The sequence below is a fragment of the Phoenix dactylifera genome, chromosome 1, assembly GCF_009389715.1.
Source record: "Phoenix dactylifera cultivar Barhee BC4 chromosome 1, palm_55x_up_171113_PBpolish2nd_filt_p, whole genome shotgun sequence".
Taxonomy (NCBI): Eukaryota; Viridiplantae; Streptophyta; class Magnoliopsida; order Arecales; family Arecaceae; genus Phoenix; species Phoenix dactylifera.
Window position 1 is genome coordinate 26,867,096 of NC_052392.1, and position 60,398 is coordinate 26,927,493.

Sequence of the window (60,398 nt, forward strand, 5' to 3'; positions counted from 1 at the left end):
AAAGGAGCCATTCCTTGCATCTAACAACATATATACAATACAAGAGTCTTCTTCTTGCTCTCATTGTTTCTCTCTACCACCATTCTCTCTTTTATAATTTTCTATATTATTTTATATTTTGGGCAACCGATATAGACTAGGTAATCTACCTACTACAGACGTGCACTGTAGATTAGGCCCGCTGTGAGCCGTTTGGGTTGTATCTTGGAGCCGTCGCTAACCGCCAATACCTGCACGTGGGGAGGCAACAACGGCTTTAGGACAGTGCGTCTCTTGGCGTGCCTCTCACACCTCACAGGCCAGATATTTTCTTACAACTGTTTTATTATAATTGTTAGATTTTCTTTTTTATGTGATTTAAATATTTTACAAAGCATCTTGCTAGATTAACAAAAATGGCCAGAAAGGATACAAAAACTAAAACTATAGGGAGAGACAATTCTCATGGTGCCCTTCCATAGATACTAATGGGGCTGTGGACAGGTTGGCAGACTTGATGCATATTTCTAGCTTGATGATGGGTTGGCCATGAATCTTGTTCTATGCTCCAAAAGCACAATATACATACTTTCTTTGTATCTAATCTGCTGTTATGCAGCATCTTATTAGTAAAATATTCGGTATAAAAATTATTACGCACAACATTAATGAGTAATTTATCTAAGCTTGTTTGCTTGTATGACTAATATAACCAATAGTCACTAATCTACTAAACTGAAGCAACTCGAAGATTTAATACAATATTTTTTAGAAAATGGATGATGATTGAAGGTGTCAGGCCTTTGTATTAATGAGACTGCCCCATATTTTGGTGGTTGTTTGGGGATCAAACGTTTCTCAATTAAAAGAATACAAAATGGCATTTGATCCTTATCAATCTATTCAAAGATTTCTATAATAAAAAATGAAAATAGTTCAAATATAAGGCCAATCAAAGAGTTAGTTTGTAGAACTATGATCGGTTCTTTCAATTTTGAAAATAAAACCACGCAATAGCACGTATCCTGTAGGATAGTGATTACGGGTGTCGGTCCACAGGGATTGGAGACTAGTTATTTTTCTTTAATAATAAATCAAAAAGAAGAATTTGCTAACTTGATTTAACTAAATTAATCTATGAGTACGAATTGAAATTTTTATCAAAGTAAATAGATCTAGGGTTTGGAATCCACCACATAGCATTGCATCAAGGATTGTGTTCTTAATTTTTATCTTTTGGAGAGGCATGCAATTTTGGCTGCATGCCTTTTAAAATGAAAGCATAAAGAGTGTTAGGAAGATCCATCTTCGGTGTAGCATGAAGTGTCTACCTAAGTATGCTAATCTAGGATGCAGCACGCTTCATCTTCCTAGGCATGGATCATCTTAGACTACTTTAGCAAACATGATTAATAACTAGCATGCTCAAAATTTAAATATCATGAAGAAATATTTCATTGGAAATAAGAATTTAAACAAGCTCCAAAATAATAAAAAACAAGAACTACAATTGCTCTGATACATTGCTAGAGCTTCATCCAGCCCTAGACTAGATGTTTAGCCGAGCATGGCTTCCGGACGACCTCCCATCTTCAAATGAAATTGATCACCTCCCATTATTCCCAAAATATCCAAAACTCTTCTCTTTCCCCCCCTCCTTTCTCTCTTTTTTTTATTTTTTTATCTCTCCCGCTCGGTTTCTTCTTCCTTTTCTTCACCGAAACAGGGGTTCTCCCCTGTTTTCTCCTCCCCCAAGCCCCCTTTGCCACCGAACGATGGCCTCCTTTTATAGTGGATGAATGGTGTCAATGGCGTGGCTGGATCTTGGGAGGGATCCGTGGAGCGTTTGATTGTAATGGCCGGAAATGAAGCCGGCCGCTGGATTGACGGGAGGTGGAGGGAAGAAGATGAGTGGCCGCGGGATCGATGGGAGGTGCTGATTCGGAGTATCTGGATCTCGGAGAAGCCGAGGACTGAGCTGTAGATGAATGCCGAGCTGGGTTTCCGGCGGTTGGGAGCCGATCACGGCTTGGTGCTAGGGATGAATCCGGACGGAAAGATGTTGCAGGTGTCTGTGCGAATGATGAATTGGAAGCGTTACGATCGGAAGGAGAGGCAGGGGATCCGGTCGCTGGCTGCACCCCGTGGAACTCGTGCTGGAACGGGCTGATGCGGAGCATTTGATTCCCGACGGTTGGAGCGGCTCGTTGATTGCAGCGGAGGAGTGATCGCCGGCGGAGCATCCGGGAATGAGGACGACGCCATGGCTGGATGCGGAAGGTGCCCGGCTGATCTCCCTCTTGGATTTGGCACGCGGATGATGGGGGATCGGGTTGTTGTGAGCGAGGCGGGATCACGGGAAGGTTTGGCAGCGGGAGGAAGCTGGAAAGGATAGGTAACGGAGAGGGGAAAGAAGATAAACAGTGGGATATCGGGAAGAAGAAGAAGATAAACAGTGGATATTCTTTATTAATTTATTTATTATTTGATTTATATATATACATAAATATATATATTTGTAAAAACACTGTTCATATGAACAGTGTTTTCACGGGATACTGTTCATATGAACAGTGTTTCCAGTAATTCTTCCCGAAATTATTTTTATTTATTTTATTATTTCATTATTATTATTATTTATTATTATTATTTTTTTTGTTTTAAAATTATAAATTTTATATGAAGGCACGCAAGGCATTGGTTGGGAATTGACTTTGGGTTTGAGGTGGGTCATGATTGTTGATTTGCTTGAATTTGTTCTCGAGCCCAATGACTTTTAATTCTTACTATACCGCTTCAGATTGAACTCAACCAGATCAGACTGTGACTTAATAAAAGGGTTAATCAAATATTTTTTCATATAATTATAACTTTCAATCTAACCAGGACCAAAGCCCATTGAATTATACCCTTAGCTTGATTGCAACTCCATCAGGTTAATATTTCGGGTCAACACAATCTCCTCCTTATATGTTTTTATGAAAGATTTCAACCAGAAGAGAGACAAATTTAGAGTCTGTTTTAAGAAAGTATTATTTACCTCTTACCATAATTTAAATTTATTTCATTGTTTATTCAATTTCATGGTAAAACATGTAGTTATCCGTTTAAGAACATTGATAAGTGCTGGAAAAAGAATATTAAATTATAGATTAATCAGCACTTATCACACCCCCAAATCTATGTTTTGCTAGTCCTCGAGCAAAATAAAATTAGAAAAGAACAACTCTAACTCACTTTCGCAGGCATCGCGATTGCATTTACCATATGCAACATGGCTTTAAACCCCTAGGTTACCCTAGTGGACGAGTTATAGTCTCGTGAGAGTTTTCAGTGAAGATACCCACAAACTTCAATAAATCATTTTTTATTATTATTTATTATTATTATTATTTTTTATTTTTTATTTTTTATTTTTTATTTATTTTTATTAGATCAATTGATCTCTGAAGTGAAAATCGAATTCCAAATGCATACTAGCTAAGATTTTCAAAAACTCTCTTTTATTATTATTATTATTATCTAAGATACATAAATGATAAGAATTTCAAAGCACACACGGTTTTATTTACTAAGTCAGCCCAAATTCTAGGTTAGTATGCAATCTAAGTTAAAGTCATTAAGTTTTCTTTTAGGGAGTTGTAAGACTTATTTATACTGGAGTGCTCGGTGAAATTTGGACCGTACCCAAGCTAAGAGTTCGGATCTCCAAAATATTGCTAATACCGGTAGTTTCCAAGGATTGGTCACTGATTCAAAATCATCTTATCTGCAGGATTTCGAGAGTTGTGGATGTTTACTTTAGTACCTCACGGGCTTTATCTGTAATATTCCAGTTTACTCGAATTTTTACAACGACGGCTTTCACACTATTGTCTTTTCGGTCAATACAGCATTTTTCCTTTTTTTTTTCTTTTTCTTTTTTTTTAAAGAAAGATATATAAATTGTGCACTTTTACTCTTGTGGTGATTTCTCCGTGTAACAAGCAATCAGTCGACAACTCTCACACCAGTTGGCATAAGGTGTCGGGCATCAAGACTCCCCTACGGACTTATGCTCGAAGTCCTCATCACAAGCCCACTGGACCTTTGACAATAGGTAGCCCTTTTCGATGTTCCTGACTAAATCCATTTTTATTGATTTTTTTTTATTGGATTAGATAAGTATGATTCATCAGGGTCCAAGGTTGCTACTATACTATCAACATAATGTCGAGCCTAGACCTTAGAAGGGTCGGCCAGTGTGTAATGAAATTCCAAAGTATTAATTAGCTTACAACTCCCTAAGAGAGACTTAATAAAAACAACTTAAATTTGTATTACTTCCCACTAGTCATTGGGCTTTTAGATTTTATATACCTTGTGTGTTTATCATTCTCGCATAAATGTATATAAATTAGGTTTTTTTTTTTAACAAAACTTTTTTTTAATATTTTTTTATTATTATTTTATGAAAATAAATACATTTTTTTTAAAAAAATATTTTTAATTTTTTATTTTTTTTAAAAGATGATTTTTTTTATTATTTTTTTTTAACTTTTTTTTTTGATGAAAATCAAGATGAATACCCCCAAACCTAAACCTAACATTGTCCTCAATGTTAAGAAATAATCTAAGAGAATTGGGTTGCCTTCCAACAAGCGCTAAGTTTATTGTCTTCAGCCAGACACAGTGGGTCCTTAATTATTTTGATAAACAGGGTTTGAAAAATTAAGGGATTCGATCAATTGCCCGTCGGCAACACAGTCTACATAAGGTTTTAACCTTTGACCATTGACTTTTAAAACATGTCCACCATTGAGGTGTTGGATCTCTACTGCACCATAAGGAGAAACCTTTTTCACTATGAATGGTCCATCCCACCTAGAGCGAAGTTTACCCGGGAAGAGTCGCACCTTGGAATTGAACAGCCAAACCTTTTGACCAGGTTCGAAGGACTTACGGTTAATATTTTTATCATGAAAAGCCTTAGCCTTGCTTTATAAATTTTAGCATTTTCACAAGCCTCATTACGCAATTCTTCAAGTTCACTTAGTTGGAGTTTTCGGTGAGGACCAGTTACTGCCATGTCTAAGTTAAATTTTTTTATAGCCCAGAAAGCTCTATGTTCAAGTTCTACCGGTAAGTGACAAGCTTTACCAAAAACTAATCGGTAGGGGGACATGCCAATAGGAGTTTTGTAGGCGGTACGGTAAGCCCAGAGTGCATCATTTATCCTTTGAGACCAATCTTTCCTATCGGGACGTACCGTTTTCTCTAAGATGTGTTTTAACTCTCTATTGGACACCTCGACTTGTCCACTCGTTTGGGGATGGTATGGGGTAGCAACTTTGTGGGTGATGTTATATTTGCGAACCAAAGCCTCGAAAGATCGGTTGCAAAAATGAGATCCCCCATCACTGATAATGGCTCGGGGTGTACCAAAACGACAAAAGATGTTTTCATATAAAAATTTAATCACAACCTTGTGGTCATTAGTTTTAGTGGCGACAGCTTCTACCCATTTTGAAACATAATCAACCCCTACCAGAATATATTCGAAACCAAAGGATGGTGGGAAAGGGCCCATGAAGTCAATACCCCAGACATCAAAGATTTCTACAATTAAAATAGGATTGAGAGGCATCATATCTCTACGAGAGATGGTACCCATCCGTTGGCACCGTTCACAAGTTTGGCAAAAGTTATGGGCATCTTTGAAAAGTGTGGGCCAATAAAATCCACTTTGTAAAACTTTTGCTGCAGTTTTTCTACCCCCATATTCATCTTGATTTTCATCAAAAAAAAAAGTTAAAAATAATAATAAAAAAAAGTTAAAAAAATAATAAAAAATCATCTTTTAAAAAAAAATAAAAAAATAAAAATATTTTTTTAAAAAAAATGTATTTATTTTCATAAAATAATAAAAAAAAAATTATTAAAAAAAAAGTTTTGTTAAAAAAAAAACCTAATTTATATACATTTATGCGAGAATGATAAACACACAAGGTATATAAAATCTAAAAGCCCAATGACTAGTGGGAAGTAATACAAATTTAAGTTCTTTTTATTAAGTCTCTCTTAGGGAGTTGTAAGCTAATTAATACTTTGGAATTTCACTACACACTGGCCGACCCTTCTAAGGTCTAGGCTCGACATTATGTTGATAGTATAGTAGCAACCTTGGACCCTGATGAATCATACTTATCTAATCCAATTAAAAAAAAAAATCAATAAAAATGGATTTAGTCAGGAACATCGAAAAGGGCTACCTATTGTCAAAGGTCAAGTGGGCTTGTGATGAGGACTCCGAGCATAAGTCCGTAGGGGAGTCTTGATGCCCGACACCTTATGCCAACTGGTGTGAGAGTTGTCGACTGATTGCTCGTTACACGGAGAAATCGCCACAAGAGTAAAAGTGCACAATTTATATATCTTTCTTAAAAAAAAGAAAAAGAAAAAAAAAGGAAAAAAATGCTGTATTGACCGAAAAGACAGTAGTGTGAAAGCCGTCGTTGTAAAAATTCGAGTAAACTGGAATATTACAGATAAAGCCCGTGAGGTACTAAAGTAAACATCCACAACTCTCGAAATCCTGCAGATAAGATGATTTTGAATCAGTGACCAATCCTTGGAAACTACTGGTATTAGCAATATTTTGGAGATCCGAACTCTTAGATTGGGTACGGTCCAGATTTCACCGAGCACTCCAGTATAAATAAGTCTTACAACTTCCTAAAAGGAAACTTAATGACTTTAACTTAGATTGCATACTAACCTAGAATTTGGGCTGACTTAGTAAATAAAACCGTGTGTGCTTTGAAATTCTTATCATTTATGTATCTTAGATAATAATAATAATAATAAAAGAGAGTTTTTGAAAATCTTAGCTAGTATGCATTTGGAATTCGATTTTCACTTCATAGATCAATCGATCTAATAAAAAAATAAAAAAATAATAAAAAAAATAAAAAATAAAAAAAATAATAATAAATAATAATAAAAAAATGATTTATTGAAGTTTGTGGGTATCTTCACTGAAAACTCTCACGAGACTATAACTCGTCCACTAGGGTAACCTAGGGGTTTAAAGCCATGTTGTATATGGTAAATGCAATCGCGATGCCTGCGAAAGTGAGTTAGAGTTGTTCTTTTCTAATTTTATTTTGCTCGAGGACTAGCAAAACATAGGTTTGGGGGTGTGATAAGTGCTGATTAATCTATAATTTAATATTCTTTTTCCAGCACTTATCAATGTTCTTAAACGGATAACTACTTGTTTTACCATGAAATTGAATAAACAATGAAATAAATTTAAATTATGGTAAGAGGTAAATAATACTTTTCTTAAAACAGACTCTGAATTTGTTTCTCTTCTGGTTGAGATCTTTCATAAAAACATATAAGGAGGAGATTGTGTTGACCCGAATTATTAACCTGATGGAGTTGCAATCAAGCTAAAGGTATAATTCAATGGGCTTTGGTCCTGGTTAGATTGAAAGTTATAATTATATGGAAAAATATTTGATTAACCCTTTTATTAAGTCACGGTATGATCTGGTTGAGTTCAATCTGAAGCGGTATAGTAAGAATTAAATGTCATTGGGCTCGAGAACAAATTCAAGCAAATCAACAATCATGACCCACCTCAAACCCAAAGTCAATTCCCAACCAATGCCTTGCGTACCTTCATATAAAATTTATAATTTTAAAACAAAAAAATAATAATAAATAATAATAATAAAATAATTAAATAAATAAAAATAATTTTGGGAAGAATTACTGGAAACACTGTTCATATGAACAGTATCCCGTGAAAACACTGTTCATATGAACAGTGTTTTTACAAATATATATATATTTATGTATATATATAAATCAAATAATAAATAAATTAATAAAGAATATCCACTGTTTATCTTCTTCTTCTTCCCGATATCCCACTGTTTATCTTCTTTCCCCTCCCCGTTACCTATCCTTTCCAGCTTCCTCCCGCTGCCAAACCTTCCCGTGATCTCGCCTTGCTCACAACAACCCGATCCCCCATCATCCGCGTGCCAAATCCAAGAGGGAGATCAGCCGGGCACCTTCCGCATCCAGCCATGGCGTCGTCCTCATTCCCGGATGCTCCGCCGGCGATCACTCCTCCGCTGCAATCAACGAGCCGCTCCAACCGTCGGGAATCAAATGCTCCGCATCAGCCCGTTCCAGCACGAGTTCCACGGGGTGCAGCCAGCGACCGGATCCCCCGCCTCTCCTTCCGATCGTAACGCTTCCAATTCATCATTCGCACAGACACCTGCAACATCTTTCCGTCCGGATTCATCCCTAGCACCAAGCCGTGATCGGCTCCCAACCGCCGGAAACCCAGCTCGGCATTCATCTACAGCTCAGTCCTCGGCCTCTCCGAGATCCAGATACTCCGAATCAGCACCTCCCATCGATCCCGCGGCCACTCATCTTCTTCCCTCCACCTCCCGTCGATCCAGCGGCCGGCTTCATTTCCGGCCATTACAATCAAACGCTCCACGGATCCCTCCCAAGATCCAACCACGCCATTGACACCATTCATCCACTATAAAAGGAGGCCATCGTTCGGTGGCAAAGGGGGCCTGGGGGAGGAGAAAACAGGGGAGAACCCTTGTTTCGGTGAAGAAAAGGAAGAAGAAACCGAGCGGGAGAGATAAAAAAAATAAAAAAAGAGAGAAAGGAGGGGGGGGGGGGAAGAGAAGAGTTTTGGATATTTTGGGAATAATGGGAGGTGATCAATTTCATTTGAAGATGGGAGGTCGTCCGGAAGCCATGCTCGGCTAAACATCTAGTCTAGGGCTGGATGAAGCCCTAGCAATGTATCAGGGTAATTGTAGTTCTTGTTTTTTATTATTTTGGAGCTTGTTTAAATTCTTATTTCCAATAAAATATTTCTTCATGATATTTAAATTTTGAGCATGCTAGTTATTAATCATGTTTGCTAAAGTAGTCTAAGATGATCCATGCCTAGGAAGATGAAGCGTGCTGCATCCTAGATTAGCATACTTAGGTAGACACTTCATGCTACACCGAAGATGGATCTTCCTAACACTCTTTATGCTTTCATTTTAAAAGGCTTGCAGCCAAAATTGCATGCCTCTCCAAAAGATAAAAATTAAGAACACAATCCTTGATGCAATGCTATGTGGTGGATTCCAAACTCTAGATCTATTTACTTTGATAAAAATTTCAATTCGTACTCATAGATTAATTTAGTTAAATCAAGTTAGCAAATTCTTCTTTTTGATTTATTATTAAAGAAAAATAACTAGTCTCCAATCCCTGTGGACCGACACCCGTAATCACTATCCTACAGGATACGTGCTATTGCGTGATTTATTTTCAAAATTGAAAGAACCGATCCATTTATTATTATTATTTTTTTTGTTTTAAAATTATAAATTTTATATGAAGGCACGCAAGGCATTGGTTGGGAATTGACTTTGGGTTTGAGGTGGGTCATGATTGTTGATTTGCTTGAATTTGTTCTCGAGCCCAATGATATTTAATTCTTACTATACCGCTTCAGATTGAACTCAACCAGATCAGACCGTGACTTAATAAAAGGGTTAATCAAATATTTTTCCATATAATTATAACTTTCAATCTAACCAGGACCAAAGCCCATTGAATTATACCCTTAGCTTGATTGCAACTCTATCAGGTTAATAATTCGGGTCAACACAATCTCCTCCTTATATATTTTTATGAAAGATCTCAACCAGAAGAGAGACAAATTCAGAGTCTGTTTTAAGAAAAGTATTATTTACCTCTTACCATAATTTAAATTTATTTCATTGTTTATTCAATTTCATGGTAAAACAAGTAGTTATCCGTTTAAGAACATTGATAAGTGCTGGAAAAAGAATATTAAATTATAGATTAATCAGCACTTATCAAACTAATAACACAATAAAAAAGATTTTAATACAAAATGCTAAGTAATCTAACATCAAATATGATTGAATGCATGTGGAAACCCTGGCGAGACCACAAGAAAATTAGATCATCAACTTAGCAGGGACTTTCTTGCTATTTGTCTACTTGATTTTAACAGATCAGCAATGAAGCTTTGTGCTTGAATGCTGCAATGTGGATTTCAATTATTCAATATATATCAACTGTAAAAATGAAGGAAATATTTATGCAAATTTATTTTCCTTACATTAGAGGAAATATTTCTATACAATTAAAATGGTAAGGAATAGAAACCCTCGGACCCGCATTATTTCTTCAATGAGACGGCATTCTCCGACTATGAGTTTGACACCATCTATCTAACATAACTATGACATAAAGTAGTAAATAAAACAAAAAATTAAAAAATAACACAAAAGCAAATATATTGACATTCCCTCTATATGCCCAAAATTAAAGAAGAGTTTACTTTGGAGATGAATCCTCAAACTACTATGATGCATGTTTACAATATTCTCTGATTTTTTTTTACTATCTAGTTATTCTCAATTTTTCTTTTAGGTTAGTAGTTTTCGCAAGTATTCTTGCTGAATAGCTAATCTATAACTATGTAATTATCCATGATTTCCCTCATCAATTTTATAATTTATTTATGAAGGACTCGTTAAAGACATCTTTATGAGATACAACTTTTTGATGCTATTTCTTGTTACAAATGAGGTTATCTTTACTATGTTTTACCAGCCTTACATATTTTTGTTTTCATGAATATTTGAATGATTTTAAAATCTTCTTGTTTTCTTCATCTTTACATATTTTTAACCATTTGAAACATTCCTGAAATTATTTGGTGACTTTTGGACTTGTCTATGAAATCTGATTTTACTTTTAGCTAAATTATTCTCAAATTTATTTTCATTTAATTAAAGGAATTCTAAAACAACCATTCCCAAACTACAAAAATGCAATATTGCACCATTACCATATCGGTAATGCATCATCTAGGAAAGTTGGAGTACCATATGGTAGATTTTGATACACCATGGAAAAAATGTAAATGAGAGTTTCTTTCCATTTATAACCAACATTGCCATTGGAGAAAGGCTAGAATCATGACTAGGATCACAACCTAAAAAATACCTTAACAAGAATGCTAAAAATAATTGTAACATAAAATAGTGAAAGGATTCAATAAAAAAAAAAGAGCAAAGAAAAGAGAAGCCAAAGCTGGAGCAAAAAGGATATAGCGATCACTTTCCCTATGTGCTCCAAAATAGCTTAGGCGAAAAAGCTAAAATATTCCTCGCCCTTGCGGCGCGCGGACTCCGTTCAGGGCCTCCACGTGCCACGTGGCGGTCCCAGATTCCGTCACGTGCCCCCAGCGCAAGCGGCGGATGCGAATCCTTCCAAGATACCCGCCAACATCCAGCTCCAAATCTTAATCCCCCCACCACCCGACCGGAAGGATATCTTTTCTGGCTCTTCTCATCTCCATGAGTCTCTCCTTCTTTAATCCCTTCTTTCCGGAAAAACTAGGAAAACCCTAGAAATCTCCGAGGCTTTCTTTGATCTGTTCTCTGGGGCCTGTTAAGTGATCTGAAATCGGGTATTGTTTCTGCTTTTTCTGATTTTTAATCCGAAATTTCATTCTACCATGTCAATGTTTTGGAGCTTCTTGTGGGTTTGCTTCTTGGCATGGCCATTAATTTGGATTTCGAGAATATTCGCTAGGGATTGAGATTGGAATTTTCGAGAGTATTCTGTAGAGACTTTATAGCCGTCACCGTTAAACTTGAATACTTTGGATGGTTTTTGATTAAAGCAATAAGTTTCTCAGGTATTGTTGCTTGGTTTCTTCGGCGATTTTTAGCTTAGTTACTAGGGAAGAACGGATTGGAAGCATACCAAAGTATAGCGAGAGATGTAACTTTCGAACTTTGTTTCTGTTTCTGTTGGTTTTAGATTTGTAGGAATCGCAGAATTTATTGAGTCTTTTTGAGAAAATTTTGTAGTTTTATTGAAGCTTTTGGTGTTGTCTATCTGCATACACTGAATGTTCATATTGCCCAAGGCAGTATTTTCAGTTCTTATAGAACTAGGATTTCCTGAACTTACTGTTGCAACATTATTGATGCCTTTTGGATTTTGATGCGTCATTAATTATGCCTATGTTCTTATCGAGACATGTAATTCACTGCTATAATCTGATAGTTTAATTTGGAGTCTTCTTCCTTACAACATAATAGTATTCTTCTACTTCATCTGATCACTTTGTGTGGTTTATAACTTCTGTGACCAACTATAACATTTCTAAGGTCTTGAAAGCACATTATGAAGATTACCATGTTGACATTACTGCAATCTACTATCCTGTGTAGTTGAGTCTTTCTCATAAATGCAACATATAATTTTAGGTGTTACAATGCTTCTACCTGTTTATATAGTTTGCATCTATGTAAACATACATGAAAATGATTCTTCTCCTGAATTTGATTTTCAGGTTGGAATAGGTGAAAGGTGATTGTATGTCATGTCTCTTCTTAGTGAAACTCTCCCCCATGCTTGCTCGTTAAACCAGCATTGCTGGCAGTGGGCTCGAATCTACTTGAACTACTGTCTGTGTAGTGCAAAGGATGGCATGTCTTTAGCTCTTGGACTGGTCAGTGTTGTCAGTTGGGGTGTTGCTGAGGTTCCTCAAATCATCACAAATTACAAAGAGAAATCCATGGAAGGCCTTTCAATTGCTTTTCTGATGACATGGATTATCGGGTAATGGATATATTTGACACACTGATATCATAACTCCTTTCCAATTTTGTTCATTGTGAGGTTGCTTTTTTCATTCCTTACTGAAATGTGGTTAGTGACTTCCTTCTCACGTTCCTCAAAAACAAGAAAGATATAATTATTTTTGGTTCATAAAGTTACACATAATGTTTACTATTGCATGTAAGATCTTTTCTATGGTTGAACAATTTTTAGCTAGAGCTGCAACTAAGCTGGGCATGGGTAGAGCAAGTTTTGTCTACAGCTGCTTGTTCATGCTCAGGCATGGCATAGCTTGTTTGCGCCAAGGTGTATCAAGTCCATGGCTATCTGGGATGCAATTTTTGGTCACATGCTTAGCATGCCTTGGCCAATCTGTCGCTTCTGACTTTTAGCTCTGATAATTGTAAGGTGGGGGCAAGAGCAGTAATCGGGGAAGAAATATGGAAACATCTGCTTACTAAATGTTAGGTGTTTCAAATAATGGAAACATCTACAGTCTACCTGTGTTTACAAATATACAAAACAATATATTGGTTTCAGATTATGGACTCACTTCTGAATGTCATATTGTTATATCTTTGAGCATTTAACTAATCATTGCTGATTAAATTATGAGTTCTTAGTCCTAAGGATCCCTCAACTCATTATGGAGTCAATATAATGTCTTTGGGGTCATGAGATGAGTTCTGCTTTTTCATTGGCTCTAGAGAAAACTAAGGAATTTTATTTCTATTGCATAGAGGATCATTTTTTTGTATGAATAGAAATGAACCTTTTTAGGTTTACTTCTGTATGGTGAAACTGAAAATGATTGTAATTTAAGAGGACAAGTGTGTCAACCATTTGGGTACACCTATCTTGCTGAGTTGTTTTTGCCTGAGATTGATACGCTGATGTGAAATTTGTTACATATCAAGAAGCAGTCTGTGATGTTGATGTGGTAAAATGAATTGTGGTCTTGGCATTGGATACTGATATGACAAGAAGGAAATGTGTGTTGACTCTTATTTATGGAATAAAATTTGTAAGGACTAAATAGATTTCAAGAGGAAACAGTGAGCTGGTGAGGATGCAAAGGCTTCAATGCTGTACTTGTTGCAAAAGGTTATTCTCGAACCAAAGTTATCGATTATGAAGAAACCTTCTTACCACTATTCTCTTGATTGTAGTTGTAGAATACACTATTTTGCAATTGGATGTACAAACATTTCTCCTTGACTAGTTGTTGAATGAAGACAAAGTACGTGCCAAGATGCTGTTTTATTTCTTTAAGGAGTGAGCATTCTATATCTAAGTAGAATGGGCCTATTTACAGACTAAGAAAGCTTGTTGAATCTAGAATTAAAGACTTATAGACACTTGGTTGTACCAAAAATTATCGAAAACATTCTGTTTCATGCCTATTGTGATGTTATTTGAATAATAGTTAGTTAAACTAGAGGCTTTATCATCTATAAATTCTTAGTTGTCTCACCAATTATCTGTAAAGGGTTTCAGTGATTTTTTTTTCCATTCCCAACTTGAAGTTGCTTAGAAATGTAAGATGAAAATTATTGGCTTAGGTTAGGTTTCATACATAGTTAGGTTTTGACCAGTTATGCTATTGGTATTTGCAAAAGAACATGTACCCTTCAAATATGGGGATTCACTAGTTCAATGTGATTGGTCTTGAGATTCAATAGGATATCCATCACATGCAAAAGGTGTGATATGCTTCTAGAGTGTGTAGCTTATAGTATGGTTTGTGTTTCTTCAGTGATATCGAATAAATTTGGAATTGTATGCTATGTCGTATCCTTGGCTAGATGTCCAATGTTGTTGGTATTGCTTCATGATATCAAATTTAAAAATCCTCAAAAAGAGCTTGTTAGGAGGCTTTGTACCATATCTTTAAGCAGATTAAAAGTACTAAAATTTATGTGCTTGTCTTTGTAGATGGTGATTTTAAGACCGTTGTGTTTGCTATGCTAATTTGTAGTCTGATCCGGATGATAAAGATTAAAACATTTTCATCTGAATGGAGAAGCTGTATCATGGTGTAGAATGAACAAAAAGTGCTTTGATGATTTGACTTCTGAGGTAAAACATATCATTGCAATTAAAGCAAGTAAAGGGGTCTACTTGGCTAAAGAGTTAGTAGTCAATCTAGAAGTGGTACCCCATATGGAAAAGCCCATGATACAACAGTGAAGCTCTAGCATATTTTGTAGAGTGAAGGCCATAAGAAGATGAATCATGAAAAACGAACATACCACATTGTTGGAACAATAATTGTTGACAAGGACATCAAGGTGTCCATGATTGCTTTTGTTGATGAAATCATGGATTCATTAGGTAAACTTCTCTTGGGGAAGTTTATTTTACAATTACTTATAGCATGGGTCTAAAGCATGAACCTAAGTGGCTCTTAAGAGTAATTGGAGAAAATTAAATCCAAAACATTTACATAACTATTTTTTATTCATTATTATGGATTTTTATTGTGCCAGTTTAGAACATGACAAGTCCTCTGTTTTAAAAGAACTATGTGGTTAGCATATTGGCCAATGTATGAGAGGATTGGGTCTAGTTATCCAACACTACCATGTTGGAGTGCAAGGATTAAGGACTCGGTTGGTCCCAACCTATATTGGTAGTCTTGAATCAGATTAGTCACCGATTGTCCTAATAAACACCCAAGACTTTGATGCCCTTATGAGGGGGTTGTCTTAATTGGTACTAGTTACTACCAAGTGGTACCAAGCAAAACTCGATTGACACCAACTAGTCCTCGTCAATACTAGCTAAGACATGGTCGAAAGCAAGATTTGTCGATCTGGTATCGGCGCTTGTACAGTTGGCGACCGATTCAATACAGAAGGGTCTGTATTGTGTCGTTCCGAGGCATACTGAAATATGGAGGGTGGGAGAGGGAGAAGGAGAGAAAGGAAGAGAGAGAGAGGGAGGGGGAGGAAGATGGAGGGAGAGAGGAAGGGAGAGAGAGGGAGGATTCTTACCAATGAGGCCTTTACAGCATCGAAAAAGCAGAGGAAGAAGGGGGTGCTAGCCACCAGTGGCAGAGACCGTTGGGGGATCAGGTGGGGAGGAGGACTATTCGACATGGCCTTGGGGGAAGTACTAGGTGAGGGAATCGATTGCAGGGAGCTTGGTGGTGGGCCGGTGCAAGCATGCCAGACTTGGGGATCTACTATTGGCAACTAGGAGGAAGCATTGATTGCCATTATGGTTAGGATTTCTAGAGCTCAAGATCTTGGCCAGAAGACGTTGAGGGTTAGGATTTCGATCGCTCTCTCTGTCTCCTCTCTTCTCTTGCTCGCTTCAATCGCTTGCTTTGGGAAGAGAGAGAGTGAAGGAGAGAGTCTCGAAGGCTCTCGAATTGTCGAACTGCAGGGGAAGGGGGGAGGGTGAGAGAGTGAAGGAGATAGTCTTGAAGGATGTCAAATCGTTGAACTGTGAGAGGGGTTATGATGCCCAAACAAAAACAAGATGCTGAATAATTCCAACTTGGCATCTATTTGGTTCGGTATGGGCCGAATCGCCCATTTCGGATCGGTTCGGCGATCACTAGTCAAAAGGCTTTTGGTTCCCTTTTTTTGCTATTTGGTTTCCTTTGAAGCATATATCCTTTCTAAATTAAGGTAATGTCCTCTTCCACCTCTTTTTTTTCAATAAAAGAGGTCAAAATTCAAAACATTAAGGAATATCATGCCTATTTTTTCAGGTGACATAAGCCAAGGTCAGCTGAACCATCTTGAATTGCTAGGTTCAAGGCCTACTGCTATTGGCTTGAACAGATTAGTTACTGTGATGGTTTGGTGGTTTGGCTTGGTAAAAGGTCCAAACCTGGCCAAACTGAGCAGAACTGCTTGGTTTTGCTCGTTTTGAAGCGGTTTTGTGAAGTAAAGCTTATGCATTAATTTTCAGCAACATATCATTGAATTATGTGATACGAACGTCGGCGGAACCGGTACTGGGCCCAAACCGACATAGCAGAATAGACGAGGAAGAGAGAGAATGAGAGAGGAAAAGAGAGAGAGCGGGGGAGGGAGGGAGGAAGAGGGAGAGGAAGGAAGAGAGGCCGGCCGGGGCCGGCTGGCGGAGGCTGAGGAGCCTCCGCGTGGAGGAGGTGGAGGCCGGAGAGATGCGGAGGCGGGGCTCCACCTCTAGTCAGGCCAGAGAGATGCGGAGGCGGGGCTCCACCTCTAGTCCCCTGTTTTCTTCAAAACAGGGGTCCGGAGGGGGCTCCTTTTATTTTTGTGTTTTTTACGTTGAAGTTGGCAAACTCATTGCCGACTTCACTTAATTTTTTTAAAGGGATCGGAAGTGGAGCTCCACCTTCGTGTCTTTTGGCCTCTGCCTCCTTCGTGCGGAGGCTCTCTGGCCTCTGTCGGCTGGCCTCGACCGGCCTCTCTTCCTTCCTCTCCCTCTCCCTCTCCCTCTCCCTCTCCCTCTCCCTCCCTTCTCTACTCTCTCTCTCTCTCTCTTTTTCTTCTCCTTCTCCCCCTCCGGTGACGGCATATCAGTTTCAATTTCCGAACCATCTTGGTTAACCGTCGGTATTGCTCAGAATGCCCCTAACCGGGCGGTTTGAGATGGTTTTGCAGACCTTGTGTGATACAGTAGTTTATTGACAACAATGCAGGTTTTTGATCAATATCCCAAATATATAAAGCGATAAATTAATTTTGTGAATTTTTTACAAAGTTCGTTGCCTAGGTAGTTTCCTGATCGCCTAGGCTATTTGACAACTATGATTTGCCTAAACTAGTGGCCTCTTGTCCTAGCATGGATTACATATCAATAGGTTTGTATCATATCAATCAGGGTAGTTTTTTTTTTTAAATTTTTGTTTTTGACGTCTAATGATGTTTTATGAAAATTTGAGTGATTTAGACATTACTTTGATGTTTTTGAGGTGTTTTGATGTTCTTTAATGTTTTGTTTCTTTTCTTTGTATATTTTGTTTATAAAATGACAATAATTTCAATGGTAAATGCAATTAAAGTACATAAGTCATTATATTCATAAAGCAAATCAATAAAATACAGAATATAAAATTAATTTAAAACTTAAATATATACCAACATTTAAAATCGCATGGAATGGCGATGTCTCTCGTAGATGTAGGGGTCTTCATATGCAAGGGGCTCAACCTAAATCTCTATCCAGATGGGCCCCCCGATCTTATAAGCTTGTTGGACTGTCATAAGGTATGTATTCTATATAGTCTCTGTACGTGCTGTGGATGATGGTGTCACTCTAGGAGTCATTTGCTCAATACTGTGGCTATGGAGCGACCCATCCGAATATGCCTGCAACAAATTCCGACCTATAAGACAATGCTCTAGGCTTTGTAGGATAGTAGCCACAAGAGGATGGTGTGTCTAAAGCACCATATCGATAAAGGAAGTAGCTGGTTTATGGGTAATAGGATCTCATATAGGATTCTGAACCTGATATATCGAGAGATCCTACCCTATATGCTATGTCATCTATAGTGGCCTCATATCCACTACGACCTCAAGAACCCCATCTTCCGTATGCAATTATATCATCATGTCTCACGATCGTGCATCGTGGTCCCTATCTTATGTTGTGTGAGTGAATTGGGACTCTCCGGTGAATCAAAGACCACCCTAGGGCATTCATATCCCTAAACATACTTTTGATTTTATAGTGATTTTTTGACTTTTATTTTATTTTTTTAATTTTTAAATCCAAAAAATATTTTTAGCTTAAAAATTACAGATTGAATGAAAAGTCTTGGTATCATCATGTAGATCTTTCCTAAATCTACAACATATCATGAAATGAGACCAAAATATGAAAGTTTGACATATCCTAATCCTATTTTTCTAATTTATGGCTAATTTTTGGCTTCCAAGTAAAAAAATTTTAGAAATGAAGAGAGGAGAGTGACATTACCTACTTTCAGCAAAAATTCAGGCTGATATCCGTGAAATGGGCTAGATCTTGCAGATTTCAATTTCTTTTTTAAAAAGGTCTTTGGAGGGGGTTGGAAGTTGCTGAGAGCTCATGGGGTGGGGGGCTCCTAGCGCCCCCAATTATTGGATCTGAGAGGGGGTCGGTACACACCGGTACTGTACCGAATTGCTCAATTCAGTGCGGCTTAGGTCTATTTCCAAGCCAAGGAGGGGAACCATCCCGATTCGCTCTCAGTTCAATCACAGTTTAATAGGCCAAAACATTGCCTTTAAATCTAACCGTAATATTGACCCACCTTAAACCACTTCTATTTCTCATATGTTGATGTTTCTGTGATATAGGCTCAGGCTTCTTTAGCAAGTGCTCATGAAGCCTCAAGATAGCATTCAAAACAACATTAAAATGCTGACTTACTGTCTCACCTGATCTACAAAAGTACAATTGTATAGCTTTGTTTTTTGAGTGTTGGCCTAGGGTGCAAAGGAATATTACACCCATCTTCTTCACATCAACATTTCTATTCTCCTCAATTTGCCAACCACTTTAAGCATTTCACAGCTTCCAAAATGCCCTTCATTGTAAGTTGATCAATACAAACTTGATCACTCTCTATTATCATAAGCCTAAGATTGGCAATTTATTCATCACCTTCTTATCAAGTGTTCTATCAAAAACATGCACCATCTCCCTAGGAATCCTAACATTCATCCATGCCAAGGTTTCAAGAATCATGGCCAGCATTGATATTATCATCAACATCATCTCAGTGTATATCACGAAAATGCTAAATGCCATCTTCTTCTTTCTGGACAAGTAAACGAGCCATAACTGCCATAAGCAAGCAACAAGCAATCATATTACAAAAATTAAATAAATCATCTGCATGAATCTATTTAGAAGTCTCTACATATATGAATTTGTATTAATTCTTACCAAAAAGAAAACACAACAGAAATATAAAAATAACATAGAATAGAATTCACTGATAAAAATAACATAGGATATAATTCAATAGCATGCTTAGGGTCCTCAAAGAACGTCCAAAACATCAACTCTATTACAAAATATCCTACTGAAGTCATTGAACAACACATCATATGGATAATGTAAAAAGCTATGTCAAATCAAAACTGATAAACATGCCTTAAGTTGTTCATCATACTAACTGGGTATTCTACATTCACCTCTAAAAGAATTAATCTATAATTTTTTGAAAATAATTAAGATAGCAACACTTGATGCACACTTGATGCACAACATAGTCCATTTAGAACTCAAATATGAACTATTTTTATCATATATACTCTTGAGTCTTGACTCAATACTAGTTTCTATCAAATGCAATTGAAAGAGAAAATGAAATAGAAAAACTACTAAAATTTGATACTCAATTTAACTCAAATATCAGTTTCTATCAAATGGATCAAAACCAACCAAAAAACAAAAATCAATTTAGACACCAACAACACTGAACAACGAAATAGGCAAACCACTAATTAAAAAATCAAAAGGAAAAAATTCATTGCAGCCGTCTACATCAAACCCATTAGTAGTAGAAGTAATCCCTCACAATTGAACCCAGTAATAAAGAATAAGGTTAGAAGTCTACTTGCACGGGCAACTCACAATCAAAGGAAAAATAGTTAACTCAACAAGCTGAGCATTCATATTTATTTCAGAAAGAAACATTAAAAAAAAATGATGTTTATTGCAATTGATACACTATGAGAATCAAGGTATGCCATACGGTACTGGTAGGCGTACCGATCGCTTACCGGATTGGTACGGTCTTGGTTCGGACCGGTTTGAATTGGTATCGACAGAGCTAAGCGTGCGCGCAAAAAGCCGCGTGCGCGGAAAAAAGCCGTGTGTGCACCCCACGTTAAATGCCACAAAGTGGCATTAAACGCCACTTTGTGGCATTACATCTCCCACGTGGGCGCGTTGCTCTGCCTGCAGGCGTGGTTTCCAGCTTGCAGGCACTGTTCCCAGCACGGAAAATCGCGCGCGGGCATCCTATCTCGCGTGCGGGCTGGTGCGAACCGATCGGTTTTGGCCCTTATAGGGCGGGACCGTTTTCCACGGCTTAACCATACCGGTTGGCGCCGGTACCGGTACGATACGTGCTGAATCGGCTGGTATGGGCCGGTTCAGCAGACCATAGTGAGAATGTCACTTGGTTACCTAATGTTGCCTTAAAGCCCATCGATAACAGCAATGCCAACGTTATGTGTTGCACTCAACCTTCACAGCAAAGGGTCAAAGCAAAAATGAGAAATTTGGCCAAAAATATGAAAATCAATCAACGAAAAGGTTTAGTTGGGTCTGGATCAGCGGAACCGGTACCGGGCACCATATTGGTTCTTCGGCGGCACGAGTCGGTACGGGCCCATGCTGTGCCATGCATGCTTGTATCGATAGAGGAGAGGGCGATGCAGACCATGGGAGAGAGGAAAAGAGAGAGAGAGAAGGGGGAGAGAGGGAGGGAGAGAGGAGGCTGGCGCCTGGGCGGGAGGTGAGGTGAGATCGTGGCCGGTTCTTCTGTTTCAAACGATTTGTCGACTTCACTTAAAAATCATGATTTTTTTAAGAGGTCAGACCTCTGTTTCATTCGAAACAAGAAAACCGGCCGCGGCCTCGCCTTCCGCCCAGGCGCCGGCCTCCGCCACCCTCCACCGGCTTCCCTCTCTCTTCCTCTTCCGCTCACTCTCTTTTCCTCTTTTTCTTTCTCCTTCTCCGCCTCCAACAATAGTTTTGTTTTTGTTGCTGGAACCATACCAGTGAGCTGCTGGTATGGCTTGGAATAACCGGAACCCCCTGGTTCAAGGCGGTTCCGCTGATCCTGGTTGGTTCGAATATTGTGTAAATTCACCTTGATTTGGCCAAAATCAACTGATTTTAGCCGGTGATGGAGAGGCATTGTGATGGGTGGTGCTAGGTTTTGAGAGATCGTGTGAGGAGTGAGAGCAAATGAGGGCTACGCTTTTAGGTTTCATCTCTGATGACTAAGGACAGTTTTAAAAAACAACAATTTTCGCTCAGTTCTAAGCTCGTGGGAAAGTGCATTTCCCATGTCCGGCATGGGTTGCTATTTCCTGTACGGAGGCGGGAAGCTCATTCCCATGGGAAGGCTACTTTCCTATATTTCTCATTTGAAACCTCCAACTAAACATAAGCCACTTTGTCATTTTCTCATTGACCACACTTCCCCACTCATCTTTTTGTGAAACAAATGAGTCCATAGTGATACAATTTAAATATCCATCATCCATATTTGTTCTTATTATAGTATTGATACAGATCATTGTTAACTGCTTTCATATTTTCTTTTAAATAAAGTTGAATATCACAGAAAAATTGAGGATGCTCATGTCAGAACAATACATTTAAGAATTTTTAGGGAGATGAAGGTTCATCACATGGAATGCGAAACCGAGCAGAATCGGCCAGTTTCGCCCGTTCCGAGTCATACCGGTGGCTCACCGGTATGGTTCTGCCATTGAAAATGGCTCGTTGTCGGAGCCGGAGAAGGAGAAGAGAAAGAGAGAGAGAAAGCGGGGAAGGGAGGGAGAATGGGCAGCAGCAGAGGCCGCTTTGGGGGGGAGGGCGGCGGAGGATGCGTCTGCGGCTTAACAATTTGGGATTGTTTCAGTAAAGTCGGCAAATCGCTTGCCAATTTCACTTAAAAATTTTTAATTTAAAAAATTTCGGAATTTTTAAGTGAAGTCGGCAAGTGATTTGCCGACTTTACTTAAAAAACCCCAAATTTTTTAGCCGCGGCCTCCGCTGCCCCCCTCGCGGCCTTCGTCGGCTTCTGCTGCCGCTTCTTCTCCCTCCCTCCCCCGCTAGCTCTCTTTTTCTCTTCTCCTTCTCCAGCTCCAGCGGTTTCCATTCTCAGTACGGGCCCGACACGGCCCATATCGACTCGTTCCGCCAGAGAACCAGTACAGTGCCTGGTATTGGTTCCTCCAACCCTGGTTCATCATGACCACAAATCCTTTCAACAAAATGCCCTTCAAAGAAATTTATGAACCATGAGCAAATTAGACCCCTTCAGTTAATAGCAATCAAAGAGGCAAACTAAATAAATTTATGCTCATCGTAGAAACATTTATTAATTGGTGCTGGGTATTGATAGTGGCTTTGTGGATGTGTCTTGATCAAGCTAGTAATTAAGATAAATATTTTTTTATATTGGAAACAATTTCAGACCTCTAGATGTTCCATCCTTTAATAGGTGGGTTTCCTTTTTAACTCATATCATTGCTCAATTATAAAGTTATAACAGTACGGTCTAATAAAGAATGAAGCCTCCAATATTATTAATAACTGAATATAATTTTTCCATGAGAATCAAGAGAGGGCTGATTTCAGCACAACTAACAATAAAAAGATCACATAGCTACTAAGAAAAATCCTAAGAAGTTTGGAAAAGTTAGTGAGGATGGAGGAGGGAGATTTGGTGAGGATTGCAAGTTGCAACCAATGGATAGGGTCTAGGGATTAAGGCTGGTGGAGGTAGTGCTTGATTGCAGAGTTCAGGATAATAGCATTGATTTTAAAGACTAGGGCTGTTTCAGCAACCTTCTTGCGGACGGTCTTGTATTTTTGTTAGTGCAAAGTTGAATCCATGAGGCAAGACATTGATAGAGTTAAGGTTGAAGGACTAGTTTAGCCACTTAGAGTTGAATTGTTGCTCCATTGGGATTGGGATGGATAAAGGAGGGAGAAAGAATGGAAAAATGGATAAGAAGTTCTGACGAAAAATGAGTTGAGGGTTTTGTTGGAACTTCAAGTAGTTTAACCCTTTCTTTGACCCAAGGTTCGCTGGACCGACCGTACCAGCGTACCGATGAGCACCGGCACCGGTACGGTTCCGGTTTGGAACCGGCTTGGAACCGGTATCAAACCGGAGCCGCGCGCGCGCGGACATCAAAAAAAAAAAATAGCGCGTTCACGCGCGTCCGCGGACGCGTTCACGCGCGTCCGTGGACGCGTCAAATGTTAATGCCACTGTGGCATTAAATGGCCCACGCGGGCTAGCAGCCCGCGTGGGCACGGTGCCCCACGCGGGGAACCGCGAGCGGGTGCGATTCCCTGCTGGGGAATCGCGCGCGGGCGTGCGTTCTCCGCTCGCGCGTCCGCGCGGACGCGTTAAATGCCACAGAGTGGCTTTAAATGCCACTCTGTGGCATTAAGAGGCCCACGCGGGCTCCAGCCGCGTGGGCGCTCTTCCCTGGGGGCCCCGCGCGCCCACATGCGGGGAAAATGTGTTTGGACCGGCGCAAACCGGCCCGGTTTGCGCCGGTACAAGAGCGCCCACGCGCGCCGGTTCACACCGGTACAATTACGGAACCAATCGATTCCGGCCCGGTTCGCACCAGTACAAGTACGGAACCAATCGATTCCGACCCAGTTTGGGTCGGAACCGTTTTTATACGCTGTACGGTACCGGTGCCCGTCGGCACCGGTTCGGTAATTTAGATGCAGAAGGGTGCAAGTACTACCGTGCAACTTTAGATAATGATAACCGGATATATATATCCATTTCCAGGTCAGGTGTAGATATGTATGTCCATGTGTATTTAAAAATAGATACAGAAACAATTTAGGGCATATAATCCAACCCAGTCTCAGCCCTGGCTCCTCATTAACAGCCCCTAGTTGGGCTAGCTCTACTTGGTCACTTTTGCCGTATGCCGGGAGTGCCCAAGAACAGGTTGGGGATAACTTTACCAGGTTTACTAGGATAGTCTGGCTACCATATAATCTTCAGGCTTTTGGCTCTAACTCTTCTGCCCCCTGCTTGAGAAAGTTGGAGGGAGATCTATAGTAAGAGTTGGAGATTCTCAGCACTGCTTTAAGTTGGTTCGGGGGTGTCACAGAAACCGGTAAAAAAATTTGATGTTTCTGTCATGGTCATTTGTTGGATCTAAATTGACAGTTACTTTCTGCATTGATAGGTTATGCATATTTGCAATTAAACCTTATTTTTCCTTCCAACATTGAATGACTTAGTAAAGTATTAAAAAAATAAATTATACACACTGTTCACTGAGAACTACTCTTCCAAAATGCCTATAAACAAAATTTCAAATGTTTCAGATTCTTCTTACCCATGCATCAAGTACAGAAGGGATGATTGCCCTGTCCAGTAGAGTTATGAATGAACGCTATTGGCAGCTGATGGAGACATTTCCTTGGCTCCCTTGAACTTCAGGAAGGGTTGAGCTTAGCAGAGGGTTCAAGAATAGGGTAGGGTCATGAACAGGTTCTTGGTACATCAGAAATGATTTGTCTAGATCCATTATAAGAAAGTATTTAAAGTTTGAGCCATTTGAATTTTGGTCCATAAAAGGGTTGAAAGTACTGGTACTACTGCCCATGCTGGTGATTAATCACCTGATTATGATATATTAGCATACCAACATACTGATACCATGTTAGTATGGATGGGTTCCGAGGAGTGTACCGCTACTCTGCTACTGCTACATTTTTTCATTTTTTTTAATCCGTAATCGACACGAGAAAGTTTTTGAGGTTGATAAATCCTTATCTCACCTGATCAAATGGAACATCAAACTTGACCTGGCCTAACTTTCTTTTTATGGATCAGCCTAATAACCTCATGTACTGGTCCAGCTGCTTCTAATCCTTACATGGTTGAGTTGCGACAACGCCACATGCTGGAGGCAAACTTCCCTCCTTTTCTTCACCTCTTTCCTAACAACTAAAGAAATCATTCCTCGTTTGCAAGATATTTACTTCTTTTTGTTATTTTAAAAGGCTTTATCAAGAAATATGCCTTAATCTTTCTACATTTTTAAAAAAAAAAACATTTTGGGTTAAGCAGAAATGATTTTGCAACATAATGGTTCTATGCTAATGCCTATTTACATGTGCTAAAGCTGAAAGGTCTTCAATTTTTCTCTGCCTGCATTTAGAGTTATTGGAAGCTCTGACTGCATTTAAGTTTAAATAGTGCACAAATGTGCATTGAAGTAGCTGCAATCTTATCCTTAACGAAAAGATTTTTTTCCTTTAGGTAATTTCATTATATATTTCATGATGTTTTCTTTGTTGTTACATTTTGTGATATCTTCTGCTGTTTTTTTTCATACATCTGCAGAGATCTATTTAATCTTATCGGTTGTCTGCTGGAGCCCACTACTGTAAGTTTCATTTTCATCTTCATATTAATGTTTTGCTGCAAATTTTTGGGAGTAGATTTCCTGTATCATTTTTTATACAACATATTATGATTGGCTGTTTGTGTAATTATATCCTCAATAAGTTGATTACTGCTTCTTTATCCTTTTGCAATGTGAATTCAGTAAAGAATTTCACATATTTCTACTGCTTAGTAAGTATAATAGCACTGGAGTCCCTTTCATATGATATGTATTCTATACACATGCAGTTGATAGAGAGATGTCTACATTAAGGCTATATGCCTTTTCCGAGGCCACAATCTTGCTTTCGATTCTCATATCGCCTTCTGTACAACCTCAATCTTTGAGCTATAACAATATTATTGTTTCTTTGTGTTCACGCTTGTAATGCCTCCCACATCTGTTCCAATTCAGGCATCTTGGGCTGGTACTTGTCTGACCAGTCAATATTCTTGTCATCAAAGCATGCATTTGCGCATCTATTCATACACACGCATGTACATGCATGTGCATGCACGTATTTGCTTCAGTGAGCTTGCTAAAACATATGCTTTTAGCGATATCACTGATCTGGTCACAGTATATCCGCATTAACTGCTTGCTTTTCACATAGAGCCAGCTATTGGAAAGATGCCAAGCTTGTAAACAATTTCTATTTCAACTGTTGTTAGCTTATATTATGGTTCCTTACCTGCATTTCCGCAAACCTAGCACACATGATAAGCAATATGATTATTCATGTCTTTGGAGTTTGGATGCTCAGACATCCTACAAGATGATGGCAGATCAGAGAACCAACTCTTCAGGGTTAAAATAGTTCACAGCGCTGGTGATATTGTAGATTTAGATAGGTAAAATTGTGATTTCTATTTTGATAGAGAATCCAGTTAAAAGGTGTTTCACATGTCCCAAATTTTGAATTATGGATACAAATTTCTGGTTTTTGACCTGTCTTTCCTATTCTGCTTACAATCTTTCTCTGTTCTCAACATCTTCATCTGCTTTCAAAAGCTATGTTTCGTTCGAGCCTTGAGGTTAGATTCTGACATATGTTATCTTTGTACTCAATACCAGATAATCCATACAGCCTCTTTATTATAATCAATTTGATTTGCCAAATATATGGGCAGCTCTTGCACCCCATCATATTCCATTTTAATAAGAGACACCATTCCATGTTGTAGATGGCTCATACATACATGTTTAATTTACTGACTTTGCTTATTTAATTTTTGCAGCTGCCAACACAATTTTACATGGCGTTGGTGAGAATTACAACTTAAAAGTCATTCATTAGTATGTGAAATAGATTTTTCAAGTCTTAGTGAAACACTCTGCATCTGTTGACTTGCAGTTATACACGACTACTACTGTGATTCTGACAGCACAAACTGTATATTATGGTCACATCTATCATCGCTTGAAAGCTAACAAAGACAGAGTATGTCATAAGGTAAATTTATTGTGAGCTTGTTGCTAATGCATGGAAATGATGCAGTCAAACTTCCCTTTTATTATCTTTATCCCCTTTATAAGCCAAATTAGCATCCACTTGCAAAGCGATGCTCTGGCAATCAACTTATTAATTCACATTTGGATTTTTCTTATCTTAATTGCTTTTCAATCTGGCAATTCCATAGAAATAAATAGAAATCACCATATGGCACAGTTGGCTCCGCTTATCCAATATCTCATATATCTCATTTGGGTTGAGGAAAGTTTGTTTTCCTTTTATTGTTTTTCTTGCTCAGGTGGATGACCTGTCTGCTTAATTTCTCTGCATGAAAGTTTTTGTGTGAAGACATTTTTCATTTTGCTGTATTATCAGCAGTTTACTGCATGAGCATGATACTTTTATGTGGTCTTGTCACTGTCTATCTTGAAAGACCTGATTCAGATTGTATTCAACGTAATTGTTTTTGTCAGCTCAATGCTTTTTTAGGGCCATATCACATTATGTTGTTTTATCATTAACAGTGCAGTGCTTAGTATCTTGTTAAAATTACATCATGTTGTCTAAGCTTGTCGGTCAATAAAATTCTTATGACATACTTAACTCATGCAATAATCTTAAAATGCATTAAGCTATAACAGTTTCCTTCCACTGCAAAAATAAAAAAAGGAATATATCTGGTATGATCTGTATGAAACAGAGATCTACTATTTGAATAGAATTGTATTTGTTAATGGTTTTTCTTGATATAAGTTCTGTAACGTGCCATGCCAAGACATGGTTGGCAACAGATACACCATTTCTTTGTAATTATTTATCAATCTAGCTCTATCACTACATAGCATGGTGTATTAATTGATATGTCAAGCATAGCATTTCTTTTCATTTTGGCTGATAGTTGTTAGAGCTAATAGAGCTTTCTTGTGCTGAGATTTGTTGGCCTAGATAATGTTATTTTGATATTATTTTTTAATATTTAATATGGTGTAGAATGTATATTTTCACTGGTTTTATTATGATCAAAGAATTACATGAGTGAGTGGTTTGATGTTGTGGGCTTTGCCTGAAAGGATTAAGTAATTGATTCAATAATTTAATGCATGTGTCATTATCAAGCAATACAAAATAGTCATATAGGAGAAAAAATTAATGTTTTCTTTTGTATCTTATGATCTTTGTTAGTATTGTCATGTATGTTTGTTTGTAATGCGTTCTAACTTCTAAGTGCTTACACCAGGGTCGACGGAACCGTTCCGAATCGGGCGGTTCTGGCCGTTCCGAGCCGTATTGGTAGCTCATTGGTACGGTTCTGGCAATGAAAACGAGATTCATTGCTGGAGCCAGAGAAGAAGAAAAGAGAGAGCGAGCGGGGGAGGGAGAGGGAGAGATCAGGATGCTGCCGGAGGGTTGGTGGAGGCCGCGACAGGCAAGGTCGTAGCCGATTCTTCTGTTTCGAACAAAACAGAGGTCCGGCTACAGCCTCCGCCGGCCCCCACCCCCCCGCCGGCGTCTGCCACCCTCCATCAGCCTCCCTCCCTCTCTTCCCCTTCTCTCTTTTTTTCTTTTCCTCTCTCCGACAATACCGTGCCCTCTCCTCTGTTGATATGGGCCTGGCACGGCCCGTACCGACTTGTGCCGTTGGAGAACCAGTACGGTGCCCGGTACCGGTTTCTCTGACCTTGGCTTACATAGTACGCAGGAGGTGAATCATTGCTTATCATTAACTGATTATGCAATTCAAGCATGACAAGAACTCTTATAACTAGTAGGCTACATCTATTGTTGCTAAGCTCTGTATATCCTTGATATTTATTTCTAGTTTCCTACTAAGTTGTGTCTTTTATCAAGTTTCAGCAAAAGATTTTTCATATCCTCCAAACAACTTTTGTCTGTGCTATCTTCAGCCATGTGACTCGTCCTCTCTTTAATTATCTTGTTATAATATTTTGAATCACTTTTCTTGATGGGATTGTTGGTCCTTTTTATGAATGTTGTATCTCTTCTCTTAGTTCTTGTGCTTTATTTTGTGTAGCTCTTTCTGATTAGATTCCATCTTTTGACACAAATAGGCCGGCATTCTTATTTTGCAATGCTTCAAGTTAAGGTTTTGTCCTCATTTATATTCTCATTGTAATTTATTCCTCATGCCTTTTTGTTAAAGTTCATTACTTTAAGGTTTTCTTTTGTACATCAGCTCACTATATCCAATCTCATCAAATTGATAATGTAATATAAGGTCAGCATGCGTGGGCGCGCGGCCCAATGCGGGGAACCGCGTGTGGGTGCGGTTTCCAGCGCGTGCCCTGCACTGCCCAGTGCGGAAAACCGCGTGAAGGCGCGGCCCAGCGCGGGGAACCCTACGCGAGCGCAGTTTCCAGTGCGGGGAACCCTGCGCGAGCGCAGTTTCCAGCGCGGAGAACAACTTGCGGCGTGCTGGGCAGCGCGTGCGGCGCGCGTATCGGTCCGATTCGTACCGGTACAATACGGTACCGGATTCGTACTAGTACAAATCGGTTCGGCTCGCATCGGTAGCAACCGTACCGATCTATTCCAGCCCCAGAGGGGACGTAACCATTTTCTATGCTTGAACCGGATCGGTCTGGTACGTGCTGAATCGGCCGGTATGGGCTGGTTCTGCATACCATGGTTACACCTTTTATGAATTGAAAATGGAGGTTCATATTGGTGATCCGAGCTATGGGATGTGATCTACTACCTCTAGGTTGTTTGCATATCAAAACTCATGTTATTTGGAGACCCTGCATATCACAACTCAAGTTATTTGGAGACCCTTAGCCTATACATCAAGTAGTCAAAAAAACATGTATTATTTCGTGTTATTTAAACTATCCAATTTTTGATCAATTGTTGCATAGGCTAGGGGTCTCCAAATCACATGATTTTTGGTGTGTAAAGCAACTTAGAGATAATAGATCATATTCAACGGCTCGGATCACTTGCCGAACCCTAATTGTCCAATTCAAGAAAAGGTGCAACTCTATAAGAGTTACGCCTAACTTGAACCTAGCCCATATATGTAGTGTCCTTAGCAGGTTATGTGATCTTGGTGTTTAGTACCATGTTGGTACAATATCGGTATGCTTAGAATATGGTTCGGTTGGGCACACTGACACTTTGTACGCTCTCCATACCGAGTATCAATTTGGTACCGATATGGTGTTGTATATATAGGTACTGCAAATGTTCCTTATAGCCAGATGTTTGTTGGAATGGGAAGCAAGAATGGGTATTGGCTTCCCATGATGATCCATTGCCATATTTGGTAAGAATATAGACATGGAAATATTGATACTAATGGGTATTGGATTTCTGTACAGTGGGGTAGACAATATTTGGGAAGGCTTGGCTATTGTTTCCCTCATGTTGGATATGTCCATGGGAATAAATGAAAGCTTGGCAGCATTAAAACAATGAGACTCCCACCCGATATCCTCTCTATCCATTCCAATATCAGTTTTTTATCTCCCTTTTTTCCTACTCCCTCTTTATTAGTGGTGTTAAGTTGCCGTGGTTTTTGTTGAAGAAGCCACCAATGAAAAGGTAAGGTTTATCTCTCTCCATGCCCATTTCATTGAAGAAGCTATTTGTAATGAGCTTTGCTGTCACCGACTCAATATTCTAATGCTTATCCAAGCATGTAAATCCAAATCAATCATTCTTGATGACTCCTATGAGTAAACATCCTAAGAATGAAAAGACCATTTTTTATTTGAATTTCTGACAGTCAATCTTGGCTTGAGTGTATGAAGGGCATGTGCTTGAGACCAACCCATGGTATATAAATTATCAATAAAACCAGGACTATTTAGACATGTTCTTGTGCCTTGGGTGTTACACCTTGTTCTTAATGTGACCATGTTGCCTCTCTTAGAACTATCATTCTTTCTTCCACTTAAGGAAAATTGTGTTAAGATTGTCTCTACTCAATTGTTAAATTAGTTGTGTTGTAAGGTAGAAATAGTCTCCATGGTTGACATTTCTAGAATAAAACTAAATTAGTTTTGAGATATTTTTTTATTGTTGTTGTCATTATTGTTAATTCTCTCTATATCCTTGTACCTTATTATTTCAAGTCTTTGAGAGAATTCTCTTCCCCTTGTATCTTCTATTTGAAAACTATAATATTGCAAATAGAAAAGAAAGTAGAAGCCTAACCATGCTTTTAAGAAAGTTGGACGAGTTCTTTCCATTGTTGTGTTTAGAAATATGTAAATATCCTTTCTCATTTATGCTGAGCCTTCGTTTGTAGTATTAGCGTTATCTTACTCTATTAGTGGGAGTAGTTTTACAAGTGTTACTTACTCCTGTGTTCAAGACAAGGTTTAAAATACAACCCACATCAGTGAAAAGCCAAGATGAGAAGGGGTGTTGGTATTCCCTAGAATTTCCTGTAATGGTGGCAAGACAATCTGACTTGAGCATATCAAGCTTGATTTAAGCCACGTTGATCCTTACTCATTGCCAAATGGAGCAATGCTTATTCTTCACACCTAGTGCCTCTTGTCATAATGTTTTTAAGGGTTTTAATGCATATTCTTTGCTATTTCAAGGTAGAAACATGCATAGGAAGAAGCTGACAGCCCTTCGAATTGGATTTCAACAAGATTGATGCAAGGATCATCAAGTTTGTGGGCTATGGATGTGTTTGAGTTTGATAAATCCCTCTTTCCAACCCCTTTTATTAATTTTTGAAGAGTTCGAGAATTATTTTTTGCGTAACTTAAAAATAATGTAGAAACTGGAAATTTTGTTGTTGGTGGATCTAATGGTGTTTGGTTGCCAAATACATGTCCTAGCTTTTGAATTTAGGATCAAAATCAAGGAAATTGGTAGAATTTTGCATGTTATGTTATAGATGTGGTTTTAGATTTGATGAAATGTAGAAACCCTAGAGAATCATTTCTATTGTTAATGTTAATCAGTGATTTCCAAGAAATAAGCTAGCTTGTTTCATCAAACTGAAAACATAATATGCAATCTCTACCAAGGGCCATCCAGCTCCATCCATAAAGCTTCTTGGTGGCATTTTCATGATAACTTCTAAGAATGTACCAGGTTTTGAAGAGTTGATACCTCAGGCCAACCACTGAATTTGACTAATATGCCTTTATGTGCCTGTTTCTTTGATTTACCATTTTGCTATTGCATCACAGGAATCTTGCAACTCTGAGAACCACTGCATTCAGTAACCAAATCTAGCTAAATCTTGGGATCTCATACAACTTTGCGAAGGAAAATGACCATAGTTTTGGATCTTGTCAAAGATTTGGCCTGATGTTGACCTCTTTATTCTATTACCAATTTGTACATTTCTATTGGTAACAGCTTCTGTGGTTCCTTAACAGCTTATTGTATTACACCTTATTTTTGTGTTCCAAATGTTAAGCTTAAGCTTAAACTTATTGTATATTCTTCGGTGGTTTTTGGAGAAAAAAAAATCAAGTCAGACCATGTATATACAATGCTGTGAATGTTTAGGTGCTAGTATTCTGAAAAAGATTCTTTGTTCTCTACAAAAATCTTTAATTTGGTTGGTTTAGTTGCTAATCAAGTCTGTATCTACTCATTCGGTGCACTCTTTTCCATGAGATTCCTCACTACTATCAATTGGTAAAGCGATTGTGGTTACATTATCATAATTTCTCAGCTCTTGTATCACATCCAAAGCTTATATTACGTCTTAGTTGTCTTGGGAGTGTAAAGCTACAACCCTACAGTGATGATTTTTCTTTTTGGAACAGGTTGGTTCTATCCTAAATATAATTTATTTCCTTGGGTTTAAAATCTTCTCTATGGGAATATGTGCTTGTCCATTAATTACATATAGCAGATATAATGTTGACTGCAGATTTCCTCTTTCTCCTTAAGTTTGCATATGTGCTTTGTTTGAAACTGGTAGACGTGTTCCCTCTTGCACAAGAATGTTTTGTACACTTATTTTCATATATTGAACTCGGCTTTTGTCTTTTTGGGTTTTTTTTGTTGTTTCTTACTGATTGTCAAACTTTTGCATTCACTTTTTCGATGATCTTTAAGCTTTGTTGTTTCCATTTACATCTACCTAGCTCTTAATTAAGAGGCTAAAAATCATGATGATTCATATGATTTGTTTCATATGTTTGATGCTGTAGAGATATTTGAAACTTTCAGTACATTTATGTTACTAATCTTCCTTCTTTTTTACTTTGTAACGATAGAAGCAGGCTCTTTTTATAATTATATCATTTTTTTAAAAATCTATCAATTTTAGCATTACCACCTATCAAGGTCCGCCGTACCGGTACCGGCGGCGTACCGGTGGCCGGCCGGACCGGTACGGTACCGGTCCGGTCCGGTACGTACCGGCTGGTACCGGTCCCGTACCGGCCGGTACGCACCGGCTGGTACCGGTCCCGTACCGGCCGGTACGCGGTGGTTTCAAAAACCACAGCGCGCGGCGCTGTGGTTCTTAAAAAAAAAAAAAATCGTACCGGTGCGAACCGGCCGGTTCGCACCGGTACGAGGCCGGTACGGGCTCCGAACCGGCCGGTACGGGCTCCGAACCGGCCGGTACGGGCTCCGAACCGGCCGGTACGGGGTTCGGATAAAAAACCGGGAAATACCGGTTTTTTATCCGTTCCGGTACCGGTCCACGGCCGGACCGGTACATACCGGCCCGTACCGGCCGGTACGGGCCGGTACGGCATTCCATGCCACCTATCATTTTAGCAATTTTTCAAGATTCAGAAAATATCTAACAGCTCTTAGTATATGGTGTGTCCCTAATTGTTTTTGGAGATATTTATCTATTGACAGGAAGGGAGATGAGATAAAGTTGAAAAAATTGAACTCACTTTTTTCATCAATAAAATTTTAATGGAACTTTCATCTGACAACGTTGTTGTTTGTCCATTTTACCTCTTCACATTATTGCAGAGCCACAGACATCACCAAGAAGATGAACCAACAAAAGAAAGACTGCTAGGATACAACATCGATGACAAGGAAACAAGAGCCAGTAATTATCAGGCAAATGGATCAAATCCTGTAAGGGAAGGAATGCATATGACAAGTTCACCTATTCCCGTGACGGCACCTGTAATTGGTCGCTATGGTTCTTATGGGAGAGACTTGTATTACATGTAATTTTCCACTCTTTCTGAAATACCTTTCCCCCTCATCTGTATTTGAGCATGCGTGGATTGGTTATCTTTTTCTTTTCCCGTCTCTTTGTTTTGCCTCCATTTTTTGTACCTTTATAGAACCAGGTCTTATCAGGGCCTTCCTCACTCTTACTTGACCTGATTAGTATTTATGGGTCTTCTTTCTCCATTTATGTCTGCCGTAAGATCTTTCTGCTTCCTTGTTATCAGATATTTGTTTTTTCGATTATACAACCTTGTTAATTCCTAGGATTTGTATTGCTGCTTGCATTTTTTAGCCACAATGGGATATGTTGACTTTCTATAAGTTTGATTCATCTTAGTTGTTTTGACTGGGTTATCATAGGTTTTTCATCTTCCATTGCTTTTAGATTTTTGTGAAGTCTAGCTTTGTGAGATACATGTCTTATTCGGTGTCTATCTGACTTTTCTTCCATACTTGAAATTGCAATTCTTTCTTCTTAAAATTGTCTATATTCTGTTAGTTTTAGTGCTTGATAGCATTACCTAATTCACTATTGTCTCACTGGTGTCTATGCTTGAGGACTCAATATTTAACTCAAGGTCTGCCGAACCAGTATCGGGATCTGTACTGATTGGCAGACATCGTACCGATACACGGTACGCTTGCCAGCACGCCCAAATTTTTTTGGAACTTTTCAAGTTGATTTAATTAGTAATCGGTTTTTTTGAACTTTTTCAATGATTTTGTGTCTAATTTGATTTTTTTTAATTATTTTTTTGATGTTTCTATGATCCCGGTTTAACCTAAATGATGCATTTTGTTGTTTTAAAATGATACAAAATATAAAATGATTAGTGAGATATTGCACGCTATAAGAAGCAACATAAAATATTCTCAAATCAAGTAGCGAGGTGAATAATATAAAATAATACAATCAATTATATATTTTAAAGTATAGTATATATACTGATATCTAAAATTTCGTCGAGTAGAATGTCTCTTGTAGATATTCGAATTATTAGCATAGTCAGAGGGCACATCAGTCCATCCCTCTAACCAAGCGGCGTTGCAGTCTTGTATGTTCATTCCATAAGGAACGCGCTCCGGGTTATAAGTACTCTCGGATCTCTTGATGAAGCTCTAGCTCTAAGAGGTATTTTCTGGCTGATAGCTGATAAAACGGTTGTGAAGAGGTCCATTCGAATAAGCTAGTAGGCAGTAGCAAAATCTGACCCATAAGATGCTCTAGGCTATGGGTCATAGATTGCTTGTGGTTGCAAGTAATAAGATCTAGTATATGAGTCGGAACCTGATATGTCCATAGATTCTACTCGTGCGAGGTCATCTGCAGCTGCATTGTGTTCTCCTGAATGACCTCGAGGAGCCCGTCTTTTATATGCAATCGGATCCTTGCGGGCTCCATCATATCGTGCACCGTGGTCTCTATTCTATGTAGCATACGTAAACTGGGACTTCCCAGTGAATCGAAGATTATGATCCCTGCAGCCGTGTCTTATAAATGATAGTCTCATGTCCTCCACTCCCTCCTTGGTTAGCAGATCCATGACCACCAGAACTGCTGCTCTTGATATTTGAATCTGAGTGAACTAGCTCCTCTTCTACGCTCCATTAGGGCTGCAGGTGTCTTTTATTTTTTATTTTTGGTGTGCTGGGAAGCTGTCTTCTTACCCTTCGTGCCACTCCATACCTGCTTACCCTTTGTGCCACTCACTCCTTGCTTACCCTTCGTACCACTCTCTACTTGCCGCCTTTCGTGCTCCTCTGCTTGGCTATGCTGGGAGGATGTATGTCGCCCTCCCAACCGAGTAGACCGAATAGCGTAATGGCCTTGTCTAAGCTTCTGTCGATCATATCTCTGAGAGGATGTCTTAGACAAGGAGTCATGTAGTGACCGACTCTCCTGTGGCAGTGGTTGATCGGTTGGAAGGATGCGTGAAATATTTCTCTCTGCCCATTGCCTTGCATCGACCCAAGCCTCGCTAGCTATGAAACTAGTTTTCGCAGACATACCAAAATGAATCCACTATTTAGCTAGAAAAACATTGAAAAAAATTGCATACAAGATAGTACCATATTAGTAACTATCTAACGTCAGATAAATATCCTCCTAATGTGTAATATACCTGGATTCATAATTTTCTTACTTACGATAGCTGTCGAGACTCTAAAGCTATCAATGCCCTCTCCCAATATTTTGATTTGTGAAAAAAATCATGTTGTAATATGTTAATAGTTGAAGCTACCAGTTAATTTACATATGTCACTTAAGTTAACTTACCTTTTCTACATATAGGGCCGCGACTTTTGGATCAGGCTCCATCTTGTAAATCACATTACGTAGAGCTGTCGGATTTTCGTCATCCATAACGATTCCAGCTACGGTGTATTGAAACCGAGGGTTTAGGTAGTATACTGCAGATAGAGTTTATTATTGTTTTAGTAAAATTTTACAAGTACAGGAGCAATCTAATTTTTAATATTTTTGCTTACCTGCTAGATGCAAGTCCCTACCCATCTGGTAGTTCTACCATCGCTCAATTATGTCGATGTACTCCTGGGCATACATCGGATCTGCCTCCTTGATCTGAATCGTTGCTTTCTCCATCATATGATACAAAAGCCCATATGGGGGTGCCTCTCGTTGTCTATGGTCCGAAGCACTTAATACAATGATCCGATAGCTTTCACTATTGTAGTGGCTTGCTGTCAGAATGTCTACCTCGTCATCAAGTCGTCGATAATGCTCCCTTCGGTGTCGGCCCTCGCATATCTACTTTTTTGGTACTTGGGACTGGAAAACATTTGACATAGGGCTGCTTTTTTTCTCAAGAATATTATCAAGTGCAACGTAGTTGGTAGCAAACCATGTGACTCTTGGTCTCAAGATCTCTCCCCCTGCGTATCTCCTCATCAGTGAAAGGACCCATGTATGGTTATAAATATATTTGGTGATGGTTTGGGCTCTTCACTGTCTGTTGCACTCTATGAATCTTCGTAATGTCCATCAACATGAGGTCGATACAATGTGCACATGGGGTGTAGAAATTATGTGGCCGCTGCTCCATCAAGATCTCCGCGGTGGCCTAATATTGTGGCTAATTATCAGTGATGACTTTATGACATTCTTTTCTCCTACCTAATCAATCGCCTCCTCCATCAATTTGAGGATGTATGTGGCGTCGTGCACGTGATCAAAAGCATCAATTGACTTGTCGAAGAAAGTCTTCGTATCACAATATGTCAAGAAATTAATAATGCTCTGCCTGAAAGGACTAGTCCAAGTATCGCACATCACCGTCGGTTCATATATGGGCCACTTGCTCTTCTATAAGGTAATTCATTTCTCTAGCTCCTAATTATTGTCAAAAAGCTCACCATAGATGTCCTTCGAGCCTACAGGATCTATATCAGGACCGACAACTTGTATGGAGGAAATAACAAACCTATAGTGCGTATTGTCTGCCACATTTGCTAGGATGTAGTTGAAGTAGAATCAAGATCCAACAACTTGCCACATATTCTTTTTCTTATGCTTTTTCAGCATTATGTCAACCAAGGTATTCAGCCTGTACCGAACCGGTTCGTACCGGTCCAAGCCACTCTTTCCCCGCACGTGGGCGCGCGGGGCAGCGCGCCTCGTGCGCGGAGAAGAGCACCCACGCGGCTGGAGCCCGTGTGGGCCTCTTAATGCCACAGAGTGGCATTTAACGCGTCCGCGCGTTCGCGCGGACACATTTTTTTTATTTTTTTGGGAAACGCGCACGGACGCGCGAGCGTTTCCCCGCGCAGGAACTGCGCCCGCATGCGATTCCCGTGCCCGAGCACAGTTCCCCGTGTGGGGCACTGTGCCCACGCGGGCTGGCAGCCCGCGTGGGGGCATTAAATGCCACTCTGTGGCATTTGACGCGTCCGCGGACGCATTTTTTTTTGTTTTTTTTGGGAAACGCGCGCGGACGCGCGAGCGGAGAACGCGCGCCCGCGCGCGATTCCCCAGCAGGGAATCGTGCCCGAGCGCGGTTCCCGCTCGGGGCACCGTGCCCACGCAGGCTGCCAGCCCGCGTGGGGGAATTAAATGCCACAGAAATGCCACTCTGTGGCATTTGACGCGTCCGCGCGCGTCCCGAGCGCGCGCGGACGCATTTTTTTTGTTTTGTTTTTTTTATGTCTGCGCGCGCGTGGCCGCGCGCGCGGCTCCGGTGTACCGAACCGGAACCATACCGGTGCCGGTGCTCACCGGCACGCCGGTACGATCGGTCCGGCGAACCTTGATGTCAACCCTCTACTGTTTCAAATCTTTGCTGGAGAAGGCATATGGATCTAAATCATGGATTTCTGCTCTTGGTGGAATCTCTCTAGATGACTTTTTTTTGCTACTAAAAGCCCACAGCATTTATGCAATGCAGCCACCATCTCTACTAACGGCCTTTCTGATTGAGGTCTTCCTAAACTCTGGATCTGTCTTACTGCTCGCAGATCTGGAGCTCGACTTATAGTATGAGGGCCCAAATCGAGCCCTATTTCTAGCCACCTCATCCTGCTGCTACTGATCATCAAAGCTTACCTATATGACAGTCTGGATCTGTGCCTTCTCGTCATCTAGAGCAGACGCCTCCTCTAACTCTCTAGAGTGATAGAAAACGGTCCACCTCCGTCTTCTTCTTGGAAATTCTCTTTTTTCTTGCTCTGAAATCAGCGAAGTGCTTCTTATCAGTTGCTGAACTTTCTTACATTGGGATAGCCAACAGCTAAGTTCTGCTTCAACCTGGTTGCCCTTACTTCCTTGAATTTTGTATTGCACTAGTTGCACTTCCAATGGTGTCGACCTGAGAGTAGTTGCCCATGATTCCAACCAATGTTACGCTCTGGCTCCTTTTTTTTTGATGGTTCCATTCTTGCAGGTTTATTAAATACGTCAGTTTATGAATTATTTAAAAATAGAAAAATTTCGTTATGATAAAGATAATTTTTTTACCTCAGAAAATACATCTAATTTATCTAATACATAATACGAATATTTCATATTTTGTTATATATTTCTATATTTTTAATTATTTTAAATTTAAAAAATATTTTTAAATATCATAAATTCAGAAAATATGTTTTCTACCTCAGAAATTACTTCTGAATTATGTAATATGTACTACTAAATTTTCATAATTTTTCGTATTAATTATATTTTTTTATTATTTTTTAAAGTTAAAAATAATTTTTAAATATAAATTTTGGAAAAAATTTATTTTGGCTCAGATCTATGTAGAACCCAATAATGGATACTACATATATTTTTCTAGGCCCATGGGCATGCATCAAAAATTGCTTATTTCTCAATTTTTTTCAAATTTAGGCTTAGGCCACTGTGCACGTGATCGCATTAAAACTTGAATAAATGAAGACCAAATTTTGCTGAAGAGCAGCTTGCATGCACCTAAATACACTTCTGATTTTATTTTTTTATATTTTTTATTTTTTATTCCAAAAATATATTTTTATTTTTAAAAATTATATATAATTCAAAAATTAAAAATTTTTATGTCATCGTGTAGATCATCTATAGATCTACAAAGTATAATAAATCAAGCCCAAATTAAAAATTTTGGCATGATCTCTTCTTATGTTGCAAATTTCTATTTTTTTAAGCCAAAAAAAAATAGAGAGAATGAGATTGGGAGAGGAAGCATGCCTTATGTAGGCTTGGATATTTTTTTAATTGTGCTGAATCAGTGTGATTTCACAAATTGGAGGAAAGAGGGAGTCGGTTAGCCGTCTTATGGCTAAACGAATTTCATTAAAAAACTATTGGGAAGGCCTTCGGCCTTTCCAAACTTCTTTTTAGCAAAGGAAGCAGAGGGGAAGGGGTGTGGTTCCGAACCGTGTCGACTCGATGCAAACCATCCGGTGATTCAGACCTTTTCCAGGCTGGTTCTAGGTTGGTTCCTGCCAATTCAGACCTTTCCAGCTGGTTTCGATCGTTGTGGAATCCGTTTTGGCTGGTTTGGGGCCGAAACTGATTCCAATAGGTGAACCGACCGGGTTTCCTACCTGGTTAGCTTGGTACGGGCCTAGCAGGGCGGTTCGGTCCGGTTCAGCATACCTTAATTTAACTCTTGCTATTTGTTCACTTGGTAGCACATAGTTTAAGAGTCATGAATTTCTGTGCCTTTGCTTGTGATACCTTGCACTTCGCAATATACCTCTTTGATTAGCCTTCATCTTTATTTCTTCAAATTTCACTCAACTTTGAGGCCAGCCATGTTGAAGGATGAGGCTGAAGCTTCTCTTCCTCATATTCTGGACCTTGTGATCAGACTTGGCTAGTACTCTTGCCGTCTTGTTTATATTGGTGTTTGTGTCCTGTTTCATTTGACTAAAATACTGAGCATGATCTTGCCACGTCTTCACATTGCCATTTCCATGCCATAGATGCTAAGTTAGTTGGATATTGTTTGTGTTCATGGGGCAGTTAATCTCATTGTCAATGGATGGGGTTTCCTCCAATCTTGCGAGACAAAAGATCATCATCATCATAATCATCACCATTAAAGTCTTCATTTTAGAGTTTTACTTGATCATATGCATTGCTTCAGGAACTAAACACCAGCTTGTCTTCATCATTATATTTTATTTATGAGGTCAATTCTTATGCTTTAGAACTACTTTAGAACTTTGGTCAGTATAAACCATTTCATATTGTGTACTTGGTACTTACCAAAGCTTGTCAATGACTTAACATCCATAACGGCACTGTCTCCATTTTCATATCTTCTCTAATACCTCCCACTGTTATTCTCTCCCTTCCCCATTGAGGGATGTTCTGATAACCATAATTTGATTTCCCTCTCTTGTGTCAAACTGTTGGTGTATGATTTTCCTCTAGTTCATATCATAGTCTCTGGCTTTAGACAAACAATATAACAACTACAGGGTTCTCTCATGTTTTCTTCAAAGTTTCAAATTCTCAATTGGATCTGTACATGGACTTTTTATATGTATGAATTTTGTTGTCCACACATGTTTGAGTTAGTGTAACACACTACTTATACAGTGTAAATTCATTATATTTCTGGTTTGATTTTTTGATGAAATATCATGTTCCTTTCAAGATAAGCTAGCTCCTAAATTCAAATTCTGAAGGTGCTTTTATTGACACATGTTAATATGTTATACAGAAAGAAATTACCTCAGTTGTGTCGGATAATGTTAAGTTCCAATTCCTGTGAATGTTGTGTGTCAGTAGAAAGATCAGATATTTCTAAATCAAATATAAGTGGTGTCCTTATGTATTCTTTGGTTGAAATACTGTCTTTTATCTGACTTGCCAGGTCTGCGCGTTCTTTATCAAAGAGCCCAATCCCTACAGCAGGTTCATGGTTAGCACATTTACATCATTATAGCAGAACAGCTCTCAACCATGATCGACATTCTTCACAAGAGCCTTTGGTTGGTAGGCTGGTTCCACAACAGTCTGCACCACTGATGAACACCAAAAATATGCTTTCTGTGGTGAGAATAAAGTCATGACGTAGATGACAAAATCTTTCATTTTGCCTGTGTCAAGAGATAATTTATACAGCTCATCTTTCAAATACAGGTACCTTCTGTAGCATTTCTCCTTGGCATTTATAGTATCCACCTTTTCATGAAGAAGTCCTTTAATGCATCACCTCATCCAGCAGTGATATTAGTGGGCCGAAAGCTTTTACAGGTACTCAAAAGCTGATACTTTTTGTAGGGAACATTAGAAAATAAATGAAATTCATACATTTCTCTCATGTACATATTAAAATTCTTTGACAATGTTTTAGTTTCTTAATGTCATTTAAAAAATATAACATAGAACATGATATGGTCATCAATACGTTCTGTCCACAGGACCAGGTTTTTGAGTCACCAGTGAGACATGGTGATGGAAGCAGAGGAATAGGAAACTTACTTGGCTGGGCAATGGCAGCTATATATATGGGTGGAAGGCTTCCTCAAATTTGCTTAAATGTGAGACTTATATAAATTGGTTTATTTCTAATATCAAAGTATTTGCTGCTGCTGAAAACAGCAAATAAATAGATAAACGAGCAAATCCTTGAACAATTGTTCTTCTTTTTACTCTCTGCATGTAATTTGTATGGATTTCAAATGAGGGGCAAGGCTCAAGTTTTGACTCAGCATTTTTTTTTATCTTTGCAGATCAGAAGAGGCAATGTGGAGGCAAGTACTATACGATGCTGTTCTCAAAAGATATTTATCTGCCAAGTGAAATCTATTTTGTTCCTTATATTTGTGTCTAACTATAATTTCATAAATTATATGTGGATTAGTTCTTGATTCTAGTTAGCTATACAATTACCCAACCTTTCCCTAAAACAAATGTTTATACTTTATAGTTTATACAATTGAAAATCTACAGACATGTCTAGTTGTCTTCTCCTAAAGAAAGCCTATAGTTGCATGCGGCTCTTTATGCTCATAAGAGAATTGCCGGCACCGAATGAATAACTATAAGAAATTATAATTGGTTAGTAATTGCACAATGTTCATGCAAGTTCTAGGATGCCAAAGTATTGTTGCAGCCTATGCGAACACTGTTGCCTTGGATCATTTTGAAACTGGGCTAAATCTGTATTCAGTGGTGATGCTTAAATTGCAAGACAGTCCAATCTCTTTCCTTCGATAGTTAATTTTCGTGTTACATTCGCAATTTTGAAGATTCAGTTTTGACATTAAAAAAAAACACTAAAATCTATAGTGCAAGTTATTTTTCTTTTAATGCTAGATCACAGGATATCTTCTTCCATGGTTATTAAAGTGCCCCTTTATTGATTGAAACTGGATCAGCCATCAAGCATCTAGGATCATGTGTCATTCAAGATTTTATATTGAACAACTGCTACCTGGTTCTTGAATCTGTAACTTGTTCACCACGGACAATGAATTGTGAGAAATGGGGTTCATGAAGATCTCAAATTTCTAGTTCACCAAAAAGGTACTTAAGTAATGATGAATTATGTATTCATTAATAAATAGAAGTTGAGGCTTGGGATTAAGATATATACATTGTTGGCATATGAACCAAAGAAAATGAGATGGAATAGGTAATGAAGAGGGAGAGAGGCGTACTAGGGAGACAGACTTCTTTTAACTATCAAAAAACCAAAAGCATAACAACCTGTAATGTACATTACTTACCTAGAGAATTTGATGACATGCTCACATACCAAAAAGGTAACATATCTGGAGGTCTGTTTCTCATGATTTATGTCATGATATCTGGAGTTCTTGTAGGTTGTAAATTGTGATGCTGTGGTTAATAGTAAAGTTTATTTTTTATGCTTTTATTTCAGGGCCTCAATCCATTGATGTTTATATTTGCAGTGATTGGAAATACAACATATGTAGGAAGGTATCTTTTTGTTGTCACGTGTTTATAACTTACCCATCTCTTGCTCCTTCTTTTAGACTTACAGTTACTGACTTAAATAATATTTTTAACATTCCATCATGTGTTTCCATGTTTAATCTGACACCAAATGAATAACATATGCAATTTCTTTGCAGTATAATTGTCAACAGCTTAGATTGGTCTAGAATCAGACCTAACCTGCCATGGTTAGTGGATGCAGGAGGATGTGTTCTTCTGGATGCTTTTGTATCCTTTAATTGCTCCTTTATTATTTTCTTTTTTCTTTTCTTTATACCTCTTCTCATTTGATTACTTATAATATTCAGCAGACATCAAATTATAAAATTCATTTTTTATTCTCGTTTCAAGGGTAACTATGTGTGCCTAAAACATCCTCCAGAAGGGCGGAAACCAGAGTTGAGATCTAGTTCCCCCCAGGGAGAGGGGAATTGGGTTGTTTTTCGGGAAAAATATTCCTATTTTCTCGCACTGGTTCATGGACAGACCTGTTTCACACCTTTTTGAGGGATGTTATGAGAGGCACATCATTTCCCTGTTTTATTAGCCTAGGAAGAATTGGAGATTTTGCAATCTATTGTTTGTTTGTAAATCCACCAACAAAATCCACAGTTTGAGAGGGAGACGGAAGAAATGGTGGTTCTTATTCTTGCTTTTAATAGAAAATTTTATTTTTTGGAAAATAAAACGGCTCAGTTCTGGAAGCATCTTTATATTGCTGTAAACCTCGAGATCTCCTTTTATTTGATATAATGTTGTGATGTGGTGCAGTTAGAATATCTTTAACTGTGTTTCTCAGATTCTCCTCCAGTTTCTCTATTTCCACCTTCGGAAGCCCATTGCTGTTGCAAGCAGAAATAACCAATTTGATTCTTCTTAAAGGAGGCAAATTTAATTTTTGGCAAACCCACAGGTGATAATCTTCCTTACATTTTCTTTTCTTGCTTCCATTTTACCAAATTGTGTTTTCCCGCATCCCATATATATTAGGACCTATCATCCGTAAGGCTGGCAACTTTTTTCTATATACGGGAATCGCTAAAGGTTGAGTAAATGCTTGCACCCTCAAAAAATCTTCTCTAGCCCCCACCAACCATTTGATATACTCATATAATCTCATTCAAATAATTTCCTAGGGAGTTTTTATGGGTCAGCTCCGGCCATACCACACCAACCATGATCCTATCATGGTTGAAATTACCTACAAAGAAAATAACAGAAGGAAAACTCCTAGCTTCCCTTGGTGAAAAGAATTATGCTTGATTTCTTGGAAAGATTGCCAACCCCAAAGTAGCTGATAAGGCTTGATGGTTACAGTTATGGTTATTGTGATTTCTTGGATCTGTTTGCTGACCAATCTTACTGGATGCATTCTTCCCATGGATGGGATGACATCGATGGGATATAAGTAATAACTGGTTGAACCCATAAGCTTCGTTGGTTGGTGGTGGAAACTGATCAAATAATACCCGTTTATGGATAAGTTCAGAATCCAATTAATATTAAAGCAGACATGGATCTAGCTACATCCACATTTCTGATTATATCTAAACCTTTTTCAGCCATGTTTCTTAGTCTAATATGACTCTTGCCATATTTAAACTAGGTTTAAAGTAATAATGTCTTTTGATTTCTATTCCGGATAGTACCAGTTTTTAACTTGAGTTGCATCCTTGAACTACCAACAGCGAGCCTTTTAAACCAAGTAAAGCTACTAGGTCTATAGTGAGTCTTTTAACCCAAACAATTGAAAGACGTATAAATAATCTGAATGAATAAAAAACATAAGTAGAATCAAATTCTGCCCGCAACATTTATCTATGCATAGACACATGGATATTAACTGGTTCATGTTTTCATTTAAAGAAATTTTGTATTTGCATTTATTTAAGCAAATTCAAAAGTTGCTTTTTTTAAATAATTTGCATTTTCTAATGTTCAATTTGTATTAATATCCATTTAGAGGAAAAATGGAGAGAAATTTTAGCTATGATTGATATGTTTTCATATTTGTATCTACCAATTGAAATGGATGTGGATATGGATTTTGGTACATATCCAATACATTTTCAGCGCTAATGTTGGTTTCATCTGCCACCTGCTTTATATAGGTACAATATGTTAGCTATGTTGCATGCTAGCCTACTCATTTTAGTTGATGCAAAATGGTACTGCACCACTCATGAATTGTAAAAGCCTTGAGACTAGTCTAGAATGAGTAGATCCGTTGCTCCAAGAAGGAGTGCTTATTATGTTATTGTTATGCTTCCGGTGTAGATCTTGAGACCAATCTAAGTAATTCTTCACAGGAGCTTTTGCCCATTGATAATAATTTCATGCAGTTTTTAGTCTTGCTGCTATCTAATTCTTCTTCTAATTCTTGTAGGTGAATTGAAGCACTCCCACGTCAAACTTCTAACTAGGTTTGTGCTGATCAGCATGTGAACTATGCATGCTCTGGTGCAAGATAATCAAGCCGATATACTACTTGGTGCCAAGATGATAATTCTGATCGGTTTCATTTTTCCCCTTCTTTTGATTTTCCAAAGGAATGTTGTTTTGGAATGTTCTCTTAAAATGTGTAATAAACTGGAGGATATAATTTCGTTCCGTACTTTAGTTTTAGATTGAAGATATTATCCTATGATGTTTTTAGTTACTCCTTGTTCAGCTGTTCTTTTAAGAACATTAGTAAGTCTTTAATTGATTTGCTATGCAATGGTGTTTGGTGTGATATGTTCTTGGCCTTGCATGTACAGAGATTCAAATAAGAGACCATAAAATTCAATCAATGAAGATGTATGAAAAGTTTTATTAACGAAAAATGATTGGTTCAAAATAGATTTTTTTTTCAAAGGGAAGATGTTGTTTAGTATAAAGCAATAACATATAATATCGTTAATGTGGAACTCCCGGTATTTATCTTTTCTAGATGGATGGCTGAAATCAGAGCACCTATAAAATGTGAATCAATATCGGAGTGAATCAACTCCATCATACCTGAACCCTGTATAGGCTAGGGTTGATTTTAGGATTGTAGGCCCAAGTTAAGTTTACATCTGATTGAGTTGAATTGCAACAATACTCGACCATGACAAAATGAGAGAAGAAAAGAGGAAATGAAAAAAAAAAAAGGATTGAGAAGGATAAAGAATGGAGACCTACTTGTTTCAGTTTGTGTACTTTATTCTTTCATGGTAGTACATGGTTTAAAATGATTAGAAAGTTCTAAGAAAATATCTGGATTTTTTTAGTACTTAGATTAGAAGGATGTACAATGAACAAAGTTATGGAAGGAAAGAACTTGATTAAAGAAGCAAATACATTAACCCGTTTTTCTTTTCTTGAGGAAAGGAGGATGGATGTGCCCCCTGAATTTTTTATTATATGAAAATCATTATAGAGAAAAGAGAAAATAAAGGAGTTATGAAAGTACAAACTAAAGAAAAAGAGCCAACACACGTCTTGGGGGAGAAGGAAAAGACCCCTTGTCGCAGGTTTGTGTAAATTCTATGAATATAGGCTGGGTCCTACCTCTATTTTTTTTTCCTCCATGCGAATCTTGCTGGATTGCACAAGAATATCTAAGTAGCCCTTACTTCCAACATTGCCCCACTTACGTAAAATTGATAGATGCATACAAAAAGGTGTATATATATATATATATATATATATATATATATATAATTGTTTGTTCATGTTTGTATATACATATATTCGTATGTTTAAGGATGACTGGTCGGGTTCAAGGTTTTGAGTATAGATTTATAGAAACCTAAATCTAACCCAATAAGATTTTGGGTCTAATTTTAGAATTCAAATGCAAAACTAACAGCTTATTGACTTTATTTTCATATCCAAACCCTATATCTTAGGTCGTTTTCGGATTGGGTTAGCAGGTTGTTGGCCTCTATTGACAGCTTTGCTTACTACTAGAAGAGTCAATTGAAAAAGGAAAGGGTAGTGACCCATCTGCAAGCCCCACATTATTGATCTCTCTCTCTCTCTCTCTCTTGCTCTCTCTGATATCATAGGTACCAATCAATGACCTTTACCATATCACTTCATTCAGCTGATCAAAAGTGATATGTAGGTTTCTTTTAGCGGAAAGAACCCAATTTAGACTCACATTTAAGCATTTCTTTAGATCCTTTGGTGGGTAACATTGTTTCCTGTGACTCCATAAAGCTCCGTGAAAGATAAATTTCTGAATTCCATCTAAATAATAGAGGCCTAGCTCATACTAAACGATGAAAATAATGCATTACATTGTGATTGCTACGTGGATAAAATAATTAAATGAAAAGGCTTTACAAATTCAAATTGGATCATATTAAATCAATAAAGATCTTAATAAATTAGAAAAGCTTCAATGAACAAGAGAAAAAATAGTCTAAGAATAAAAAACTAAAAAGATGATTTTTACAAGCACATTCATGAAATATAAAAAATTAGAATTGCAAGATCATATAAACTGCTAAAAGAATTCTGACCATCAATGGAAGGCATAATCATCAACGATGGGTTTCGATTGAGGGCAAAAAAGGTCATGAATAGCCCATCCCAATCTTTTGTGTATTTGTGTGTGTGTGTCACAAGTCTAACACACAAAAGAATTGACTAATTTTAGTAGTTCATGATGATGGCTCCATCATTCCATTTTGAGATTCTTTTAAAGATACAAAAAGGCTATATGTAGCCATGGAAGTCAATTTGTCTGCTGCATAGATGGCTTCATAACCTCCAAAAAGGAAAACCTCCGATATGACAGTAAAAATCAGTTCTAATTGTGCAGCCATTTTTTTTGGTATCAAACCAATATATATATATATATATATATATATATATATATATATATATATATATATATATATATATATATATATATATATATATATATATATATATGTTGTACCCAGGAAAAGGCTATATGCATATGAACATGACATCCACCCTTCGTGGCGAGTCAATTTCTCTATTGCTTAGATGGCTTTATAACCTTCAAATGAGGAAAACCCCCTTGATGACAATAAAAATTAGCTCTAGTTATGTAGCCATTTTTTCTATCAAACTAATATATATACTTATTGTACTTAAAAACGGCTACATGTATATGAGCATGGCATCTACTAATAAAATCCCAAAGTTTCCTCCAATCTTGCCTCACTTACCATGTTTACTTGGTCAACTTGTGCAAATACTACACGTGCTGAATTTGTATATATGATGTATATATATACCTATTCTTTGTACTCAATAAATTTAGGCATTCTAATCAAATTTTCTTTCATGGTATCAGAACTATGGAAGTTCTTAGATTTGCATATTTCTCCACAACAGTTTGTTGCTTTTATTTTCTTACCTTCAAAAACATATTTATTCTTTGTTCTACCATATGGCCTCTTCCATATCAAATAATGAAATCTCAAGCTCTTCTCCATACTATTTATACCTATCTAATAATCCAGGTGCAGCTTTAGTATCTTGTTTTCTTGATGGTAATAATTATTCTACTTAGAAAAGAGACATGAGAAATGCATCCTTGCCAAAAACAAATATTGCTTCGTTGATAGATCCTCCTCAAAACCATCAGCTCCTCTCTTAGATGTCCAAGCCTAAGAAAAATGTAATTCCATGGTTGTTTCATAGATTTTCAACTTTGCAAGAGACCTCCATAATAGTGTTCCCTATGTTGACATGGCTCAAAAAATATGGAAGGATCTTGAAGAAAGGTTCTCTCAAGAAAAGGAGACCCCTACGCAATGACATTGCTTTGTATGAATAAAGACGACAATCTGTCATTGGATATTTCACCATTCTTAAAGGTTGTTGGGACAAGCTAGGAATCAACATGCCAATTCTTTTCCTAAGTATGGAGCATCAAAAGTTTTTGTCACCATAGTTGATCGTGAAAAAGTTTATCAGTAATTGATGGGGTAGAATGATAATTTTGCCACCATTCTCACACAAATATTAGCAACGAATCATTTTCCTAATGTTAACAAAGTCCATTCCTTGATCTATCTAGAAGGAAAATAACAAGCATTCAAGCCTCATGTTGAAGCGACGGCACTCATTGCTAAAGGAGGTCAATCCAATGATGAGAAAAATATAAGAAAAGAGAAAAAGAAGCTTTTCTGTACTCATTGTGGGTTGTCCAATCACACTAAAGAAATTTGCTACAAACTTGTTGGTTATCTTCTAAACTGGGTATCACAAAATACTAATTTAGACAAAGTTGGGTAGCACACTAAGCATCAAAGAATTACACCTACTGCTTAGGCTCCATTTAGGAGAGTTATTGGCAGTAGAGCTTTTGAAAGTAGAGCTTTTAGAAGTAAAGTTTTGAGAATTAGAGTTTTTATAAAAAGTTGTTTACTGTTTGATAATTATATTTCTAAAATATTGTAAAATTTTAATATGTATTTGGTAAACAAACTAAAAAAATACTTTTGGCATGACAAATGACCATAAAGGATATTACATAGTATTATACAATATAACATAATAAAATATAATATGTATTATTACATAAATAAAAATATTATTATAAATAGACATTTTGTGTAATTATTATATTTTATTATGGATATTTTAGTCCAAAAAGAAAAAAATATTATAATTCAAAACATCTTTCCGATAATTTCTAAAAATGCTTTTTCAGCTCCAAGATGGAGCTTCTCCCAAAAAGTTGTTTTAGCTTTCTAACCCAAAAATTTTATCAAACACCTCTGTTTTATCTAAAAGTGCTTTTAGAGGGCCAGAAGTGCTTTTTGGCCCTCCAAAAGCTCTCGTAAATGGGGTTTTAAGTATCTCGTCCTTATGCTACTGTTGTCACTAATAATATTCCCTACATAGCTAATGATGATGCCAAAGCCTCTCCTATGTCTGGGTGAACTGCTAGTCAATATAAACAACTCTCCTATGCTTGGGTTAACTGTTAGCCAATGCAAACAACTCATATCTTTCTTCAACCAAGACAAACAATCACTACAATCCAACCTTGTTGGTAAGTAATAATGCAACCATACTCTTTTTGAATATAATGATTAGTTAATAGATAGTGGGGCTTCGGACCACTTGACACCTAATCTCTGTGATATGATAAATGTTAATGAATGCCTAGACACCAAGCTTATTAAACTACCTAATGGCACTTGTGCCTATTCTATCACACTAGCATGGTACACTTATCACATGATATACCTCTAGGTGATGTTTTGTGCATTCCAAATTTTCACTTTAACTTATTATCAGTGAGCAAACTAACAAATGCTTTGAATTATGCTTTTTTATTTTTTCCAACCTTTTATGTAATTCAGGGCTTTATCTCAAAGAAGCTGATTGGGGTGGGAGAGATGCGTGATGGTGTACATCACTTTGTCCAACCACCTGCTTGAAAAGCATCATCAGCATCGTGTAGTCTTTTTTCTTCGTTGTGACACTTATAAATTGGTCACCCTTCATTGGTCCATTTATTTTCTCTTTCTAGTAGTCTTCCAATTTTCATTTTGATTGCAATTTTTATTTTGAAACTTGTCATTTGTCACGACAAACTTGAAATCCTTTTTCATTAAATAATAATGGAAGTGAATATTGCATACCCTCACATATTGGTGCATATTATATACTTACTATTGTAGATGACTATTGTAGATACACCTGAGTTTATTTAATGAAACACAAATATGAAGCTTGCACCTTTATCAAGATGTTTTGTAATATGGTTCAAACTCTATTTAACTATTCTATTAAGGTCATTAGAACTGAGAATGGTCGGGAGTTCACATCCATGCACGATTATTTTTATGAAAATGATAAAATTCATCAATTGATATGTCTACTCCAACAAAATAAGGTAGCTAAATACAAACACCGTTCATTTTTTCGAAGTTGCTTGTGCCTCAATTACCATTATCTTTCTACAGCGAGTGTGTTCTTATTGTGGCTTAATTAATTGTCTTCCTACACGAAATCTATATAGGAAGATACCTCATAAAATGTTGTTGGAAAGCTCACCTGATTATCACCAATTACGTATGTTTGGTTGTCTTTGTTATGCATATTATCTTACTCTGATCGACATAAATTTGATCCATGGCATACCCGTTGTATTTTTATAAAATATCCTTTTGGTCAAAAGAGGTACTAGGTTTGTGATCTTGAAAATCTCCAAGCTCTTGCTTCTCATGATGTTAAATTTTATGAAACAATCTTTCCTTTCAAATACAACCCCGACAAGCATAGGTCCTATGGTTCCCTTAGCTTTTCTTGCTTTTGAAGACGATCATGTTGTGACTACACACCCCTTGCTTCGATCAATGATGTACACAACAAATCTTCTAAACAAATGAACAATACTTTGCATCATTCTAGTTGAACTCATGCTCATGCTTCATACCTTAAGGATTATATTTGCTCGGTCTCTTGTGATATACCCCTCATTTCTCTACAATCAGATGTAGATTCATGTATTGCTTATCCCATCTCCTTCTAGATCTCTTATTGTAATTTTTCTCTCACACACTTTGCTTTTCTATTGGTCATTTCCTCCAATGATGAGCCCACTAGTTGTTCAAAGGTAATTAATGAGCCACGTTACGTTGGTGAGAAGCCATAGCATTCGAACTAGAAGCATTAGAAAATAACAATACATGGTCTTTGGTGTCTCTCCCTCTAAGCAAAGTTCCCAATAGGTCAAAATGGGTTTATAAAATCGCATATAAATCCGATGGCACCGTTAAGTGATATAAAACTTGTCTCGTTGCTAAGGGCTACAACCACATCGAAGGCATTGATTATTATAAAACATTTGCATCGATTGCCAAACTAGTTACAATATATTACCTTCTTGTTGTTGCATCCATCCATGGTTGGCCTTTGTACCAACTTGACATCAATAATGTCTTTCTTCATGGTTATTTACATAAAGTTGTGTGTATACATTTATTGTCGGGATTAGCACGATGGAGAGATGTTGCCCAAGGTGACAAGCCAAGAGGGGGGGGGGGGGTGAATTAGTTTCTTTTAATTTTAACTATCTTACTTGTGTTAAATGAAGAGTTAGTTAACTTAAACAAATCACAATACAAACAACAAGAAGTATAGTGGTTCAGTGCTCTCCTTAGCACCTACGTCCACTCCCCAAGCGACCCCTTGAGAATTCACTATAATCCCGCGGATTACAGTTGGATTGTTTTTCGGGCTCACAATTCAAAAACCTTTACACTTTGGTTTTCCGGGTTCACCAAAAACCTATGTTGGTTTTACGAGCTCACCAACGAACCTATGTTGGTTTTACGGGCTCACCAACGAACCTTTACAATTGGTTTTCCGGGTTCACCAATCAACCTATTCCGTTGGTTTTGCGGGCTAACCAACCAACCTTTACAAGTAGTTTAATAAACAAAGGAAGAAGATTTAAACTTCTAGATGAGCAAATATAACAATATAATCTACAAAGAAGAGTTTAGAGAATATTTATCGCTTGATGTGACTTCTCTCTTCTTTGTCAAGGATGCTTCACTCTTCAAAGGTGGATGGAGCTCTTGATGACTCTTTGAATCTGCTCAACCACTTTCTTTTGGCTCTTGAATGAAGCACTTGGATGAAGAAGATTAGGGCACTTTCTCTTTCTTGTGTACTCTTTGATATGCTTTTGAAAGGATGTTCTATCTGATGAATAGTGCCACTTTAAATAGTTTCCTTCATCCATTGGACAAGTTCCAATGGTTAGAATTCAAAAACTAGCCGTTACTCACTGTTGGAAGGACAAAAAGTACTTCTGCAGAACTAGCCGTTATGCTTCTGCCCGTGTTTGGGTCGACTCAACCTGTCCTTGGGTCGACCCAACTTTCACTTGGGTCGACTCAAACTTTCCTTGGGTCGACCCTCTCAGAAATACAGAAACTTGCAATTCAGCCTTCCTTCACTTGGGTCGACCCAACCTTTCTTTGGGTCGACTCAAGGTTCAGTTGGGTCGACTCAACTTCTTCTTGGGTCGACCCTCTCAGGGTTTCCAGAGAACCTTTTCTGTCATCTGTTCTGTCTTGCCTTTGAGTCGACCCACTCAGGGTTTGGGTCGACTCAAGCTTGGGTCGACTCAACTTCATCTTGGGTCGACCCTCTCAGTATTTCCAGAGAACCATTTTCTGAGTTGTTGAGAAACTTGATGTTTGGGTCGACTCATGCTTTCCTTGGGTCGACCCAACTTACTGTTCATCTGTGCCATTTTTGCAGAAGTGTGCCAAATGATTTCCTGACGTGCCAAGGTCGACCCAATCATCCTTTGGGTCGACTCAATCCACACTTTGCTGCATCTCAAGGTTAGATTCATTCATATAAACAATGAAATGTATCTTTATCAATTTATACAAATATACTGAGAGTAACAGACTTATAAATGAAGTATCGATTTAACTTATAACATACTCTTGATAATTGCTTGTTAATCATCAAAATAACATTATCATCCTCAATCTCCCCCTTTTTGATGATTACAAAATAAAGAGTATGAGCCTATTGATACTTATCTTAAAATCAGTTTTAAAAGGGCTCAAGTTGCTGAATAAAAGCTTTTCAAATATGAGAGTGAAGTCTCCCCCTATATCATTCAAATGTTTTCAATTTGACCTTTTTGAATTGCACCCCCTTTCATTTATATTTCATTAAAGATGAAACTCCAAAAATTTGAGATAAAATATGAGTTTTAGGTTATGTATCAAGGTGTGAAAGGTGCGTGCCAAATTCTGAAATTTTATGTGCCAAATTCTGAAATTTGATAGAAATTTTTGATTTGATCATTTTCATTGTTACAAATTGCTCCCCCTTAAATGTATATGCTTTCCTATATGATTTTCAATTTATTTTACAAGTTATTTCTCTTTTCTTACACAACTTCTTATTTCTCTTTCTTTACACACCTTCTTATTTCAACTTCTTATTTCTCTTTCTTTACTTCTCCCCCTTTTTGTTATCATCAAATAGGTGCACGGGAAAAGACACAATAAATAACAAACATTCAAACTTCATTGATCAAAATAAGAACATTTTAGTACATTCATGCCAAAAACAAAAGCAAATACAATGTTCCTCAATCAAAGTTTAAGATACATGACAAACACAAAATACATATGAGAACTAGATACCTATCCTAGGCTCTAAACAGAAGTACTAATATCAGCCTAGGGAGTATCTAATGGCTGGGATCTAGTCCTCATCCTCCTAATATACGTGGCGAGGGGAGGTCGAGCCTGGTGAGACTGAGTCTGTCGTGGAGCACGGTGAGCTGGATGACTCTGTGCTGAAATCTCTGACTCAGCAGCCTGTGGCACAGATGGTCCATGGGTCTCTCTTTCTCTCCGTAGAGCTCCTATCTGCTCCCTCAGATCACTGATCTCAGCAGACATGATATCTAGTCGGCTCGTCAGCCCATCAGTGATAGTCCTCGCCTGAGCTGACATAAGCTCAGTCATCCTACTCCAGAACTCATCTGTATCTCTCGGAGGGACAGATGACGATGGTCCAGCCTCTGAAGGTGCAGTAGGATGATCCATATGCTCCTCATCCTCAGGGATAGGGTCTCCAATATCTGGTGCATCACCCTCTGGTGCCTCACCCTGAATCCCTGCTCCAGTATGAATCCACTGCCCGTTCACTTTCTCATAGCCCATACGTATAAGTGTTCGTGCAGTGTATGTATCAGTATGAAGCAGATACCTGGATACCTCCCCTTCGACAGATATGCCGTGTTGTCGAAAAATCAAAGTGAGTATCATACCATAAGGCAGGGATACTCTGGAGTTGCAGATCACCTTCCTCATTTGTCTCAGGATCATGGCCGGGAGATTCAGGGGAATACCCTGAATAATATGCTCCATCACTACTAGATCTCGCTCTGTGATGAGATCGAATCTCCCGCTCTTCGGAAATAAGATCCTATTTATGATACTGAGCAGTAATCTCATTTCAGCAGATAGAGAGCTTGCTATTACGTTCTCCGAAAAGTCGAAGTCTTCATTTTTCATTATCAACTGCAGGGTTCTCATCTTGTTTTCTGGCTTTTCCGGAGTGGCTCCTTCACATGAAAGATGAAGTAACTCACTCAAACTCTCCTCGGAAACTCGAACCCTAACTCCTTGAACTTCCGAAATAAGCCCTCCCATTCCAGTTTTAAGGAAGGCATAGAACTCCCGAACTAATCCGGGATAGATCATCACATCTAGGGAGCAAAGATACTCCCAACCTTGCCTTTGGATCCATTCCCTCAAACGGAAACCTTCTTGATCAAAGAACTCGGAATGGATCCTTCTCCCCGTTGTAACTGGTCTCCCCACAAATCTTGCAAGTATTACTGAGGGGGAAGGAGGAGGAGGTGGCTCTGCACGTGCCTCACGTTGTGGAGACACTGTAGATGGCTCTGTATCATGTCTTTCCTCACGTTGGATCCGTGAGACTCTTCCGGATCTCTTGGCTACGGCTCTTTTGGGTCCCATTTCTCCAAGATCTTAAAGTAATCTACTGTTTGGAGATGATTGGAGGAGTTTGGAGAGTGGGGAATAGGGTTTTCAAAAGAGGACAAGGGCAAACAGTGCCCTAAAAGAACTCTCGGGTCCTCCTTTTAACAATGGGGTCCCGACGTTGGGTCGACTCAAGAATTTTCTTGGGTCGACTCAACATTAGGTCGACCCTATTCTGGGTTGGGTCGACCCAAGTGCAGAATTTTTTTCTTTTCTCTTTCTTTTTGCTTCTAAAAATTTTTCTGGCTTCCAATCCTTATAAATTCTTTCTGGAACAATGATACATGAGTAGGAAATCTATAGATGACAAGTTTGACTCATGTTTCATGGGTTTTTAGAAATGGGAGGAATGTATCATGAGACAGCTTGCTCCCTTTTATATCTCTTCAATAAAAAGGATCACATATGCCTAATTCCCTCCTTAGTGTGCAGAATCTATCTTCACTCAACGGTTTTGTAAATATGTCGGCTAATTATTTTTCAGTGCATATATGTTCAATACATATGTTTCCATTTTGCACATGATCCCTAATAAAATGATACCTTATTTCTATGTGTTTGGCTTTAGAATGTTGAACCGGATTTTTAGTAAGATTGATGGCACTAGTATTATCACACTTAATAGGAATATTATCTAGCTTAACTCCATAGTCCTCTAGTTGTTGCTTAAGCCATAGTACTTGAGCACAACAACTACCAGCAGCTATATATTCCGCTTCAGCTGTTGATAGTGCCACTGAATTCTGCTTTTTGCTAAACCATAATACTAAGTTGTTTCCTAAGAATTGACATGTACCACTAGTGCTCTTCCTATCTAATTTGCATCCAGCAAAATCAGTATCTGAGTATGCAAGCAAATCTAGACAGGAGTCTCTCGAGTACCATAATCCTATATTCGTAGTTCCTCTTAAATATCTAAGGATTCTTTTAACAGCACTTAAATGTGACTCCTTAGGATCTGATTGGTATCTAGCACATATTCCTACACTAAATACGATGTCTGGTCTACTAGCAGTAAGGTAGAGCAAGGATCCAATTAGTCCTCTATAGAGCTTAATATCAATACTCTTTCCTTTTTCATCTTTGTCTAGCTTACTAGTAGGATTCATTGGAGTGCCTACTCCCTTATGATTTTCATTCCCAAACTTTTTTAGTATTTCCTTTGTATACTTAGTTTGATGAATGAAAATGCCTTCTTTAGTTTGTTTGATTTGTAATCCTAGAAAGAAACTTAGTTCTCCCATCAAACTCATTTCGAATTCTCCATGCATTAAATCAGCAAATTCTTTGCAAAGAGTATCATTTGTGGCACCAAAGATTATGTCATTTACATATATTTGTACCACTAATAGATTTTTGTCCTTTCTTTTGAGAAATAGTGTTTTATCTACATTTCCTCTACTAAAGTTATTATTAAACAAAAATTTGCTTAATCGATCATACCAAGCCCTAGGTGCTTGCTTTAATCCATATAATGCCTTATGTAGTCTAAACACATGATTTGGCAATTCATGATTCTCAAAACCAGAAGGTTGCTCTACATATACTTCTTCTTCAATAAAACCATTTAAGAATGCACTTTTTACATCCATTTGATACAATTTGAAATCCATGAAACATGCAAATGCTAGAAGTAATCTAATAGCCTCTAATCTATCTACAGGAGTAAATGTTTCATCAAAATCTATTCTTTCTTCTTGATTGTATCCCTTAGCTACAAGTCTAGCTTTATTTCTTATAACTAACCCATTTTCATCTAATTTATTTCTAAAGATCCATTTTGTTCCAATTACTGAGTTATGCTTTAGTCTTTCAGTTAATGTCCATACATTACTTTTTTTGAATTGATTTAATTCTTCTTGCATGGCATTTATCCAATTAGTATCTTTTTCAGCTTCTTCATAAGTCTTAGGTTCTAATTGTGAAACAAAAGCAAGATAATCATTTAAATTTCTAAGAGATGATCGAGTTCTTACCCCTTGAGATGGATCGCCAATGATTAAGTCTTTAGGGTGTCCATATGCATACCTCCATTCCTTTGACAAGTTTTGAGATTGTGGTGGCACGCAATCATCTCCCTTATCTTGAATTGGCACGTCATCAATATTCAACTTTTCAAAGTCGATAATTCCTGTATCATCATCAAGAATATTTTTTTTCCTAACAGACTCACTATCAGACTCATCAAATATAATATTAACTGACTCTTCCACTACAAGAGTTCTTTTATTGAATACTCTGTATGCCCTGCTAGATATGGAGTATCCTAAGAAGATACCTTCATCTGACTTGGCATCAAATTTACTTAGATCCTCCTTTCCATTGTTTAAGATGAAACATCTACATCCAAATACTCTAAGATATTTAGCAGTTGGTTTCTTATTCTTCCAAAGTTCATAAGGAGTTTTCTTGGTTATTGGTCATATTAAAACTCGATTTAGAATATGGCAAGCAGTGCTTATAGCTTCAGCCCAAAAGTACTTTGGAAGATTTGACTCACACAACATCGTGCGTGCCATTTCTGCCAATGTCCTATTTTTTCTTTCAACAACCCCATTTTGTTGAGGCGTTCTAGGTGCTGAAAATTGATGTGAAATACCATTTTTATTACAAAATTCTTCAAAGTGATGATTTTCAAATTCAGTACCATGATCACTTCGAATTGCTACTAAGGTGAGTTTCTTTTCATTTATGATATTATTATATAGTTTCAAGAATTCTGAAAATGCTTCATTCTTATGTGCCAAAAATGAAACCCATGTATATCTTGAAAAATCATCAACAATAACTAGTCCATACTTCTTCCCTCCTAGACTCGCAGTTCTAGTGGGTCCAAATAAATCCATGTGTATGAGTTCAAAAGGCCTAGTTGTTGATGCTATATTCTTTGATTTGAAAGATGATTTAGTTTGTTTTCCCAATGAACATGGTCCACAGATTTTGTCCTTTTCAAAAATCAATTTTGGCACATCTTTTATTAATTCCTTCTTGACTAGTTTTGATATTAATTCCATACTAGCATGTCGTAGTCTACGATGCCAAAGCCAACTTGTTTCATTTTTCTTTTCTTCATTAGTAATTAAGCATAATCCATTTTTCTTGCCTAAATCATAAAGATCTACCAAGTAAATATTTCTTTGCCTTTGTCCTACAAGTACAATGCTATTATCTTTAGGATTTGTGATTATGCATACTGTTGCTTCAAATGTGACTTTAAACCCTTTATCACAAAATTGACTTATGCTAAGCAGGTTATATTTCAAACCCTTAACTAATAGGATATTTTCTATAAAAATAGATGGAGTAATGAAAATTTTACCCTTTCCAATGATATGCCCTTTACCATTGTCTCCATAGGTTACTACTCCACCCTTCTTTGATTCCAAGGTGACAAATTGATCTACGTCACCGGTCATGTGTCTTGAACAGCCGCTATCTAGATACCATCGTTTTTCCACTTTATCAGCTGCAAGACACCCCTGCAATCAAGATCAAGAAAGAGCTTTAGGTACCCAAACTATGTTGGGTCCTTTAGGGTTAGTACTTGATGTTCCTTTTGGAATCCAAACTTTCTTGAATTTAATCTTATGATTATTACTCAATTTGTTTTGACTGAACTTTCTATAGTTACATTCATATGCTTTATGTCCTAATTTATTGCAGAAATGACAAGTAATATTTTCATTTTTAGCTTTTACAAAAATGTTCTTTAAGTATTTTTGGTTTCTATTTGTTTTATATCCTAATCCAGCCTTATCATATACAGCTTTTTGACTATCAAGAATCATATTTAATTTGGTAGAACTAAGTATAAACTTATCTACTAAGGATTTATATTTTTCAGCATCTTCTTTTAACTTGACATTTTCAGCAATTAGATTCTTGGTTTCATTTGTAAGTTTCCTACTTAATGTTTCATAGTTATAAGATAGTTTTAACTTATCTTTGATAAGAGATTGATTTTCTTCTTTTAGAACTTTATTTTTATTGATAAGTTTCTTATGTTCTTCCATGAGTTCTAAGAATGCATCATGTAATTCATCAACAGTAAAATCACATTCAAGTTCAGAATC

The 60,398-nt window shown here is 37.8% G+C and overlaps 1 protein-coding gene and 1 pseudogene across 1 annotated transcript; one reads left to right on the forward strand and one right to left on the reverse strand.

Moving 5' to 3' along the window:
* LOC120111567 overlaps nucleotides 1-83 on the reverse strand; it is a 1,936-nt pseudogene extending 1,853 nt beyond the window's left edge.
* Nucleotides 84-11,198: 11,115 nt separating this feature from the next.
* On the forward strand, nucleotides 11,199-46,543 carry LOC103719251. Its single transcript, XM_017845746.3, has 14 exons — nucleotides 11,199-11,512; nucleotides 12,407-12,675; nucleotides 25,751-25,793; nucleotides 27,032-27,058; nucleotides 27,148-27,246; nucleotides 34,183-34,388; nucleotides 41,715-41,895; nucleotides 41,984-42,097; nucleotides 42,265-42,384; nucleotides 42,577-42,597; nucleotides 43,731-43,789; nucleotides 43,945-44,035; nucleotides 44,607-44,720; nucleotides 46,194-46,543. Exons 2-13 carry the CDS (start codon nucleotides 12,437-12,439, stop codon nucleotides 44,685-44,687), a joined length of 1,281 nt encoding a protein of 426 aa, XP_017701235.2. The 5' UTR covers nucleotides 11,199-11,512; nucleotides 12,407-12,436; the 3' UTR covers nucleotides 44,688-44,720; nucleotides 46,194-46,543.
* Nucleotides 46,544-60,398: the final 13,855 nt, after the last annotated feature.

Coding starts and splice junctions, on each gene's coding strand:
- LOC103719251 (XM_017845746.3), top strand. CDS start 12,437: ATGTCTCTTCTTAGTGAAACTCTCCCCCATGCTTGCTCGTTAAACCAG. Junction 25,794..27,031: donor GTCTGCTGGAGCCCACTACT/GTAAGTTTCATT, acceptor TAATTTTTGCAG/CTGCCAACACAATTTTACAT. Junction 27,059..27,147: donor CACAATTTTACATGGCGTTG/GTGAGAATTACA, acceptor GTTGACTTGCAG/TTATACACGACTACTACTGT.